This window comes from Nicotiana tabacum, chromosome 21, assembly GCF_000715075.1.
Source record: "Nicotiana tabacum cultivar K326 chromosome 21, ASM71507v2, whole genome shotgun sequence".
In the NCBI taxonomy this organism is placed as follows: Eukaryota; Viridiplantae; Streptophyta; class Magnoliopsida; order Solanales; family Solanaceae; genus Nicotiana; species Nicotiana tabacum.
The window spans coordinates 67,055,280-67,127,368 of record NC_134100.1 but is presented as its reverse complement, the minus strand read 5'-3'; the positions used below and the strand labels follow the sequence as shown (position 1 = coordinate 67,127,368).

Below are 72,089 nucleotides of genomic sequence, written 5' to 3'. Positions count from 1 at the left end.
TGACAGTCTCGCCAATATCCAGTACCACTTATCAGACAGATTTATTGGGAAAAGGACTTCATCAATAGTACACCAAGGAACATTATATCTTAAAAAATACTCAAGTATATACTCAACAATTGGATCTGTTTCAGTAATCAAATTCATGTCTCTCTTTTTCTCCAAAAACTTCTTGTATAAATTTGAAATCAAGCAGTTAAACCAATAGTCGGTAGTTGTGAATCTTACTGGAACATCAACACCGTACTTCTCTTTCTTTCTCAAATAGTAAAAAATAATATCAATATGCTGAAATATAAAGAATAAACACACATTGTCAGAAAATTACAGTATGAGAAAACTAAAATGTATATTTTATGTATAAACCGATTATATATTTTACAGAAGATACTGCAAATATACATAAAAAGATACTCTTCCAAGTTGATACTATGTCTTCTATTGCCATTATTGTTCTAGTCCTTTCTTTCACCTACTATCCATGGGTTACCGAGTCTCATTTCTCATTTTATTACAGATATAATCTATATGTAATTACAATATGGATAAAAGAAAAAGATTTGGAGTATTACAACCCTATTTTCCCATTTACTGCTCAAATTGGGCTTTACAGTTGTTGTGTGACTTGCCGGGGTAATTGGTTCGGGTCCGGTGAGGTTTTGGAATGAATTAGAATACTTAGTTTCAAGATTTAAAGCTTAAGTTAAAATAGTGACCGGATATCGATTTATGTGTAAACGGCCTCAGAATTTAATTCTGATGATTCCAATAGCTCCGTATGGTGATTTTGGACTTAGAAGCATGTCCGAAAAATTATTTGGAGGTCCGTAGTGGAATTAGGCTTGAAATGCCGAAAGTTAAATTTTTGGGAAGTTTGACGGGGGGTTGACTTTTTGATATCGAGGTCGAAATCCGATTCTGGAAATTGGAATAGCTTCGTTATATCATTTATGACTTGTGTGCAAAATTTGAAGTCATTCCGGATTGATTTGATGTACTTCGGTATAAGATATAGAATTTCAAAGTTCAAAGTTCATTAGGCTTGAATTGGGGCATGATTCGTGGTTTTAGCATTTTTTGATGTGATTCGAGGCTTCGAATAAGTTCGTATGATGTTTTAGGACTTGTTGGCATATTTGGTTGAGGTCCCGAGGGGCTCGGGTGAGTTTCGGGGTGGTTTCGGATTATTTCTAGGCCATTCTTAGTTGCTGATTTTTGGCCACAGAGGTATACATCGCGATCACGGACAAATGGTCGCGATCGCGAAGAGCAATTTTGCTGTTTAGGCACGGTGAATCGCGATCGCGGAAGCCTTTTCGCGATCGCATAGAGGAAAATCCTGTTGCACTGATCCGATTTTGAAAAATTATATCTCGTAATCTATAAGGAATTTGGAGATTATCCAAAAATAAAAGTTGTAGCCCTTTGTGTCTAATTTTCAGAAATATAAACTATGTATCATTTGGAATTTTGTACAAAAAGTTATGGTGAATACACTATAGTCTGTCCGGGAAGAGTTTGGAAATCTCTGTTGCAGAGGGCTAACTTTGGAAGCTTATATCTCGCAATATATGAAGAATTGGGAGATGTGCAACAAATGAAAGTTATAGCTCTTGATGTCTAGTTTTTAGAAGGTTAAACCATTTATAATTTAGAGTTTTGTACAAAACATTATGACCATTATACTAGAGGTTGTCTGGAAGTGCTGGGAATTTGTTCTTCGTGATCGCGAAAGGCAAATTTTGGGCTGAAAATTTTTGTGCTTCGCGATCGTGAAGCATTTTCCGCGATCGCGAAGAGTAAATGCCTTGACAGAAGATATATTTTGAGGTTTCGGCCATTTTAACACATTTGGAGCTATGGAGCTCGGATTGAAGCATTTCTTTAGGCGATTTTCACCATATGGATGGGGGTAAGTGATTCTAACTCGATTTTGGTTAAATTACACGAATCTATTATTGTTTTTATCAACAAATTAGTGTTTTGGGTTGAAAATAGTAGAAAAATTCATAGACTTTAATTGAGGATTTGAAGGCCAAGTTTGTGGTCGGATTTGAGTAATTCTGGTATGGTTGGACTCGTGATTGAATGGGGGTTCGGATTTTGTGAGTTTTATCGGATTCCAAGATGTGGGCCCCACAGGTGATTTTTGGGACGGAATTTCATATTTTTAGAAAATATTAGCATTTTAATATGGAATTAATTCCTATAATTTTTTTTAGCTGAATCAAATTAATTGTGACTAGATTCGAGCCGTTTGGAAGTTATACGCGCAGAATGGAATTTCTGGAGCATTGCTTAGCTTGCTCGACATTGGATTTGGCTTGTTCGTGGTAAGTAACTCTTCTAATTTTGGAGCTGAGGGTATGAACCCTGAATATATGTAATATGTGAATTGTTGGAAGGTGACGCACATGCTAGGTGACGGGCGTGTGGGCGTGCACTATAGAAATTGTGACATAATTGTTTCTGTAGAATTTTGTAGTTAAATAATCTTGGCATTTTTCATGTGGTTTTATGTGTTAAAGAAATTGAGCTGAAAAGCATATTAAAAATCATGTTGAGGCTATGTGCCAATATTATTGGGACCCACAAAGGTCATATTGCTGTGAATTATTTATTTTAAATTGAAAATTATACTCAGTCATATTCATGTCATTACATATCATATCTCAGTCTCTGTTATTATTTATTGATACATCATATCATCATTTTTGGGCTCTTTTCATGACATTGTGAGCCCATGAGAGAGAGACTGGAGAGATTGATGACTGAAAGAGGCCGAGGGCCAGATTGTGGGGATTATTATGTGGATCGGGGCTGCCCGCCCACAGCAGGCCATATTGGCTTTATATATATTATACTATTGCACGTGAGTTGGCCGTACAGCACATGAGTTGTCCGTGCGGATACATATATTATAGTATTGCACGTGAGTTGGCCGTGCAGCACGTGAGTTGGACGTGCGGATCCAGATATTATTATAGCACGTGAGTTGTCCGTGCAACACATGAGTTGTCCGTGCAGATCCAGATATGATATTATAGCACGTGAGTTGTCCGTGCAGCACTTGAGTTGTCCGTGCAACACGTGAGTTGTCTTTGCTTATGAGTCTGTACACACCCCCAGTGAGCACAGTCGACTATAAATAGGGATCGGGCTGCACGCCACAGCAGGTATTGTATAGCGCTGAGTGATTGAGTGTACTAAGCATAGTGAGAGAGAATGCGAGACAATGAGATTGAGTACTCTGAGAGTGTGAGTACATGAGTACAATCTCTGAGATACATTGCATTGACATGCACACATGACATATATGCATAGAGACGTGTTTTTCTCATATTGTACGGTATCACATTATTCATAATTTCTCACACATATTGACAGATGGGCATAGTGATGCATTTGTTTTACACGGGTTATTTGGAAAGAAAATGAAACATATCATTTATTATTAAAAGGATTTTGGAAAAATTATTGCTTTCAAACTTATTCATATTTTTGGAAATTTCGGTAAACGATTTGGGTTTTTCACTGATGTACTTGAAAGGAAGAACTATTATTTTTGAAATCATGATTTAGCTGAGTATTTTATCTCTGAGTTACGTCTAGTATTATTTGCTTTATGTTGTTATGGACTGTTGTGGACTAGTGGTTTTGGACCCAACCTTGGTAGAAGCTCGTCACTACTTTCAACCTAAGGCTAGGTTTGTTACTTACTCAATACATGGGGTCAGTTGTACTGATACTACACTTCTGCACATTGCGTGCAGATATTGGCTGTTGTTGTTGACATGCTCGATGGTTGCGGGATTTGAAGATGTACCAGCGTTCCTGTTGTAGCTGTCTCTTGTTCATGGTAGCCTTAGATTTATAAAAGCTCTGTTTATGTATTATTCAAACATACTATGTAATTATTTCATTTTCGCTTTGTATACTCTATTCTTAGAAGCTCATGATTTGTACTACCAGTTCTTGGAAAATGTATAAGGTTAAGATAATTATTTACTTAAATTGCTTTAATAATTATTATTGAAATTGGATAATTGAAAGTTGGCTTACCTAGCGGGTTGGATTAGGTGCCATCACGACTAATTGGATTTTGGGTCGTGACAAATTAAAACATGGATAAAAGAAAAAGAAATGGCATTTATGCTAACAAATTAACATCAATATGCTAAGAATATGAAGAACCATTATAATGTTGACTTACTGAATCACACAAGGGTAGGCCGGGATATGCAAATGTGAAGAACCATTTTTTTCTCCAATATCATCAACTCCAAATTCAAAGATTTTATTTAGCTTATTTTCAATCTCTGTATAAACATTGTCCCTGATGAATCAGGATAAAAAGATATGGTTCATAACACGAAACACGAAAAATAAACAAGAAAAAAAAAGATATGGTTCATAACACGAAACACGAAAAATAAACAAGAAAAAAAAGAAAAAGAAAAAACTGAAACATAAAACTTACGGTGCATTAGTCCTTAAGCCTCTATTGATGAAAGTATTCCACTTACACAATATTCTGAAATCAACAGGATTGTCAACATTTCCTTGAAAATGATACTTTATAGTGAAGATGGACTTATTTGTCAAGATGGGCTTCTTTGACTTAGTTGGCTTATCTTGAGCAACTTGGATGGTGCCACCAGAGTCAAATTTGTTCATGAATGGTGACTTCATGACCCCTGCTGATTTCCTTTCTCTAGGGATCATTTCAGGTGCGTCATGATCAACAACAACTATACGATCTTCCTGCATAGTAGCAATATTTGTATCCACTCCTAAACAATCACCATGTACAATATTTTGATTGAAATACTTCTGCCACCGTCGCCGCCATAATAGCCACCGTGACTACCACCGTGATCAGAGCAGATATTTTGGAAGAAAACATCATTTTTTTTTTATGTTTTGTTTTGTTTTGTTTGGTTTCGTATTGTTCTACGTTGTGTTTCTATGTTGGAAGTGTTAATTGCTAAATTTATAGCGGTGGTTTGGTTGGGTTTTTATCTTTTTTTACCTTGTTTTTGGAAATTTGTGCTTTTAATCCATGGAAAATTGACAAATTTTGATTTTGGGTGATTGCAGTTATTTGAGTCTCGGCATCACTAGTCCAACCATTATCCTCACCAACTTCCTCACAACTATTTTTACCAACAACTTGTACAAAATCCTCCACCAACAACTTGTCACAAAACTTCTGGGTGATTGCAATGATTTTAGGCTCGGCATCCTCAATCAAGGTTTTGTCATCACCAACTCCTTCACTACTTTTACCAGCTTCTATAGAATCCTTCACCACACCTTCCATAACAACAACAGTTTGCTCTAGACTTACCTCAGTATCAACATTTTTCTTTACAACTTTCTCACTGCCAATATTTCTCTTCATAACTTCCTCACTACCAAAATTATTCTCTACAACTTTCTTATCGCCAAAATAATCCTTATGAATATCACCAGTATCATAATGGCCATGACTATCATGATGGTCGTCCTCTTTTCTATTACCCTATTCAGAAAAAAAAAAATATACAAAAAGTTGTAAAAATTATAGTAACAGGTAAAAATAACAAATAAGCATAGTCATGAGAATACCTTTGAAGCATCGCGTTCACCTAGAGCTTTAAAAACCTTTTCAAATGAGGTAATCATTAACTGCTCCAAAGATGAAACCTTGTCATTTACCTATAAAAGAAAAAGTGAAACCGAATATCAATTAAGTTGTCTGAACTGCTCAAAGTCAAAATAGAACTGTACCGTGTTGATTTCACTTCTCAGAAGTTTCAGCTCATTCTCGCTTGAACTCAAGTTACTGGTTTGTGGATCTGTATTCTCATTGTTAATAGGTTGTGATTCCAGCTTATTTTTGGGCTGCTTCTTAGCATTTATTTTTAGGTTGAGTGTTGAAATCACCAACATCATCTCTTGGATTAACTTCAGCATTTTGATCTTCATACACAGGAATAAAATCATACAATTCAAGCCTTGTTTGTTCAACATTTGTTGGGGCAATATTACCAAACACCAACTACAAATAAAAAAAAATTTAGCAATCATGAAATTTTTTAAAAATAAAAGACAACCAATATATTACTTGTAGAAACTACACATCATACAGTTAATTGATATTATGTATTAGAAATATATAATTTATGTATCAGAAATGCATAATTTATGTATCAAAAGTAGATTCATATGTATTTCTACAAAATGTTGTAAACTAAACAAAAATATTTTTTACCTGCTCTTGACTTAAAAGAAAAAATTCTTTTCTCAACCTCTTGAAGGTCACCTTCTTCTTTACAGTCCAGTTTAGTATGCGTGGCACAAGATATTCAATCTGGTAAGCAAGGTTTTTGTGAGTATAGGGGCAGCATTCATAAAACCAATACTTGAATGCCAAAGGCAAACCACCATATCGGTATATCTCTCTCCTGCTACGAACCTTATCCTTCATTAACTCCAACGTAGCATTAAAAACCACTTTTCCCCAAGGAAAAGTCTCAAAATCACCAAATTCAACCAACAGAAAATTATTTTTTATTATCAAATCATCATTTGTAATAGAAAATAGGAAACTGTGAATGAAATACAATATTATAATCTTTTATGCGTCCTCATCAGATTTTCACATCTTTTTTAAAAAACAGTCACTTAACAATTTCTTAGACACTTTCGACATGCTTAGAAAGTACAATTCCATCAACCGACTCAACTTGACAGATTCATAATCCTTATTGAGATCACCATTACACTTTAAACTTGTGATAATACAAAACTCTGCAAGTCTAAAGCGCAACTTGGTGCTATTCACTTTAATCCATAACTCATCATCTTTAGGTGACACCACTTCCCTAAGCAATAGTGAATGAATAAGTTAGTTCTGTATAAAAAATTCGGGCAAGTTCACAAATAACCAAAACACGTTCTTCTAAACATCTCAATCCGCTGATCATCCAAAGTATCTTTCAAATATTTTACTATACTGTAGTTTGTATGCACACTGATACGAGTACTATAATGATCACCCAAAGGAACATAGTAATCCCAAAGCTGCAGACAACACAAAAATATAAATATATATAAGCTTCATAACAATCACAAATACGCACTTTAAATATTACTTATACACTATGTGGATAGATGATACACTTTATATACAAATTGCACATTACTTATTGACTTGATACAAATTATATGCAATATGAAAAAGAATGATATATTTTATATTCAAATCTGGAACATAACTATTATATTGGATAAATTTTCTACATACTAAAATAAACTAAGTGCACACAAGTCAGAGTTATATCATTAAAAAATACCTTCAAATCAGATGAGCTAGAACATTTTTGATCAACATGAACTTTTCTCTTTTTTGATGGAACATCATGCCCATCCATTTTAGCCTTCCTTTTAGAACCTTTACCCTTATCCTTCACAACATCCTTTCCTACCATTTTGATCTTTCTTTTTGAACTTGTGCCTTTTTCAACAACTACTCGCTGATCAGTTTGTAACCTCGTTACTCTATCGCTGGGAATCTCGCTATGTGAACGAGTCTTTCTATCAATAGGGGTACTTTGCATTCCTTCAATAGGGGTATTTTGCATTCCTTCAACAGATTGAGGGGTTGCATGCCCCAAATCGCACCCAAATTCTAGTAAATCTTCAAAATCGTCATCATCATTCCTAATAAAACTAGGGTTATATTTCACTAATTTACCAGCTAATTTCATAGAATGTGGAGATGCCCTCAACTTCCTATTTTTCTTCAAAAACTTCTTTTCCTCCATTATAGAGTCGACTATGAACAAAAATCGAAAAACCTACTAAAATTTTGACTTACATTGAGAGCAAGAATAAACATGGAGAAGCTGTGTTTGAGAAGAAATGGTGTTTCGAGAGGCGGGTCAGTGCATTGAGAGCCGAGTGAAATAGAAAAATGAGTTAAGAGGCGGATCAGTGTATTATGGATTATAAGCCATTAGATGTAATATGTTTGAGCCGGAGAGACATTTCAGGTCCAAGAGAAAAATATGGGCTATTAAAATTTTTAGGGGCTATACAGGGTAGTTTTCTCTTATACTTTTCCATAGCTTTTTGGCCTTTCTGTTTCTTTATTTTCACGTGTTCCAAACCAAGGAAAGCCACCTAAACACTATCATACCCCACTTTAACATTCTATCTTTGTAATTCTTCAAAAGAATCATGCCGTGATTTTTCATTTTTTTTTTTTTTTTTTTTTTGGTTTAAGAATGGAACTATTGAGGTGAATATTTTAAAGGATCCTAATATACATAAATTATACAATTTATATAAATGTATAGTTATATACATAATGATTTTCGTTTTTGATTTTTCCTTCAAATATTATTCTACCCAAACTTGACGACCTTTTTATATGGAATGTTTCATATAATTTTTTAACCATTTTACTTGCCTCTTCGTTGTCGACGTGCATCGTCGCTACTAGGGGTGTCAATGAATATTCGAAAATAGATTAAACTGACCGAACCGTACTGTATCGAATTGATTTTTAGGTTTCTTTTTAAAAAACCGTAGGTTTTTATATAAATCTATAACCGCACTGATAATTACGGTAGGTTTTTTATTTTATAAAAATAAACCGAAAAAATATCGAACCGTACCGAATAAATTTTACATGTGAAAAATATATTTATCTAGTAAGTTTAAAAATAATAATACATTAAATTTTTCTTTGGGACTTGGAACTATGAAAACTATTACAAGCCAACAAGTAATTAAACTCAAAATACTAATTCCTAAAACTTATTATGCTACATCTACTTAAACTAAGTTATTTCAAGTATCTTTATTAGCAAGACACAAAGTATTCTAGCGATAATAAGTAGCAAAATACAATGTATTGAATATGTTTCCTTTCATATAATTTAGATTTATCTCTTTGAATATTTAATCTTCTATAGACTTTATTCTTGAGTCACAGCTTGGTTAATATCTTTCCACTCGTGTGATTTATATTTTTTTTGCCTTTGTTTGGTTTCTTTTAAGTTATTGTAGAATAGTTGATGGATCTATACTCAAGCCATCTTTTATTTTTTTTTAATTCATCACCTTTTAAATAGTAAAAATGTCTAGAGAGTTTTGCTAAGTCCTGTAAAAGAACGTATGCTAGCATTCTACTTCTATTAGTGAATTTTACATGATATTTTAAAAAATATTGAAAAATAACCGAACCGTACTGATACCGAAGAGAAACCGACATGATTGGGTTGGTTTCGAAAAGTCTAATTTTGGTTATACATAATAGAATAACCGAAAAATTGATATGGTACAAATTTTATAAAATAACCGGCCGAACCGAACCATTGATACCCCTAGCTGCTACTGCTTCTTCTTCTTCTTCTTTTTCTTATTATTTATTTTATATTAGTTTCCTTTCATAGTTTTGAAACTTTTTTAATTGAATTATTAATTTAATTTAGTTTATAGCTCTCTTATCTTAATTTTATTTACAGCTAGCGCAAGTTAAATTATGAGTTTAATATTTTAATATAGATCAAATTGATGTTTGTTCCTGTAAAATTTCTAAAATAACTTTTAATAAATTGTAAAATTTGTAAGATAAATAGATCTATTGTTAAAATCTGGATAAATGTTTAAACAAAATTAAAACAAGGCGACTTCAAAACAAAATAAAGAGTAGCGAGCAATGTTTTCTTTAACGTTTCGTTAAGAACCAAAATAAAAGGAGCGAGGTAAACCTTGTATGTTAACTTAGTATTGATTTTAATGTCAACTGATGCTGAGGACTTAGCATATATCTGAACTCGCCTGCATAAAGTTATAGGTCCGCTACTTGAAAAGTATTCTTCAGTCTAATACCTTTTTAGTTTCTTTCTCAAAACAAATCATTTCACATCCTTTTATAAAACCCCAATTCCTCTTCTCCTAACCATTATCCGAAATTTAGAAATCTTAAAATCCTTCTCCCTAGGGATGGCAAATGGGGCTGGGCAAAATTTTAATGGGGCAGGGCAGGGGAGCATCTAAATAGCGCAAGGCGGGGGCGGCAGCGCAAAACTTCATTTTTGGAAAATTCAAATGGGGCAGGGCAGGTAGCCGGTCAAAATATATATATATATAAAGTTGGGAATGAGAAAGGTGATGTGGCACTTCCTATGACCAGCATTGGTATTTATCTATTTTCTCCCTTTTCTATAATTTCTTATTCATTCTACTACATAACAAACAAACCAATTCGGGAAAAGACTATAGTTTTGCTTCTGAAGGGTCGCATTAGTAACGTAAAACACTAACCGTTTGCTTCTGAAAAGTCGCATTGTAATCAATTCCATTTACGCTTCCGTTCTCGGTCGTTCACTGTCTTTTGTCCTCCTCTAATATCTACCCATGCAAAGTGCAATAATTATATTCTAAACAGACCGCCCTACGGGTATGCCTCCAGCTTATTCTGTGTTGCAATATCCTTCTTCTTCAATTCCTAGAATTATTAACAATGATATGATTGCTTAAATTTAAGTATTAATATTATTCTTTGTTGCGCAGTTTTACTTTTGAAGAAATGAAGAGTTTTGACCATTACCAGACATAAATTTTGCGGCACATGCCCCCTCAGGTTCCAGATGCTCATGACTGTTTTGACGTCAATAAATAGACAACGATCATGTATGCATACTCTCCCACTTGAGAATTCATGTTGCCTTAAAAATATTATAAATTGAAGTGTTATTTGGAGAAAATTCTATTTTAAAAGGCTAGATAAGTTATCCAGAATGATAATTGTCCGCCTCATTCTGTTGGAAAATTTGATAAAAAGGAAGTATTAGAAGTTGAAGTAAAAAGAAGTTAATGCTATATATGCAGATATGAAATTCACTTGGCAATAGGATTCAAAAGAAGATCTCTCTCTCTCTTATTTTTCTCTCTCTCTCTCTCTCTCTCTCTCTCTCTCTCTCTTATTTTGCTGTTTCTTGGGTAAGGGTTATAGCAAACTGAGTTTGCTCTTTTGTCATTGGTGCATTCACACAGTGACTGGCAGAGTGGCAGTTGGAGAGCTCGGAATATGAGATATGTTGGTGAAATTCTTTTTGCTTCATTAAAATTTTCTTCTTCTTTTTCTCAATTTGAATTGAATAATTGTTAACCTTCTTCATCTTTCTACTCTTTATTTAACCGTTTAATGTTGTATACTTTCAAGCAGAGGCGGAGCTAGGATTTAAAGTGTATGGGTTCTAAATTATAAGAAAAGACGATGATCTAAAACTAATATACAATAACAAGCTGACTAAAGAATGAGTATCGATATCTAATATATATTAAAGGTAACGAACCAGACAAACACAATATATGAATATAAACATTATCATTTCAATTGAACTCGACGACTTGTCATGTTTTGAAAATGATCAATGATCGCATCATTAGGTACACTTTCAAATACTCCATCCTCTATATAACAAACTAAACAATCATTCAAAAAGTCATCACCAATTCTGCTTCGCAAGTCATTTTTAATAAAATTCATTGAGGAAAAATCCCTTTCGACCGTTGCAGTAGCCACGGGTAATATCAAACTTAGCTTCATAAGTAAATAAACAAGTCCCCATGTCTTGTGAATATTTGTTTTAACCAATGTCTTCGAGAGATCGCCAAGCCCTTTCAAGTTAGAGAATGCATTGTCCATTTCTCGAACATAGTCAATATAGTTGTCAAGCTCAAAACTAAGATCTTCAAGATTAGAAGCAGTGAACTCATTTTGATAATATGTAGCAAGTTTCATAATCTTATTTTTATCATAATTTGCAAAAGAATCATCGGGACTCAAACTAGCCATACCAAAAAGCAGATCAATATTCACTTCACTAAAATGATTGTTAAGCTTCGAAAGTTGCAAATTAATAGCGGCACAAAAAATTTCTACATGCAAATGATGAGAATATGTAACAGTTGAGCTTTTACGCTTAGACTTTCGAAGACCATACTTCTCATCCATTTTTGGGATCACAATACCATTCTTATCACAAAACGAAGAGACATCTTCTAACAAAGAATTCCATTTAGATTCCCTCATTGTTTGTAATTGCCTCTTTGTGAAATGAACAAGTTTCATAGCATTAACAATATCTTGATCTTTTCTTTGCAGAGCCATATTCAAATCATATGTAATTGCCATTATTTTTAACATCAAATGTAATATATACACAAACTCATAAGATCTTATATCTTCTACTAGACTTTTTGCCAGTGCTTTCTCCGATAATTTGAACCCTCATTTGCAAGAACTCCAAGTACATGAACAATTGATGAGAATAAAGATATAAAGTTGCGCAATGTCTTAAAGTGAGATCCCCAACGGGTATCACCTGGTCTTTGAAGCCCAAGTGCTTGATTTAATCCACTTCCTGTATGAACTTCACCAAGCACTAATAACTCATCTAATTTTTCAGCTTGATCATCTCTAAGCATCTCCCTACGCTTATAAAAACCTCCAACAACATTCAGAACATTAGCAAGAATGTCAAAAAAATTATTTATATCATGGTGTTTCTTTGCAACAGCTACAAGAGTCAATTGCAATTGATGAGCAAAGCAATGTACGCAATATGCCGAAGGATTATCTTTCAGAATCAAAGCTTTAAGACCATTAATTTCTCCTTGCATGTTACTAGCTCTATCATACCCTTGTCCCCGTATTAAAGATGAACTCAATGAATGTTGTAAAAGCAAAGAATTTATTGTTTTTTGTAATGCATGTGCAGTTGTATCTTTAACATGAACAAGACCAAGGAATTGCTCAATAAGTTCACCCTCTTTATTGACATTAGCGCAGAACAAGAGCCATGTGTTCCTTATGAGAGACATTTTTAGACTCATCAACTAATATCCCAAAAAAATTCCCATTCAAGTCTTCAATAATTGCTTTCACCGTTTCTTCTGCACAAGAATTCACAATATCTTTTTAAATATCAGGAGAAGTCATGGTGTTATTTTTGGAGCTTTTTCTAATACCACATTTTTCACATCTTCCTTCCTATCTGCATACCATTTTAAAAGATCTAAAAAAATGGCCTCTTCTTGTAGAAGTTACACTCTCATCATGGCCCCAAAAAGGCATTCTTTCTTTCAAAAGATACCTTATCACATCAATTGAAGCATTCAAACGAACTCGATGTTCACTTTTAATTTTCTCAGATTGTTTGTCCAAAGATGTTAGAATAGATTGTGCTTGATTCATTAAATCTAGCATCATCTTGAAATATCGATTATGAACACTATTCACATTACCCACATGTGATTTAAGCCTTTCTAAACCTTTATTCCAACCTCTAAAACCATTTGTTGTGAAAGCATCACCTACTTTTTTCTCATATCCTCCAATCTCATTTTTAAACAAGTAACAACATAAATAAAATGTTGCATCTTGTTTAATGCTATATTCTAACCATTGAGAACATGAAGTTTTAAACCATTCAGGATTAAACTGACGCATTATTACTCCAAAATCTCTTTTTGGAAAGACAAAACCACGAGGTTGACAAGGTCCATTTTGTATATAATTTCTCCTTACTCTGTCACGTAAATTAGGTGGATATGCTGAAATTGGTTTTCTTTCAGCAGGATCGGACTCATAATCCAACACTTTATCCGATGCTTGGGAAAGATTAATATTGTTACTAATAACTGGACATAGAGAACTTGACAAAGGAGAGCTAGAAGAAGATGCAAAAGCTTGAGTTTTGTAAAAACTCGTGATCATATCGACTTTTGCTAGAAGACCCTAAAAATTACAAAATAAAATTACACTTCAAGACCCTAAAAAATACAAAACAAAATTACACCCAAAAGTTGGTCTCACTAAGAAACTAAAAACAAGAAAGTAGGACCACATACCTTGTGTGTCGATTTGTCGGAGAATCCAAGTTTGAACTTTTGAAAAGTATAAAAGCACAAATTGACAAAGAGAATGAAGTTCAAAATGTGGGACAACCCTAGAATCAAAGATTAAAAATCAGATTTTGTATAAATTGTCAAATATAAAATATAAGAGGAAAACATGAAGAGAAAAAATCAGGAAAGAGGAATTGAAGAAGAAAGAAGGGTCTAACTTCTAAGAGAGTAAGAGCATACACAACGATAGTTTGAGGGTATCCGACTCCGGCAGAGGGTTGTAGCAGCGATCAAATCATCAAAAGACTGACAGAGGCAAAGAAATCTAGCTTTTTTGATTTGGGAATTAGAAAGACAAAAGGTGTGTTGGCTGTTTTTGTTTAAAATGAATTGTTTATTAGAAAGAAAAAATGCTTTATGTTTTATGTATTAAAAAGAATAAATTTTAGTCTAAAGTAAGTCAAAAAGTGTCCTTTGGAGTTGTTTGAGAATTATAGTTTGTGCTTTCTGAAATTCTTTTTGTAGTTGTTCGAGAATTACATTGTCCTTAGTTTGTATTTTCTGATATTTTTTTTGTAAAAAAACAATTGTGCTTTATGATATTTGTTTTTGTAAAAAACAACAAAATAAGCACACTGCTTCGAGCGGGATTCGAACCCACGTGTTCTCTGCGCGAACCAAGAACTCTTACCATTGAACCCAAACCTCTTTTGTTACTGAGTTCGGCATGATATATTTATATAGAAACAGTAAAATTTTCAATACAAATATAGGGTTTCAGAAAAAGTCACTGGGTGCGCCCGAACCTGCACCCTCTACTGTAGCTCCGCCCCTGCTTTCAAGTACAAAATAATACTTAGGTAATGTATTAGTTATGGTGAGCCAAACATCCAAAGGATTTTGCTGTTCTCCTGCGAGATTGAACACATCTATTGGGATTTAGGAACGACAGTAGCTTAACTTTTGGCCTACTTTGCGAGAATTATATTTGATCTAAAATTTTTTCGTATGGAATGAATTAATCATACAACTTTTGGCCTACTTCGCGAGACTTTTGGACTCATGTGTAGTGTGACAAAAGTCTTGAGTTGATCAGAATTAGGAGTTAAGGTATGTTTTACGTTATAAGAATTCCATTTCTTTTTCGTTCATGATTAGATAATCGAACGAAGAGAGATACTACATGTTCGCCAAGTGTATTCATCTTCAACAGTTATCTTTATGAAATTGTCTTGTATTCACTATAACTGGGAAGCAAGCCATCAAAGCCTTATTCTTCTGGCACATTAATTTCTCATGCCTGTGTTGATCCTCCAATTTATGGTAATTGCTGGAATACATATATAGTTGGGTGCTGAGAGAAAAGGTGGTTAAGTTTTTGCATCTGAACATTTCTTCAGCTCATGATATATAATGCAATCCTACATACATGACAAGACGATTCATTCAAAATTTTTTGCATTGAAAAATGAATAAATTAAATTATATCGCCAATCAATTCCCTGTATCCGCTCATTAGTGCTTTTAGTCTCTTTACTTGCATACTATTTTTGTGCTTTTAAGTCTCTTTAGTTACTTTCATTACTGGGAAGTTACAGAGGAAGAAAGAAAAGGAAGATTTGGAAAAAGTAAAATAATCTCAAGTGATTAAAATTAGAGAAACAAGTTATAAAAAGAATTAAAACTTGAAATATATTCCATATTTGGACTTAAGGACTAAATTTTTTTAAATACTCAAATATTATAGAAAAAAATTAGCTCTTTTTATGACCGCGCGAAGCGCAGACAAATTTACTAGTTTTATTCAAAAATAAGGTTTTCTCTAAGAGAAAAAAAAGGATTTATAGCTTGTTTCCATGAGCTCCCAAATGGTTCTTTCATCAGAAGCTCCCAAACGGATCTTGTGTCAGAATATTTTAAATTGGATATTTCTTCAAAGCAATTTAAATGTTTGAATCAAATAAAGTTGTTCAATTTTACCATTGTTGCAAATCTATTATTGTATTGTACAACGTAGAATTACTCAAGAGTCTTAAGTGAGTTCACGTACTATTTAGAAGGTTCTAAAACAATTCTTGCATATAATAAACTTTGATTCTACTAAAGTCCATAAAAATGAATTGATATGGAAAAGAACAGAGAGTATACAAGTTGTCATATAGCCAATATTTTTTCCCAAAATATTGATCTACTTGGATATTTGAAGATGAGATTAATCCATTTTGCTTATCGTACTTTGATTATGAGCTAAATATTAAAATAAAACTGAGTATTTAATCCATGTTCAACTAGCGCTTTTACGTCATCAAATTCTTGCAAAGAAATCTAATTAAAATAACAATCAATAACAACACAAATTGGAAAATTACAAAAGTAAAAAAAGAAGCTGGATATAATATTAAGTGGATAAAAATAAAAGAAATACTTAGTTTAGGGCTAAACGCGGCATGATCTGAATGGGGCAAAATTTTAGTAGGGCTAAAAATTGCCATCCCTACAGTGTTTGGTTCTCCCCTGTAAAGCTCTAAGAAAATTTTTGAACCAAGATTTGTTGCAAAACAAATGTTGGCTATGCAGATGAAAAGTGAAAAACTGCAATACAGTATGTTGGGCTTTATATATCTGCAAATCTCCCTTAATTTTATTTTAAAAGATTCCAAAAATTGATGTCTATATGGAGGCAGAAAATTAAATGGTTTAACTTTTTACTTTAAAACCTGTTGTTCTTTTGGGACGTGTGAGTACTTGAAGTTATCGGATAATAAAATAATGCTATAAGATTAAAATAGTGATACACATTCAAATTATATGAGTTGTATGTATATGTAGACATATAAATTTTATTAAAATTAAGTTCATAAAATAATTTGGACTCTATTTGAAATTCAAGATATATTAGTTCAAATAAATTTATTGGGCTAATATAAGTGGATTAATTGTATATGTCCCATTTTTATGGATTAAATAAATAAGTCTTAATCCATTAGGCTAGCCCATTTAATTGGGCTAAAGTGATGAGCCCAAGATGTCATCTTCCTAGAGGCCCAGTTTGGTGCCACATGTCAAATGACGTGGCACGCCAAGTCAAATGAAAGAGCCAATATGATCATGTCACGTATCAAAATGACAAGGCATGCCAAGTCACATTAAAAGGCCAATGAAATCGCGCCACATATGCAAGTGACATGTTCTGGCCAATCAAATGCGGCCTTGTCACTCCTCAATCTGATTGGTCGGAAAGAGTTTGTTCTTATCACAACTTCTCCCTTCCACAACTATAAATAAGGATCTTCATAACCCAGAAAGGGGACCAGAAGTTATAACAAGAAGCAAGAGGGAGCTCGTGGATCAAACGCTGCAGATTTCTCTAAAAGCTACAAGCATTCATGTGTTCTACGGATTAAAAGATCAAGACGAAGATTCAAGAACAAGCTGCAAGTCCTTGGATTAAAAATACGTCAAGATCAAGATTAGGCCTCAAGCACTTGGATTAAAATAAATTAAAATTCAAGATTAAGCTCAAAGGCTCTTTTATTTACTGTTGAAAAGAAGAATCAGAGGATTCATAGAGATTGTAATACTCAAATATTTGAAATAAAATACTACGATTGTTGCAATATTTTTCGGCCTAATTTTATTTTCCTGAAGCAAATTTATTGTCTACAAATTCTGGTACGCCCAGTGGGACAATCTCTACCTCTCATCTCAACTTTTCAATCACCAAAGTTCAAGAACATTGAAATGGCTTCAAAGAAAATCAACTTCAGTTCAACTTCCACCAAGGCTGCTAATTCCAGGTTCTATGCTGATGTGGAAAGCATCCTCGATGTTACTTTTGGAAGCTTTGGACCAGTTACGAGGAGCAAAGCAAACTCGTTAGGACAACAAGCACCCCAAGTGCCATCCGCATCAACCCCTGTTTTTGGATCTTCATCCTCAAAAGGAGCAAGATCTTTCACAAACGCACCCGAAGGAGGAAGTGATGTTGCTGAAAAGATCAAGAAAACTCTTGCTCTGTTTGACCTCTCCGGATCCAAGCACTCTGTTGTGAAGGAAGATGGTGATGCTTCAAGTGATGGATCCTCCCCACTTATACCACATAGAGTGAGACAATCAAGGATCAATCTGTGTGAAAATCCATGCTACTCTCCATCGTCCACGACAATCATGCAAGCCATGGTGACAAACACTTCATCTGTGGAGGAGCAGTTGGCAAACTTAACGGAAGCAATCGCTGGCTTGACCAAGTGCATGCAAAATCAAGATGCTAGAATCGACAAGCTAACAGATTGGGTGGGAATCTTGATGGAAGAAGAATCCACACATGCACCTGGCAAACTCCCAGAAGTTCAAGAGATTGATCCTCCCCTACGACAAGTTGCATCCACTAAGGAAATTCCAGTCTCTTCGGAAGGGATGATTCCAATCAATCAACTAAAGGAGTTCATTGAAGGGACTATAAAAAACAAATATGAAGTCGCTTCCAGGTCCTCCTTTACCTACGCAAAGCCGTACACTTCAAGGATCGATATGTTGAAGATGCCTGCTGGCTATCAACCTCCAAAATTTCAACAATTTGATAGCAAAGGAAATCCAAAGCAACATGTGGCACACTTCGTTGAGACATGCAACAATGTTGGGACTTATGGAGATTACCTCATCAAGAAATTTGTCTGCTCATTAAAAGGAAATGTTTTTGATTAGTATACAGACCTCGAGGCTGGATCTGTTGATAGCTGGGATCAACTAGAGTAAGAATTCCTCAATCGCTTTTACAGCACGAGACGTACTGTGAGTATGATAGAACTTACAAATACTCGTTAACAAAAGGGTGAACCAGTTATCGACTTTATCAATCGTTGGAGGAATACAAGCCTCAACTGCAAAGACAGGCTTAGTGAATCTTCAGGCATAGAGATGTCCATCCAAGGCATGCATTGGGGATTGCGCTACATCTTGCAAGGTATCAAGCCTAGCACATTTGAAGAACTTGCAACTCGTGCCCATAACATGGAATTGAGCATGGCCTCTGCTGGAAATGAAAGGCTGCCCATCTATGAACCTCGCAAGGGGAACGACAAGCAAGAAGTCATGAAGTGGGGCAAGTTCGTACCCAAGCCTGAAAGCAAAGAAGCTATGAATGTCAACACGTCACCAGTAAAGTTCAGGACGAAGGTGAGCAAGAACCAGAGTATGAAATCCACTTCTTTTCAAGATAAGCCAAGTAGAAAGTTGACTCTAAAATAAATGCAAGAGAAAGAGTACCCATTTCTGGATACTGATGTGAGCCAGCTATTTTTGAAGAACTCCTCGAGTTAAATCTCATTGAGATTCCGGAGATGAAGCGACCAAATGAAGCTGAGAAAATAAATGATCCAAATTAATGCAAATACCATCGACTTGTGAGCCACCCTCTTGAGACGTTCTTTGTCTTCAAGGATAAAGTTATGGACTTGGCTCGTGAAAAGAAGATCATGCTTGAAGATGAGAAAGCAAGCGCAAACCAAGTCTCTATCACCTTTGGCTCATTCAGTCCGGATGAATTATGTGGTTTTAAAGAAAGTAAAGATGAAGAATTACTGGAGAACAACAAAGCTGAAGTCAATCAACCTGATGATGATGAAGGTTGGACGTTGGTGACTCATCGTAGGCACCACAGAAGAAGCCCACGAAAAGAATCAGTAGAACAACCAACAAGGAAAATAATGGTAAAAAGACCAAGGAGATGGAATCCGGTTAAGCACTTAAAGAAAGCAAAAGTGGAGGTGCACCACTCTCAAAAGCCACGAAATCCAATGACCTTAGAGGAGTTTTTACCAAGTTGGTTTCGCATGAAGATTTCCCATGGGGGTATCGATGCCTCTTGTTGCCATGCTAACGAAGGGAAAGAAAAGAGTGATGACCTACCGTTGGCACCATCTTCGGAAAAGCTCATCGAGTCCACTCCTCAAGAAGTTAATGCTTGTGAGGAAAAAGTTACGTTCACAAATGACGATCTTCTGCTAGGTGACACTCTTCATAACCGCCCATTGTACTCGGTTGGCTATATGCGTGATGAAAGGGTAAATCGAATTTTGGTTGATGGAGGATCCTCAGTGAACATTTTGCCAATTCGCACTGTGAAAGAACTTGGTATTCCCATGAATGAACTCTTAGAAAGTCGTGTGATGATTCAAAGATTCAACCAAGGGAGGCAAAGAGCCATAGGTGCGATCAGGTTGGGAATCACCATTGAAGGTATAAAATCAAGTGTATGGCTGCATGTGATCGATGCAAAGACTTCATATAACGTCTTGCTTGGAAGGCCTTGGATACATGAGAATAAAGTGGTTCCATCTACCTACCATTAATGTTTGAAATACTACAAAGGTGAAGTCGAGATGAAAATAATTGCTTATGACGAGCCATTCACCAAGGCTGAGTCACACTTCACTGATGCAAAGTTTTATTTGAAGAATCACATTGTGAAGGAGCTAAAAGCTGATCATGGCATGAAAAGCAAGAATGGCGAGGCCACAACTAAAAGAGCTGAAGTGATTGCTGGTAGAGCCAAAGCTGTTACTGAGGAGGTACAGCTCAACGCAAATAAATCTCATAGAGGGGATATTGCGTCTTATGGCAAGAAAGTAAATCCTGCACTCCAATATGTCCCTAAAAGAAAGAAAGATGAAGGCGAATCATCTAATCTACAAACTAACATGCTAAAGGAGTTAACTCTTCCGATAAAACGAATTGAGGCAGTAAAATTGTCCTCAAAGCCACTTGCAGGGTTTGTAGCCCAAAATCGTTTGCAGAATGTGGCACTCCCTACAAAGCGAACAGATGAAGGTTTTGATCCTAATGCTTACAGGCTATTTTCAAAAGCTGGGTACAATCCCAATGAGCCGTCAAAGTTAGGGAAGCTCCCATCAGAAGATGCGACGAGGCAACCACGTGAAGGTTTGGGATATAAGCAACTATCACGAGTACGCATCTCCATAAGAAGGGCGAGCAGCAATTATATCATTGTAGAAGACGAATCTGCCGCATCTAACAAGCCTTCTATCTTTGATCGACTTGGAAAATCAACTGTGAGGACTTCCGTATTTGAGAGATTGGATCTATTAAAGAAGGGGAACAAGTTCCATCGAAATTTTCAAAGCATAAGAACACCCGTTTTGCCCAAAATCCAGAAGTTCTCTAAGGATTTCTAAAGTTTGGTTCCTTCTAGAATGAGGCGACAAACAAAACTTATGGTTTCATGCAAATAATTACTGAAGGTAAAGCCATATACTGTAGTCTACACTAAGGAACGTGGCGAAGATGAAAAAAGTGTGAGTTCTTCGTATCATGTTACTGTACAAGGCGAGAATGGTGTTCCATCTTCAATGAATAATGCAGAATTGGAGGATGTTTCACCGTGTTATCATATATCCTTCAGCGATGGGGACTCTCAAGAAGATGAAGATGCGGAAGATGCTCCACCTGAACTTGAAGGAGTGAAAACTACAGTTGATGCCTTAAAAGAAGTTAACCTTGGTATCGATGAAGAACCAAGACCCACCTACCTAAGTGCTTTACTAGAAGTTGATGAAGAAAGCACTTATATTGAGTTACTCAAGGAGTTCAGGGATGTCTTTGCTTGGAGCTACAAAGAGATGCCTGGCTTGGACCCGAAAGTAACAGTTCATCACCTTGCAGTCAAGAATGGCGCTCGTCCTGTTAAGCAAGCTCAAAGGCACTTTAGGCCAGACTTGGTTCCCCTGATCGGAACCGAAGTTAACAAACTCATCGAAGCTAGCTTTATTCGTGAAGTTAAATACCCAACATGGGTTTTAAGTATTGTCCCTGTAAGGAAGAAAAATGGCCAGATTCGAGTATGCGTTGACTTCAGGGATCTCAACAATGTGTGTCCCAAAGATGAATTCCCGATACCTATTCCAGAGCTGATGATCGATGCTACTACTGGTTACGAGGCAATGTCTTTCATGGACGGTTCGTCGGGCTATAACCAAATTCGCATAGCACCAAAAGATGAAGAGCTTACTGCATTCCGCACCCCCAAAAGTATTTATTGCTATAGGGTAATGCCTTTTGGCTTGAAGAATGCTGGTGCTACTTATCAAAGGGCTATGCAGAGTATTTTTGACGACCTTCTCCACAAAAATGTCGAATGTTATGTGGACGACTTGGTGGTAAAATCAAGAAAGAGGGGCGACCACTTGAAAGGCTGGAGAATGGTGTTTGAGTTGCCCCGGAGATACCAACTTAGGATGAATCCATTGAAATGCGCCTTTGGAGTTACTTCCGGAAAGTTCCTTGGTTTCATTGTCCGACATCGAGGGATAGAAATTGATCAAGCAAAAGTAGATGCAATCTTTAAAATGCCTGAACCTCGGGATATTCACGAAGTGAAAAGTCTGCAAGGAAAGTTAGCGCACCTTAGGAGATTCATCTCAAACCTAGCTGGGAGGTGACAACCATTCAGTCGCCTTATGAAGAAAGGTGTCCCTTTCAAATGGGACCAAGCGTGTAGCAATGCCTTTGAGAGCATTAAATCCTACTTAATAAAGCCTCCGGTTTTAGCAGCCCCTATACTTGGAAAGCCGTTGATACTATATATTTCAGCACAAGAAAGGTCTGTTGGAGTGTTGTTGGCCCAAAAAAATAGTGAGGGGAAAGAAAACTCTCTTTACTACTTGAGCAGGATGATGACACCAAACGAGCTGAATTATTCGCCAATTGAAAAGTTGCGTTTGGCGCTAGTCTTCTCAATTCAAAAGTTGAAGCACTACTTTCAAGCTCATGTTCTTCATCTTGTTTCTAAAGCAAATCCCATCAAGTTCGTGATGTCAAAACCTGTTCTTAGTGATCGACTAGCTAGATGGTATCTCCAATTTCAACAATTCGAGATTTTATACATCCCTCAAAAGGCTATAAAAGGACAAGCGTTGGCATACTTCTTGGCAGATCACCCTATACCTGATGATTGGGAGCTAACTGATGAACTGCCTAATGAGGACGCAATGATCATTGAAGTTCAACCTCCATGGAAGATGTACTTTGATGGTGCTACACATCGTAGAGGAGCTGGTGCTGATGTAGTATTTATCACTTGTCAAGGTGAAGTTCTGCCCTACTCTTTTACGTTGAAGCAACTCTGCTCTAACAACGTTGCTGAGTATCAAGAACTAATACTTGGGCTTGAAATGGCTGTCGAAATGAAGCGGTTGCAATTGCAATCTTTGGTGACTCTCAGTTAGTTGTCAATCAGCTTCTAGGTAGTTACGAGGTCAAGAAACCTGAACTACGCCCATATCATGATTATGCTAAAAATTTAATGGGATGGCTCGGTGATGTGACTATTCAGCATGTGCCAAGGAAAGAAAATAAGAAGGCCGATACTTTAGATGCCCTAGCTTCATCGTTAACCCTGCCTGATCAAGCGCAAGTTACTGTCTGCCAAAAATGGGTAGTACCGCCGCCAAATGAGGCTGAAGGTGAAGAAAATGAACTCAAGCATATTGTCGTTGTTTCTGAAGTTGAGAAAGAAGAATAGCGACAACCTATTATCGACTACTTATGCTATGGGATACTTCCAGAAAATCTGAGGAGAAGGATCGAAATCCGTCATCGTGCACCTCGCTTCTTTTACTACAAAGATACTCTATATAGAAGGTCATTCGAGGGAGTACTCTTGCGATGCTTAGGGTAAAAATAAGCACTCCAAGCTTTGCAAATGGCACATTTTGGGGTATGTGGGTCACACCAGTCTGGACCAAAGCTTCACTTCCATATAAAAAGTATGGGATATTATTGGACAACGATGGTAAAAGATTGCTTGGACTACGCTCGAAGATGCAAGGCTTGTCAATTTCATGCGAATTTTATTCATCAACCTCCTGAAGTGTTGCACCCGACTGTTGCATCCTGGTCGTTTGACGCTTGGGGATTGGATGTTGTTGGACCACTGCCAAAGTCCTCTGGTGGGCACCTATACATCTTGGCTGCAACTGAGTACTTCTCAAAATGGGCTGAAGTTGTTGCTCTTAAGGAAGTAAAGAAGGAAAATGTTGCAAGTTTCATCCGAGTAAACATTATCTATCGCTTTGGCATTCCTCGTTACATAATAACGGATAATGGCAAGTCGTTCGATAATAGGTTGATGAACAAGATTTGTGAACTCTTTGGCTTCAAGCAACGTAACTCTTCTATGTACAATGCTGACGCCAATGGTCTAGCCGAGGCATTCAACAAAACTCTATGCAACTTGTTAAAGAAAGTCGTCTCCAAATCCAAACAGGATTGGCATGACCGTATGGAGGAATATCTGTGGGCATATAGGACAACTCACCGCACGCCAACACAAGCGACCCCTTATACACTCGTTTATGGAGTTGAAGCCGTCTTGCCACTCGAGCATCAAATACCTTCATTACGATTAGCTATTCAAGAAGGCATCACTGATGAAGAAAATGCTCTACTTCGATTAGCAGAGTTGGAGGCTCTTGATGAGAAAAGGTTGGAAGCTCAACAGAGTCTTGAATGTTATCAAGCTCGATTGTCTCGCGCCTTCAATAAAAGAGTTCGCCCAAGATCCTTTCAAGTAGGAGATCAAGTCCTTGCAATAAGAAGACCCATAATTACTTCCCATAAACTTGTAGAGAAGTTCACTTCAAAATGGGATGGGCCATATGTCGTACAAGAAGCTTACTCAAATGGGGCTTACAAGCTAGTTGATGTAGATGGCATGAGAATCGGCCTTATTAATGGCAAGTTTTTGAAGAAGTATTATCCTTGAAGTTGCAAAGCTCCTTGACACATGAGCCCAAACTGCATGTTCGAACGCTCCATGATGCATGAGCCTAAACTGCACGTTCCTACACTCTTGGCCCGCATGAGTCTAAACTGTGTACGGCCGACCAAAAAAAAAGAGTCCGCTAGATTAAAAACCTCAAAAGAGGCGGCCTAGGCAAAAGTTAGGACATAAAAAAATAAAAAAAATAAAAAATAAAAAATCACCCATTCTAAACTGCGGTATGACTTGATCCTCTTCACTGAGGTACATAGGCAGCTTAGAGTTTCATTCTGAGTTCAGTCGCATGAGTTCAAAACATACATAGTGCCCCAATCGTTGTTCGAATGAAGTACGATGGAATGTAATCCATTCAATCAGTACTTGAAAATCGAGCTGAGATACCATTCTTCTGTTAAACTTTGGATCACATTTGATTCAAAGGGGGGAAGTTGCTATGGTAAATTGGTGTCTTCAATAAAATGATGACAGTCTTTTATGAGGCTACAACGTATTTTCATTGAATTCTAGGGATTCGCTATGTCTTCATGTTCGCATAACCTTCAAGTTTGTTGGTCTTTATATCCGCTCACTTCCCTAAAAAAAGGGAAGAAAAGAGAGGCGTCTAAAGGGAACACAAATATAAGAAGAAAGATTCCTGGGCACAATGTTTCAAATTCAGTGAGACTTGAACTGAAGATATTTGTGAGAATGGAGCTTTTGAATTTCGATTGATAGCAATAAAAACGTCTTGTGATCCCGAGGCTTCCATACCAAAACATAAAAGTTTTGGCGAAGTCACGCTAATTCGAAATTGTTGGTATATTAAAATCTGATGTTGATTTCAAAATACTATCTGAAACTATCCTTAAGGTATTAAATCCTACATTTTGGAAATGTTTTAGATTTTGAAGTCTTATTTTCATAAAATCAAACGGTTTGTGATTTCGACATTCTTACATCAAGATATAAAAATTTTGGTAAAATCGCGCAAGTTTGAAATTGTCACCGTGTCGAAATTTTAAGTTGACTTCAAAATATTATCTGAAACTATCCTTAAGGTATTAAATCGCACGTTTTGGACATGTTTTAGATTTTGAAGTCTAGTTTCCAAGAAATCAAATGGTTTGTAATTTCGATATTTCTACACCAAGATACGAATATTTTGATGAGACTGCGCAAATCTGAAATTGGCAGCGTGGTGCAATATAAAGTTGGTTTTAAAATGTAGTCAGGGACAATTATGAAGGTGCTTTTTTTAAGTTTTTCGTTGCGGACTTTTAAAGTTGTTCGTCTCGAACTTAAAGGCATTTGAAGTTTTAAAGGTTTTCGTTGCGAACTTTTAAAGGTGTTCGTCTCGAATTTTTTAAAGGCATTCGAAATTTTAAAGATTTTCGTTGCGAACTTTTAAAGGTGTTCGTCTCGAACTTTTAATGGCATTCGGGTTTTTAAGGTTTTCGTTCTGAACTTTTAAAAGGCGTATGTTTCGAACTTTTAAAGGTGCTTGTCTTGAACTTTTGAAGGTGCTTGTGGCGAACTTTAAAGAGTCCCCACTGCCGACTTTTAAAGATTTCTACCACGAACTTTTATGGATCTTCGCCACGAATTTTAAAGGTTTTCAATGTGCACTTTTAAATATCTTGACCACTAACTTATAAGGATCTTTGCGCGAGCTTTTAAGGGTCTTCATCGCATGCTTTTAAAGGTCGTCACCGTGAACTTTTAAAGGTCTTCACTGTGCACTTTTAGAGATCTTGACCACGAGCTTTTAAGGATCTTTATGCGAACTTTTAAGGATCTTCGCCACAAATTTTAAAGGTTTTCATCGCGAACTTTTATGGTTTTCCACCGCAAATTTTAAAGGTCTTCATCGCGAACTTTTATGGTTTTCCGCTGCAAATTTTAAAGGTCTTCACCGCAAATTTTTAAGGTCTTCATCGCGAACTTTTAAAGGTCTTCGCCACAAATTTTTAAAGGTCTTCATCGCGTACTTTTAAAGGTCTCCACCGCAAATTTTTAAAAGTCATCACCACGAACTTTTAAAAATCTTGGCCATGAACTTTTAAGGATTTTCGCCACAAATTTTAAAGGTCTTCATCACGAACTTTTATGGTTTGCCGCCGCAAATTTTAAAGATCTTCATCACGGACTTTTAAAGGCCTTCATCTTGAACTTATAAAGGGCTTCGTAGTTTGACGAAGTTACTTTTAAAAAAGAGACAACGGAGTGAAAAAAAAAGGCACAAAAAAAGAAGAAGATATTACCTCAGCGTTAATGCTTCCGAATTCACAAAGGTAGACTCAAGTGGCTTGCAAATACTGCGAATGGATGTTGAACAAATACGAGCACGCGGGTTTATATAGATCTTTGAAAGAAGATGTTACAATGATGCTGCCGATGTGGGAATAAGTTGCAAAGCGGCGAGACTAACTTTTTATCCAACAAGGATTCGGCTACTAGTAGTGGCGGTGTTCTAATTGGTGCCAAGAGTGTGGAAGTCTATATTAGCAGTATGTAGTTTCCTTGTTAAGCCACGTGAAGTTGGAGATGTTATCTATAATTCTTGCAAAAGTTTCTTATGGAAGATGCTGCATCATGGCTAGGAAAGCTCAAGTCAATATAAATCCCATCTTAATTCCGTGCACTTTATCATCTCAAAATTTCTTGGCACTTTGTTTGAAATTACAAAAAAGAAGAAAGCAATTAACCATCCAAAGATTCCTTAATCAAATCTGTACTGGGCAAATCTTTGGATTTGGAGAATTAAAACTTTGAAAGCTCGTCCTAATGCCCAGAAACGTTAAAGGAAATAAGACATGAAATTTCCTTCATATTGGAGTTATGGGGTATTAATGACCGTTGCATGCATTCATGGTATTTCAAGCCTAGTCTTCTATGTTCTGACAAGTCTTGAAGTAGGGAGCATTTGTAGACATATAAATTTTATTAAAATTAAATTCATAAAATAATTTGTACTATATTTGAAATTCAAGTTATATTAGTTCAAATAAATTTATTGGACTAATATAAGTGGATTAATTGTATATGTCCCATTTTTATGGATTAAATAAATAAGTCTTAATCCATTGGGCTAACCCATTTAATTGGGCTAAAGTGATGAGCCCAAGATGTCATCTTCCTAGAGGCCCAGTTTGGTGCCACATGTCAAATGACGTGGCACGCCAAGTCAAACGAAAGAGCCAATATGATCATGCCACGTGTCAAAATGACAAGTCATGCCAAGTCACATTAAAAGGCCAATGAAATCGCGCCACATATGCAAGTGACATGTTCTGGCCAATCAAATGCGGCATTGTCACTCCTCAATCTGATTGGTCGGAAAGAGCTTGTTCTTATCACAACTTCTCCCTTCCACAACTATAAATGAGGGTTTTCACAACCCAGAAAGGGGACCAGAAGTTATAACAAAAAGCAAGAGGGAGCTCGTGGATCAAACGCTGCAGATTTCTCTAAAAGCTACAAGCATTCAAGTGTTCTACGGATTAAAAGATCAAGACGAAGATTCAAGAACAAGCTGCAAGCCCTTGGATTAAAAATACGTCAAGATCAAGATTAGGCCCCAAACACATGGATTAAAATAAATTAAAATTCAAGATTAAGCTCAAAGGCTCTTTTATTTACCGTTGAAAAGAAGAATCAGAGGATTCATACAGATTGTAACACTCAAATATTTGAAATAAAATACTACGATTGTTGCAATATTTTTCAGCTTGATTTTATTTTCTCGACGTAATTTATTGTCTACAAATTTTGGCATGCCCACTGGGACAATCTATGCCTCTTATCTAGACTTTTCATTGCCCCAAATGTAATGGCGGGAAGAATGACAATAACCCATGAGCATCTTCTTTACCTAAAAACTAATCATGCACTGCGCTTGACAAGTTTTAGCAGGAAGGATTGGCAAATAGGTAAGAGCATCTAACATATCTGCTGCCTGTGTAATTGCCGCGAGCTCCATGAGCTATTTCGCTGTGACGGAAAAATGATCGTTGGCAACCTTTTGCTTTCCTCAACATGAGGAAAATCAATGGTGTAATGAAGACCGCGACTCTCGTGTCGAGAAAGAGCACTGTTAACTACCAGGTTGGCACAACAGAAGAGATTCCTCATCTCACAAGCCTCTACTCCAACCATTGTTGGTTCCCAGCCATGCTGAAATAGGTATGTTTCCCATTCCAACTCCAACTCTCTGATTCTCTTCTCAGCTGCGGTTAGTCTTGAGGTAGACCTAACAATTCCAACATATTCCCACATGATTGACTGCAGTTCTTTCCTTACTTCCCTTGTCCGGTGAATGACTTTGCCATGTACTGTATCTCCTAGTAACATGGGAGCTACAGGCCGCGACCACCAACTTGAAGCACCGTGATCAATTCTAGACACATTCATGTGATCAATTGAAGGCTGTACAGCTCTTCGTGCAAACACTAGTGCTTCAAGCAACGAGTTGCTAGCAAGTCGGTTCGCACCATGTAAACCAGTACATGCAACTTCACCTGCCACATAAAGACCATGCACGTTAGTCTCACCCTCGAGTCCAGCACGGACTCCACCACACATGTAGTGAGCAGCAGGAACCACTGGAATCGGCTGCTGTGTTATGTCTAACCCATGGCGGAGACACTCAGCAGCTATATTAGGAAAATGAGAAAGAACCTTCTCTCGGGGCTTGTAACTGATATCAAGAAGAACATACTTTTCACCACGCTTTTTGAGCTGGTCATCTATACTTCTTGCTACCACATCTCTCGGGGCAAGCTCTGCTCTTTCATCATACATTGGCATAAATCTCTCCATATCTAAGTTGTAAAGGATGCCTCCATCACCTCTGACAGCTTCAGTTATCAAAAAAGCGTTCTCTCTGGTTCTTGTTGGTCTGATGGGAAGGCCTTCATCAGCCAAAGCGGTTGGGTGGAATTGCACAAACCTGGCAACACGAGGAAGAGAATTGTAATTACTAATGCAACCTTCATCAACCTCGCAAATAAAGACTTGTCTACCATCCAAAAGATGATCAAAGGAGGACCATCAATTAGAGAGCAGACTGCTAGTCTAGAAATCTTTTCTACATCAACTAAATCCCTCAATGAAGAAAATTTGATGCCCTTAATCCTGAAAAATTCAAGTTGCATATCCAATATCATCCCGCACAACATTTTGAACACACCCTTGTATTTTTAGTCAAAAGTGCAAATTCTGAATGAATAGCAGAACAAGATGCAGAAATCAAGAAGGCAAAAAAAGGATGAAATCAAGATTAGCAGATTTTACAGCACAACTCACTAAAGCAGGGGCAGAGATATTGTACAATGAGAATGCAATGCAACTGAGGATCACTTACTCCATGTTAGAAATTACAGCTTGAGCTCGATGAGCCATAGCCATTCCATCTCCAGTTGCAACCTACAACCATCATGCCCACATTAAAAAAACTTTTTTTTTCATTAATAAAGGCACAAGTTGTCAAATATAAAAACAGAATTGGCCCCACCGCCAATTAGTTGCTCCAAAAACTTACAGAAATGATTTCAAAAGAAAGGCAAATTTGATAACGAGCATAACAACGCCACAGCAGATGCCTAACCCAGGTTATTACAACGTTGAACAATGTGTCTTGACAAGAATCCACTCATCCAAGGAAAGGATCATCTATTATACCCAGAACTTTAAGTTTTTTTTTTTTTTTTTTTGGGGGTGGGGGGGTGGGGGTGTTCCATATTTCCCCTTGTACTTTGCAAAAAGGTCTAGATTTACCCTCGGTTTGAAGTTTGGCTCACTGATGCCCTCACCGTTAAACTTTTGGACTATATCTACCCTTATTTGCTAACAGTTGATTAATCTCTTTTTTTAATTAATATCTAATTACTCTGTTTAGCACCAAAATGTGTCACATGTCCCACAAGTGGCTAATTAATAAACCTCCCTGCCCCTTTAACCCTCTCCCTTTAACCCCTGCACCCCGGCACTGCTCTTAGACCATTTTGCCCAACTTCCAGCGAAGAGCTCCATCTATTCCCCTTCTCCATTGCAACACAGTAATGCTTCTATTGCCCAACATGTTGCTGCCCCAAACCCACTTCATCTAGTTAACTTTCACCATCCAATACTCAAGCAATAGCTTCCCAAAATCCCACCCCAAACCATTCTCCACCGTCACCCAAAGTACTCCCTCTATACCTAAACAATCACTTCCACCGTTATCTCTAGGTAGCAACCACCCCAACCATAATTAACCATCCCTGAAATTTTCATAAAAGTTTGAGACCACAGAACCTTCAAAAATTTAAAAAATAAAAAAAAATGTCGCCGGAAAAATTTCCCTATGCGACACCATCAACCATTAAAAATGAAAGACGATGGGTTTTGCTATGGTAGAGGGGCGGCTCGTTGATGGGGTTGTAAAGCTGTTGTATACGGTCGAAATGGATTCCGGCTTTCGCACGTGTGATCGAGTTCGAATGATAATCGATCAAAGTGAGACTTCGAGATGGTTTCCGAAGATGGAACAAACAAGCTTCGAACCCGAGGGGCCGATCAATGTCGAGTTCGATATTGTTATTGAGTTCGAATCCAAATCGAACTATGATGCAGAGTAAAGCTATCAAGCTTATGAGCCAGAGACCAACCAACATTGACCCCGAATCAATTCAAGGGTCCGAGTCAGAATCGAGCTTAAGCCAAAGATCGAGAGCTCGAGTTAGAATCGGGCTCAAGCCAAGATCAAAAGCCCGAGTCAGATCGGACTCACAGACATAAGCCGTTGCAATCTCACTAGATGAGAGAATCTTGGCAGAAATTGTGGAAAAGCTGATTTATCATGGATCTCCCACTGAGTATTTTTTAATTATATTTAAAGTAAGGTCCCTCTACTATAAAGAGGGGTTTATCATTTCTGGAAGGGCAGTTTTTTTGGAGTTTAGATTGTAATTCAAGCACCATATTTTCTGATATTCGAGAGTTATTCTTTTAAGCCTCATAAACTGATTCATCTTGCTTGGTCCCAAAAATCGCTTTTGTTACAACTTTGTTTATTTAGTCTTCTCTGCGGTCCATATTTGATATTTTCCTTTTATCCTTACAATTTGTATTGAGTTATATCACATATCCTTAGAACTACGAATAAATTCAACTCTATCCGTTTTTCGAGTAAACAGTTTGGCGCCCACTGTGGGGCTAAGGATAACAGTGGTTATTTGATACGAATCTGAAAAAACACGCCATTGTGTTTTACGCTTGTTTCCGAAAATATCTTGAATTTCGGATTAGCTACGACTAACCATCAATCAAATGGCTTCACCGATCGATAACGGGGCCGGTCTTCAAGACGAAAACAACTTGACACCCAGTACTGAAAGACCACTTGTGAACACCGTTGGAGCTCGAATCGGAGCGCCAATTGATATCAATTCGCATGTAGCCATTGAGGCGAACCTACATGCTGAACCCGAGAATAGCATCCATGGTGGCACTCGGTCTGCGGCTCGAGATACCCAAAACATCGAGGAAAACGGCGTTAACTTGCGTATGATTTTCGAAATGTTGCAAGCCCAACAGGCAGCAATAGCTCAGTTGCAGAGCCAAACCCAGCTACAAAGCAGGCCGGAGCCCAATCCACCCCGAGAAATCACTCACAGAACGGAACCAGCCATAGTAAAGTCAAATGAGCAAGAATCGGGGACTACTCCCGAAATTGCTAAATTGCTCGAGGAACTCACAAAGCGAGTCGAAACCAACGATAAAAAAGTAGAAACTTATAACTCTAGGGTCGATCAGATCCCGGGAGCTCCACCAATGATAAAAGGGTTGTATTCGAAAAAATTCGTGCAAAAACCTTTTTCCTCGAGCGCAGCCCTGAAAGCAATCCCCAAAAAATTCTGTATGCCCGAAATTCCCAAATATAACAGGACGACCGATCCCAACGAGCACATCACTTCTTACACATATGCCATCAAGGGCAATGATTTAGAAGACGATGAAATCGAATCTGTGTTGCTAAAAACATTCGGAGAAACCCTCTCGAAGGGGGCAATGATTTGGTATTACAACCTACCGCCAAATTTCATCGACTCGTTCGCCATGTTAGCAGATTCTTTTGTGAAAACACATGTCGGCGCCATAAAAGTCGCAACAAGGAAATCGGACCTCTTCAAGATTAAGACAAAAGGATAACGAGATGCTGAGAGAGTTCGTATCTCGTTTTCAAATGGAACGAATGAACTTGCCACCAGTCACAGACGATTGGACTGTTCAGGCTTTCACTCAAGGTTTGAACGAGCGAAGTTCGACGGCTTCACGGCAATTAAAGCATAACCTGATCGAATACCCAGCCATCACATGTGCCGACGTGCACAATCGGTACCAATCGAAAATTAGGGTCGAAGATGATCAATTGGGGTCTGAACCCGCTAATTGAAGGGATACTAATCGAGAACGAGGTCTGATTGGGGATCGATACCAACCGTACAACGGAAGCCACAGAGTCGGTGAATCGAGACATAACCTCAAGCAAAATAAAAAAAAAGTGATCGAGGTCAAGGGTCCCGGGGGCTGATAAACAGAAGTAGTTTCGATAGGCCTGTCGGATCTAAGGAAGCACCTCGGTTATCGGAATATAACTTCAACGTTGATGCATACGCCATCGTATCAGCTATCGGACGCATCAAAGACACTAAATGGCCTCGACCCATGCAAACCGATCCTGCCCGGAGGAATCCCAATCAAATATGCGAATACCATGGCACCCATGGCCACAGAACAGAAGATTCCAGGCAACTAAGAGAGGAAGTAGTTCGGTTATTCAACAAAGGGCACCTTCGGGAATTTTTGAGCGATAGGGCGAAGAACCATTTTAAAAACAGGGATTTCGGCAAGCAAAACGAACAGGAAGAACCACAGCACGTCATTCACATGATCATTGGCGGCGCCGATACCCCTCAGGGACTAGTGCTTAAACGCACTAAAACATCGATTGTGAGAGAAAATCGATCTCGAACTCAAGATTACACACCCATAGGAACTTTGTCCTTCAATGACGAAGATGCAGAAGGAGTCATACAACCTCATAACGATGCACCGGTAATATCCGTACTCATGAATAAAACTAAAGTTAAGCGTGTGTTGATTGATCCAGGTAGCTCGGCCAACATCATCAGATTGAAGGTCGTAGAAGAGCTCGGCCTGCAGGACCAGATCGTACCCGCAACTCTGGTTCTAAACGGATTCAATATGGCATGTGAAACCACCAAAGGCGAGATAATTCTACCAATAAACGTGGCCGGAACCATCCAGGAAACGAAGTTTCACGTGATCGAAGGCGACATGAGATACAACGCCCTTTTCGGAAGGCCATGGATCCACAACATGAGAGTTGTACCTTCGACCCTACACCAGGTCCTCAAATTCCCAACATCGAGAGGAGTCAAAACAGTGTACGGAGAACAACCAGCCGCAAAAGAAATGTTCGCTGTCGAGGAAGCGAAACCAATATCCTCGCCTTCACCAATAAAGGGATCGGGCTCAGAAGGAGAACGAGATACCAAATAGCAATCACAGACATCGGCTTCGACCCAGCCAGATAACCGGAAGATCGAAGAAGATGATGATCAGAGGATCCCTCGATCCGACGCCACCAAATCAACAATTGAGGAGCCGGAGCAAGTCACACTAATCTAGCACTGGCCCGAACGAAAGGTATACCTGGGAACGGGGTTGAGCCCCGAACTCAGGAAGAAACTTATTCAATTTCTTATCGATAACATTGATTGCTTTGCCTGGTCCCATTTAGATATAACAGGGATCCCACCGGACATAACGACGCATCGGCTAAGCTTGGACCCTAAGTTCAGACCGGTGAAGCAAAAGAGAAGACCTCAGTCCGAGGTAAAACACGCATTCATAAAAGACGAGGTAACCAAACTTCTCAAGATAGGGTCCATTCGGGAGGTGAAATATCCCAAATGGTTAGCCAATATAGTTGTAGTGCCTAAAAAGGGAATAAACTTAGAATGTGTGTGGACTATAAGGATTTGAACAAAGCATGCCCCAAAGATTCTTTTCCGCTACTCAACATCGATCGCATGATCGATGCCACGGCCGGTCACGAGATCCTCACTTTTCTCGATACCTACTCCGGGTATAATCAAATCCAGATGAACTCGGAGGACCAGGAAAAGACTTCGTTTGTCACCAAATATGGAACATATTGTTATAATGTGATGCTCTTCGGGCTAAAAAATGCAGGGGCTACTTACCAATGCTTAGTAAATAAAATGTTCGAATAACAAATAGGTAAATCAATGGAAGTTTATATTGATGACATGCTAGTTAAATCCCTGCGCGCAGAGGACCCATTTGCAGGAAACGTTCGAGATTTTGAGGAAATACAACATGAAGCTCAACCCCGAAAAATGTGCTTCCGGGGTCGGTTCGGGCAAGTTCCTCGGCTTCATGGTGTCAAATCGGGGAATCGAGATTAACCCTGATAAAATCAAAGCCATCGAAGACATCACCATCGTGGACAGCGTGAAAGTTGTACAAAGGCTAACGGGACGGATTGCGGCCTTAGGCCGATTCATTTCGAGATCATCAGATCGAAGTCACAAATTTTTCTCCCTACTCAAAAAGAAGAACGATTTCGCTTGGACCCCGGAATGCCTACAGGCATTAAAAGAACTAAAACAATATCTGTCGAGCCCACCACTACTTCACACACCAAAAACAGACGAAAAACTTTGCTTATACTTGGCAGTATCGGAAATCGCAGTAAGCGGTGTCCTAGTTCGGGAAGAGCAAGGTACGCAATTTCCCATTTATTATATAAGTCGAACCTTAGGAGAAGCAGAAACTAGATATCCGCACCTAGAAAAATTGGCACTTGCACTGATAAGCGCCTCTAGAAAGTTACGACCGTACTTTCAATGTTACCCCATATGCGTATTAATGACTTACCCACTTCGTAATATTTTGCACAAGCCCGAACTATCAGGCCGATTGGCCAAATGGATCGTCGAACTCAGTGGGTACGATATCGAATATCAACCCCATACGGCCATCAAGTCTCAAATTTTAGCAGACTTCGTGGCCGATTTCACGCCAACCCTCGTACCCGAAGTCGAAAAAGAACTCCTGTTGAAATCGGGTACGTCATCGAGGGTATGGACCCTTTTTACGGATAGGGCTTCGAACGTGAAGGGGTCCGGGCTAGGCATAGTTTTAAAGCCACCCACGGGTAACACTATTAGGCAATCTATTAAAACTACCAGGTTGACTAACAACGAGGCCGAGTATGAGGCCATGATTGCAGGTCTCGAGCTAGCTAAAAACTTGGAAGCAGAAGTCATAGAAGCCAAATGTGACTCTTTGCTGGTGGTTAGTCAAGTAAACAAAACCTTCGAAGTTCGAGAAGATAGAATGCAAAGGTATTTGGACAAACTACATGTCACTTTGCACCATTTCAAACAATGGACTTTACAACATGTTCCACGAGAGCAAAACAGTGAGGATGATGCACTTGCGAATTTGGGATCATCGGTCGAGGAAGGTGATTTGAGCTCGGGGACTGTCGTTCAACTCTCGAGATCCGTGATCGAAAAAGGACACGCCCAGATAAATTCTACGAGCTTAACCTGGGATTGGAGAAATAAGTATATTGAATACTTAAAGAACGGAAAGCTCCCATCGGATCCTAAAGATTCAAGGGCCCTACGGACTAAAGCTGCTCGATTCACGTTGGCTTCAGATGGAACGCTATACCGAAGGACATTCGATGGACCATTGGCAGTATGCTTGGGTCCAGGAGATACCGATTACATCTTACGTGAGGTGCACGAGGGCACTTGTGGGAATCACTCCGGTGTCGATCCATTAGTCCGAAAAAATAATCAGGGCAGGGTATTATTGGATCGATATGGGCAAAGATGCGAAGGCATTTGTTCGAAAATGTGACAAATGTCAAAGGTTTGCGCCAATGATACATCAACCCGGAGAACAACTTCACTCGGTCCTATCCCCATGGCCATTCATGAAATGGGGAATGGATATCGTCGGCCCTCTGCCATCGACCCCAGGTAAAGCTAAATTCATTTTATTTATGACTGACTATTTCTCTAAATGGGTTGAAGCACAGGCGTTCGAGAAAGTAAGAGAGAGAGAAGTTATAGACTTAATCTGGGATCATATCGTATGCCGATTCGGGATACCCGCCGAAATAGTATGTGACAATGGGAAACAATTTGTGGGCAGCAAAGTGACGAAATTCTTCGAAGATCACAAAATAAGAAGGATATTATCAACACCGTATCACCCCAGTGGGAACGGACAGGTCGAATCAACGAACAAAACTATCATTCAAAACCTAAAGAAGAGGCTGAACGACGCTAAAAGAAAGTGGAGAGAAATCCTACCCAAAGTCCTTAGGGCATATCGAACGACGTCAAAATCCAGTACGGGGGCAACCCCGTTCTCCTTAGTATATGGGTCCGAAGCATTGATACCAGTCGAAGTCGGCGAACCCAGTACCAGATTTCGATACACGACAGAAGAATCAAATAACGAGGCTATGAACACTAGCCTCGAATTATTGGACAAAAAACGAGAAGCTGCTCTCGTCCAATTGGCCGCCCAAAAGCAACGAATCGAAAGATATTATAATCGAAGAACCAAGCTCCGCCATTTCAAGCCCGAGGACTTAGTGCTAAGGAAAGTCACCCTCAATACCCGAAATCCGAACAAGGAAAACTAGGACCGAACTGGGAAGGACCATATCAGGTTCTCGAGAACGTCGGAAAGGGATCATACAAGCTCGGCATTATAAACAGCAAACAATTATCAAGCAATTGGAATGTGTCACATCTAAAACGATACTACTGCTAAGGTACGACCCTCCCATATTCATTTACATTCTAAAACTGACCCCTGCAGAAGTTCGATCAGGAGCTAAGATGGATCCTTCAATACGAAGCCTTAAGATCTGAAAGCACGTGTTGCACTCTTTTTCCCTTAGACCGGTTTTATCCCAAATGGGTTTTTCGGCAAGGTTTTTAATGAGGCAACCAATGATCGTGCTGCGCTTACAACAGTATCCGAGGCCTCTTTACAATCGACCTCGAATACTGGGGGGCATTAGCCCTCGAATATATCAAATTCTGATGCAAGAAAGTTATTTCGCAACAACGGGTTTCCAATAGGAAAAGTTGTAAAAGCCAAATGGTCAAAACGATCCATGCTCATGTAGTTGGCCCGAACCCAGACACGAAACATAAACACATGTATAGTGACTTGCAAAGAAAGTTCTCCTCTTTGCCAACATCTTATATCCAAGAAAAATTCCTCTATTTGGAGATTTATTATGCAAACAGAATTAAGATAAACTCGACCACTAAGCCTACGGGCTACTTTTATTTCGAGTTCGAGCAAGCACTCACTCGACCATTACGCATACGGGCTACAATACTTCGACTTCGAATCATTCACTCGACTACTAAGCCTACGGGCTACTTTTATTTCGAGTTCGAGAAGCACTCACTCGACCATTACGCCTACGGGCTACATTACTTCGAGTTCGAATCATTCACTCGACTACTAAGCCTACGGGCTACTTTTATTTCGAGTTCAAGACTAAGCCTACGGGCTACTTTTATTTCGAGTTCGAGCAAGCACTCACTCGACTACTAAGCCTACGGGCTACTTTTATTTCGAGTTCGAGAAGCACTCACTCGACCATTACGCCTACGGGCTACATTACTTCGAGTTCGAATCATTCACTCGACTACTAAGCCTACGGGCTACTTTTATTTCGAGTTCAAGACTAAGCCTACGGGCTACACTACTTGACCATTACGCCTACGGGCTACATTACTTCGAGTTCGAGTCATTCACTCGACTACTAAGCCTACGGGCTACTTTTATTTCGAGTTCGAGCAAGCACTCACTCGACCATTACGCCTACGGGCTACATTATTTCGAGTTCGAATCATTCACTCGACTACTAAGCCTACGGGCTACTTTTATTTTCAAGTTCAAGCAAGCACTCACTCGACCATTACGCCTACAGGCTACATTACTTCGAGTTCGAATCATTCACTCGACTACTAAGCCTACGGGCTACTTTTATTTCGAGTTCGAGCAAGCACTCACTCGACCATTATGCCTACGGGCTACATTGCTTCGAGATTACTTCGAGTTCGAATCATTCACTCGACTACTAAGCCTACAGGCTACTTTTATTTCGAGTTCGAGCAAGCACCCACTCGACCATTACGCCTACGGGCTATATTTCTTCGAGCTCGAATCATTGACTCAACTAATAAGCCTAAGGGCTACATCACTTCAAGTTTGAATAAGCACTCGCTCGATTATAGAGGCTACGAAGTCCAAATTTGATTAAGTTGTTGAAATCCTTGTGAAAACATTCATAAGGCATGAATAAAGTCTTCACAAAACAGAAGCAAGTCGGCAATATTGTCTATATACAAAATTGTCTACATGATTGATTACAACGTAAAAATTAAGGACTAAGCTTCCTGGTCATCCTCAGGAGCGGTCTCTTCTCTATCGGGCTCCCCCCCGTTCTCGGATCCGCTCTTACTCCCATCATCATCATCATTGTCATCATCATCATCGTCATCGGAAACCAGGGCTTCAGCATCGGCTTCGAGTTCTTTGGCCCTTTTTATCTCTTCAGCGAGATCGAAACCACGAGCATGGATCTCCTCGAGGGTTTCCCTCCGAGATCGGCACTTAGCAAGTTCGGCGACCCAATGTGCTCGAGTATCGGCAGTCTCGGCTGCCTCTCTTGCTTAGACCTGGGCAGCTTCAGCATCGGCCCGATAGACGGCCACGAGTGCATCCGCATCGGCTTTTGCCTTTTCGGCATCAGATTCGGCCTTGGCAAGTACAGAGGCCAACCGAGCCTCGAGCTCCTCTATTCTTCTTGCTTGAACCAGGCCTTTTTCTTTCATTCTCTGAAGTTGGGTTTCGGCAGATGATAACTAGGCTCGAGCAGTTTCTTTCTCTGCATCAAAGCGGTTCATACCTTCTTTCCACTGCAAAGACTCTGTTTTTATCACGTCGACCTCCTCACGAAGCTTCCCGATCATCTCAATTTTTTGCTGCAACTGTGAGACCGAAAAATTAGCCATCGTTCCGGTATCAAGCCCATAGGCTTTTAAAAGTATCATTACCTGCTCAGACAAATCGGCCTGATCTCGATAAGCCTTGGCCAACTCAGCTCGGAGGTCTTTTATTTCCTCTTCTCTCTGCCCTAAAAGAAGTGTTAGGGAGTTTCTCTCATCAGTAACCCGTTGAAGGTCGGCCTCGTATCGACGCAGCGCTTTTTGGGACCGAGAACATGCTTCTCGATAAACTGTCGTTGCCTACAAAGAAACAAGAAACGAAGTTAATGAAAAGTAAACATAAAGATAGTACCGACAAAATAATTTTAAGGCTTACCTGATTCAAAGCCTGCCGTACCCCGTGAAAAAGATCTGATTCATCACCAGTGCCGGCAACGTCCTCGATACCGGTAAACAGGTCACGAAAGGGATCCTCTTCATCGTGAGGCCTATCTAGATCGAGGGCCCCCAGAGCTTGGGCTTCCCGAATCACCCCTGCGAAAAAAGCGGGAAAGGTGGGCGAATCTTCGATTGCTGCTGCCCCAAAATGAATTACTTGGAGCATTCTCTTCGGTTCGAAGGGATTCGAGGGCCCTTTCAGACATATCACCCACCCGTTGGCTCCGATGAGATGCGTCTTCGATCTCCGATAATTCAGGGATTCCACCCGAATCTTTCTCCGGTATATCCTCAGTTCGAGGCGGAGCCTCATAAAGCATCATCGATCCAGCTGCCGATGGGGCATCGGTGGTTCTCTTCGTTCGGGCCGCCAGCGCGGACCCATCATTTTCTTCTTCTTCTTCTTCTTCATCTTCATCCCTTAGACGCAGAACTGATTCCACGGTCAAAGGAATGGCATTCTTGTTCGGCTTACGAGCCGTCCTCTTCTTCGGGTTTGGATCTTCGGGAACGGTGGCTCTTTTCTTTTTATTTCCCTTCACCGGCTTTGGAACAGAGGCCGAAGTTTCTTCCTCGTTGGACAAGGGCCTCAAAACTGCATCTTTGCCCAAACCTGGATATGAAAAAATTTATTAAAATATTTGGAAACCACCTCGTTCGAATTATCAAAGAGTACTAGAAAGGGGCTTACCATGATTCTTGGCCTCCCACCACCCTTTGACAAATCACGGCATGAGCGCTCGGCGTATGTAAAGGTCGAAACAAGAGCTCGTACCCAGTTCTTGAGATCGAGAACTGCTCCGGGCATCCAGGGAACCGCTACATCACAAAAAGAAGAGTGTCGTTGAGAAAAGAAATGAAAGAACAAAATAGAAGTAACAGCAGGATCACACTTACGTTTCATATTCCACTCCTCGGGAAAGGGCATCTTTTCGGTCGGAATCAGGTCCGAAGTCCTCACTCGAACGAACCTGCCCATCCAGCCCCGATCCCTGTCCTCGTCAATGCTCGAGAACAGAGCCTTGGTAGCCCGACGCTGAAGTTTTATTAACCCTCCTTGAAAAAGTCGAGGACGGTACAATCGGATAAGATGGTCGAGGGTGAACGGCATCCCCTCGATTTTGCTCACAAAGTATCGGATCAGGATAACGATCCGCCAGAAAGAAGGATGGACCTAGCCTATGGTTATTTGGTATTGACGACAGAAGTCAATAATAACGGAATCGAGGGGACCTAACGTGAAAGGGTAAGTATACACATTCAAAAACCCTTTCACGTAAGAAGTGATATCTTCGTCAGAAGAAGGAATCATTATTTCTTTTTTATCCCAATTGCAATCTTTCTTTAGCTGTTTGAGGTGCTTCTCGGTTATCGAACATATGTACCTCGATACTGGCTCACATCGGCCAGGGACCGATGAGCCTTTATCGACCTTAAAATCAGAAGTAAGAACACACGCCCCGAGAACGCACTCCTCAGATCGTGGTTTTGCTGGTGTCTTATCGGCAGCACATTGTGAAGATGAAGCCTTCTCTTTCTGAGGAATGGTTTGTGATGTTTTCGCCATTTTCGAATTCAAAAGTGAGGAATAGAAGAAAGTGACAAAGATTTGGTAGAATTGAAGAGGGGCTTTTGTAAAAAGAAATCACAGATTTACGGGTAATGCGAAAAGGGACTTGGGAAATTTGGAAGATTGAAGATGTAAAAGTGGTAAATGATAAAAGGAAGGGTTATTTATAGGTTTAAGCGATGGCGGTTCAGTATCAGCAGTGGCCGACCACCATCTGACATGCATTAAATGCCTTGAAAGACTAAACCGACGGAACAGCTATCATATGCGTCATGATCGAGCCCGATGGAAACGTCAGGTTATAATCCGATCGAGCCGTTAAAAGATCATATCGTTTCTCACCACATTCTTTCTAAGAAGCGAGGGGACTATCTGTATACGGTCGAAATAGATTTCGGCCTTCGCACGTCTGATCGAGTTCGAATGATGATCGATCGAAGTGAGACTTCGAGATAGTTTCCGAAGATGGAACAAACAAGCCTCGAACCCGAGGGGCCGATCAATGTCGAGTTCGATATTGTTATTGAGCTCAAATCCAAATCTAACTATGATGCAGAGTAAAGCTATCAAGCTTATGAGCTAGAGACCAACCAACATTGACCCCGAATCAATTCAAGGGTCCGAGTTAGAATCGAGCTTAAGCCAAAGATCGAGAGCTCGAGTTAGAATCAAGCTCAAGCCGAGATCAAAAGCCCGAGTCAGATCGGACTCACAGACATAAGCCGTTGCAATCCCACTAGATGAGAGAATCTTGGCAGGAATTGTGGAAAAGTTGATTTATCATGGATCTCCCACTGAGTATTTTTTAATTATATTTAAAGTAAGGTCCCTCTACTATAAAGAGGGGTTTTATCATTTCTGGAAGGGCAGTTTTTTTGGAGTTTAGATTGTAATTCAAGCAACATATTCTCTGATATTCGAGAGTTATTCTTTTAAGCCTCATAAACTGATTCATCTTGCTTGGTCCCAAAAATCGCTTTTGTTACAACTTTGTTTATTTAGTCTTCTTTGCGGTCCATATTTGATATTTTCCTTTTATCCTTACAATTTGTATTGAGCTATATCACATATCCTTAGAACTACGAATAAATTCAACTCTATCCGTTTTTCGGGTAAACAGTTGTAATGGTGGTGACTGATGAAGGTTCTATTTTGGTGAGATCCGTGGAACTGAGGGGAAGGTGTTCGCCGAGAAAGGGTTGAAGTGGAGGAGCAGTGAGTCTCTGGGGTGCTATTGGTGGGTTGGTGAGGTTGTTTGGTGGTTGCAGAAGTGTAATGAAGACGGACAGTGTAGGAGTTGTTTTTCCGTTGGCCACCTTGTTTGTGGTAAAAGGGTGGGGGTAAGAGGGGTGGTTAATTTTAGTGAGAGGGGGGTTACTTTTCAGGGTCAAACGGGGTCAGGTTAAAGGGGAGGGATTAATTTCAGGCCACGTGTGGGACACGTGGCAGTCTCTGGTGTTATTCAGTATACTTAGAGACAATTAAACCTCAAACAAAGGTCCTTTAGCAAATAAGGGTAAATATCGTCCAAAAGTTTAACAGCGAGGCACTAGTGAGCCAAACTAACTTCAACCGGATGATAAATCTAAACCTTTTCGCAAAGTACAAGGGTAAATTTGGACTTGTCCCTTTTTTGTGACTTAGGGCAGTCAGCTGTTATTTCTAATTAGCACGTTAGCTTAACATGAAAGGGTTTTAAATCAGGCCATGTTTCATACTCTATGGAATGTTGTTTGCACCAATGTCAATTGTTAAGGTCCTTATGAATTACGAATGATACTTTGTGACGAAGCTTATCGCCAACAACTAAATGCATATGTATGCTAGTCATAAAAGTAACTATTAGCCACCCAGCACCAGGGATTCCCTTCCCCACCTTCTCCCCCCATATCACTGTTTAGGACTGAATAATCTTACTGATTACAAGGAGTGCCCTCATAACTAACAACATTATGAAGGAAAAGATATTGAAACCCATACCGGCGGATTAGTAGTACTAGGATAGGTATGCCCAGCTCCACCTGATGCCAGCAAAGTCACTTTTGAAATGAATCTTATAACCTGCAAACTCAAAATAAGAGCGCAGAAGCCAAAGAAATCAATTTATGTCATTTTGAGGAAATGTTCAAAACATGGAGGTTAACATGAGTGAAAGCAACTGTACTTACCTCCTGTGTTTCCGTGTTTATAGTATCAACGCCATGACATACTATGTCAGAACCATCCTGCATTTGGCATACAAATTAACATTAAATCCTTACTGAACAGTTCAATTGCCACCTTTACACAACTATAGCAAAATTTTCACACTAATAAACTTACCTGAGTGGTCAACAAATCTATAGCAAAATGGTGTTGAAACACATGTATATTAGGATGCTTAAAAACTGCCTCTAATAGGGCCCTTTCTATCTCTCTGCCAGTCATATCAGCAGCATGGACAATTCGACGATGGGAGTGGCCCCCTTCCCTGGCTAGATGCAGATTTCCATCCTCCCCATGATCGAATGAAGCACCCATAGCAATCAGTTCTTTAATTCTCTCAGGTCCTTCGGTACACACAACCTGGAGAAAGGAGATACACTTATAAAAATGAAGACTTCAAAAGAGTATACTAAACACAATGTTGGAGTAATAAATCAGTCATCTTGTAAATTCATTTAGCACAGAGACTGCATAAAAAGTACAATTGCATGGACGACGATTATCTCAACTGATAAGAAGATACCAGTTGTGATGTCCCGTCACCCAAGAACGCAAAACTTCCTTGAAGCCAGTATATATTTACAGAGACAAATGAAAATAATATACAGCACTCCCAGGCTATCCAGGATTCCTAGCTTAAGTTGTATCATATAATAAGATTCTCTCCTATCCCCACAAGAGTCCTATGTACAGAGAACTCTATCCCCTCTCCCTCTTGTATGTTGTTAATGGGCCTAGTAGATGCGAAATCCGCTGGGCCTTACTACTCTCAGCAGAATTGGGCATGTCACAACTCTGCATGAGTTGTTAGCATTAAGAAAATTTGTTAGAATGTGAATATATATAATCAGTCCTAGTCCCGTATGTAATATGAGTAGGTTATGTATTATGTATACTTATAAGTAGTTAATAAATCAATAATATATTTTTCTCCCGTGCTTTCTCACATGCTATTAGAGAAATCGTGAGAGATTTATCGTTGTGCATAAATTCCAGCGGCCGGGAAGAGAAATCAGTCAACCGGAAGTCTTTCCAGCAAACACAGGTCTACCGCAAGAACTAACCACTTTTCATCAGTGTTGTGCAAAAACCAACACCACCACGAAGTAGATCAGCCTTTGACGACCAACCCGTAAAAATATCTCCGACAGACCACCCTCCACGCGCCCTCACACGCCGACAGAAAAAAAAATTACCGGCTAAGTTCAGATGTCACGCGACGCGCGTGGGGCTATTTTCGGCCCTTTTTTGGCGACGACTCTTCAGGACAACTTGTTTACCTTGCAATTCCGAGCCTACCCATCCAATTTAAACCAAATTCCTACCACTTTCATATTTTTCTGGCGTGAACAGTAGTTTCCAGAATATTTTCTGATTTTTCCAGCGTGAACATTATAATGTCATTTGTATCCGTCGGATCCAATGCATTGAATCCAATCCAGATGGTTTCTTTATCGGAATATATAGAGTTCCTTCTGTACAAAGCATGTAAAAGACATCTTATGAGATTGCTAATGTTGTTCAAACAGGTACTAGCGTTACTTGTGTCTCACAATCTTCTTCTCCCAGTAATTGGGTTATTGATTTAGGAGCGTCTCATCATATGGTAATAAATCTGCTTTCACTACTATTTCTTATCATCAATCTCTTCCAATGGTCACAATGGCCAATGGGTCTCAAACTGCGGCAACTGGAATAGGTCAAGCAAGTCCACTTCCTTCTTTACCTTTGAATTCAGTTCTTTATGTTCCTGGTAGTCCTTTTAATCTCATAGTTGTTAGTCGCTTAGCCAAATCACTTAAATGTTCTGTTTTATTTCTTGATGACCTTGTTTTTATGCAGGAATGCAGTACGGGGCGGATTATTGGTACCGGACATGAATCACATGGACTTTATTACCTTATCCTTGCTAAATCACATGAACCCATATCAACAACTTGTTTTATTACTGATTCACCAGATTTATTACATAAACAGTTGGGACATCACAGTTTATCAAAACTTCAGAAAATGGTACCTGATTTGTCTCACTTGTACACTCTAGTGTGTGAGCCATGTCAGCTCGGTAAGCATACTCACTCTCGTTTCCCTTGACGCTCTGATAATCGAGCAGAGTCACCTTTCACTTTAGTCCATTCAGATGTTAGGGATCCTAGTCAGGTCAGTTCTACCTTGGGATTCCGCTACTTTGATAGTTTCATTGATGATTATTCCAGGTGCACTTGGATATTCTTGATGAAAAATCGATCTGAGTTGTTTTCCGTGCTGAAATTCAAAATCAATTCGGGATTTCTATCCGCACATTTCATAGTGAAAATGCCCCAGATTATTTGTCTCCTATATTTCAGCAGTTTATGAAATCTCATAAGATCATTCATCAAACATCTTGTCCATATACATCTCAACAAAATGGGGTAGCGGAAAAGAAAAATAGCCATCTCATTGAGACTGCCCGTACCCTACTCATACAATATCATGTTCCGTTGCGATTTTTGGGGGATGCAGTTCTCACATCTTGTTATCTTATTAATTGTATGACATACTCAGCTATCCAGAATCAAGTTCCATTCTCTTTGTTGTTTCCTCACTCACCCTTCTTCTCTCTTCCACCTCGTGTCTTTGGGAGCACATGTTTTGTTCATAACCTTACTCCAAGAAAAGATAAGTTAGCTCCCCGTGCTCTTAAGTGTGTATTTTTAGGTAAGGGGTATCGATGCTACTCGCCTGACCTCCAGCAGTGCCTTATGTCTGCTGATGTTACCTTCTTTGAAACTCAGTCATACTTCACATGCCTAGGTGGTCACTTAGACATTTTTGAGGTATTACCAGTTCCATCTTTTTGGAGATTCATTCACTATTTCCCCTTCACCTTCCTCCACGTCTCCATCACCTACAGCCCCATTCTAGCTCTAGCCCCACCAACTATAGCTCCTCCTACATTCTCAATCACAAAAGTCTTACCCACACAAACCGTTAAGGAATCTAGTGTTGCTCCTCCTAGAACCCCAGCCACAGGAACACCACTCTTGACTTATCGTCGTCGTCCGCGCCCAGCATCAAGCCCAGCTGATTCACGTCCTGCACCTTACCCTGCTCCTACTGCGGACTTGCTCCTCCTAGTCAGCCGATTGCACTTCGGAAAGGTATATGAACCACACTTAATCCTAATCCCCATTATGTCGGTTTAAGTTATCATCGCCCGTCATCACCCTCATTATGCTTTTGTATCTTTTTTGTCCTTTGTTTTCATCCCTAAGTCTACAAGTGAAGCACTATCTCATCTAGGATGGCGACGGGCTATGGTTGACGAGATGTTTGCTTTACATACGAGTAGTACTTGGGAGCTTGTTCCTCTTCATTCAGGAAAATCTACTGTTGGTTGTCGTTGGGTGTATGCAGTCAAAGTTGGTCCGGATAGCCAGGCTGAAAAACTTAAGGCCCGTCTAGTTGCCAAAGGATATACTCAATTATTCAGGCTTGATTACAGTGATACTTTCTCTCCCGTGGCTAAAATAGCATTAGTCCGCCTTTTCTTATCCATGGATGTTGTTCGTCATTGGCCTCTCTATCAATTGGACATTAAGAATGTTTTTCTTCATGGTGACCTTGAGGATGAAGTTTATATGGAGCAACCATCTAGTTTGTTACTCAGGGGGAGTCTAGTGGCTTTGTATGTCGCTTGCGCCGGTCAGTTTATGGTCTAAAGCAATCTCATCGAGCCTAGTTTGGTAAGTTCAGCGCAGTTATCCAGGAGTTTGGCATGGCTCGTAGTGAAGCTGATCACTCCGTGTTTTATCAGCATTCTGCTTCAAATCTCTGTATTTATCTGGTCCATTATGTTGACGATCTTGTTATTACCGGCAATGATCAGGATGGTATTACTAAGTTGAAGCAACATCTCTTTGAGCACTTTCAGGGTAAGGATCTGGGCAGATTAAAGTATTTTTTGGGTATTGAGGTCGCTCAGTCTAGCTCAGATATTGTGATCTCACAACGGAAGTATGCCTTAGACATTCTTGAGAAGACAGGAATGACAGGTTGTAGACCTATTGACACACCGATGGATCCGAATTCTAAACTTCTGCGAGGACGAGGGAGCCGTTCAGCGATCCCGCAAGATATAGACGGTTGGTCGGTAATTTAAATTACCTCACAGTGATTAGACCTCATATTTCCTTTCCTATGAGTGTTGTGAGTCAGTTTATGGATTCTCCGTGTGATAGTCATTGGGATGCAGTTGTCCGCATTTTTCGGTATATAAAATCAGCCCGAGACAAAGGATTATTGTTTGAGGATCGAGGCCATGAGCAGATCGTTAGATACTCAGATGTTGATTGGGCAAAATCACCTTCTGATAGACGTTCTATATCTGGATATTGTGTCTTAGTAGGAGGTAATTTGGTGTCTTGGAAGAGCAAGAAACAGAATGTGGTTGCTCGGTCTAGTGCAGAAGCAGAATATCGAGCAATGGCTATGGCAATATGTGAGCTAATTTGGATCAAACAGTTGCTCAAGGAGTTAAAATTTGGTGAGATAAGCCAGATGAAACTTGTGTGTGATAATCAAGCTGCTATTCATCTTGCATCAAATCCAGTGTTCCATGAGAGAACTAAACACATTGAGATTGACTGTCACTTTGTCAGAAAAAAAATACTCGCATGAGATATTGCTATAAAGTTTTTGAAGTCGAATGATCAACTTGCTGACATTTTCACCAAGTTTCTCACTGGTCCTCGTATTAGTTACATATGTAACAAGTTCGGTACATATAATTTATATGCACCAGCTTGAGGAGGAGTGTTAGATAGTTATGTGTGTATATATATATAATTAGTCCTAGTCCCGTATGTAATAGGAGTAGGTTATGTATTATGACAAGAGTGGGTTGCTCTAGTGGTGGGCACCCTTCACTTTCAACCAAGAGGTTGTGAGTTCGAGTCACCCCAAGAGCAAGGTGGAGAGTTCTTGGAAGGAGGGAGCCGAGGGTCTATCGGAAACAGCCTCTCTACCCCAGGGTAGGTGTAAGGTCTACGTACACACTACCCTCCCCAGACTCCATTAGTGGGACTATACTGGGTGGTTGTTGTTGTTGTATGTATTATGTATACTTATAAATAGGGCTCATTGTAACATAGTTAATAAATCAATAATATATTTTTCTCTTGTGCTTTTTCACATAATCAAATGGATTCCTAGGTTAAAGCTCGAGGGAGAAGGGATAGAGTTTTCTGCACATAGGACCCTTGTGGGGATAGGAGAGAATCTTATATGACTAGGAATCCTGGATCGCCTTGGAGTGTCTATCCTTATCAGCAGTTACCCTCAAAAAATTGGTGCTGATTTAGGGAAGTCAGAAGTGTTAAAGGTACTTTTGTGTGTTCTCCTTAAAAGAAGAAAACATGGTACTGTCTAAATGAAATCCCAAAATCAAACCAAGATACAACACATGTGAATTTCCTGTCTTATTCTTATCTCTTCTTTCCTGCATGTCACCTTCACTCTCTTTCCCTAATGTTCAAAGACAAAAGTCAACAATCTGAACCATAAAGAATAGGAGTACTACATAAACCAGTGGAAATCGTCCATATTACCAACCATTGGTTTCCCAACTCTCCAACTCTTTCTTCAGTTCCAACTTTTAAGCACTTATATCAGAAGCAAGGAATAGACATAGAGCCTTTCTTGTAGTATTGTTGCTTGGCACTTCAGCTTCAAATTGAAAACAAGCCTAACTGCCCCATTGCTCTTACTCTTTTCCAATTTTTGGCAGCTCTAGATCCTGTGGCAAAAGCCGTCTAAACAGAAAGGTCCTTTGGTTTCAAACTGAAAGATGGAGAACTTTCCTATTCATCCAACCAAGTATTCCGGGAAAAATTTGGAAAAGTAAAAGGAAACACTCTCCAATGAGAAAAAACTGAAAAAGGGCAAACTGCTTCATGGAACTGAAGAGACAATAACATTCTGTGAACTTACTCTAACAGTCTCCTCATCACAGAGGTAAGCACCTGCAACAATTGTATCTTGCATGTGGCTCTCCACTGAATCCATAGGGCAGAGCACAGCACTTACACCACCTTGAGCATAGTTAGTGTTACTCTCATGTGGCTCAGCTTTGGTTATCACAGCTACAGTTCCATGTTTGGCAACTTCAAGAGCATATCGAAGGCCAGCAATTCCACTACCAATCACCGCGAAATCGAAATACCTAGTTGAGCCATCTCTCTGGCAAGAATTGATTGTTCCGCTGTGAGACTTCCAGTTTGTTTTCACTTGACATTGTGAATAGTTACTTCTATGAACTCGCAAGAATTTGGAAACCCAATAAGACCTGGAAAATTTAAGTAGCATATCACCACCAGAAAATGAAAATGATAACCTTTCTTTTTTTTCTAAAGAATCAGGAAATGACTAAAAAAGAAAAACTTTTAGGATTCTGGTATCTCATGAAAAAAAGATATTACTGGTTTATGCCTAAACACGTATACAAAGATTCTTTCCAGTACGTTCTCATTGGAGGAATAAACAGTCCAACAGCCAACGCGTGAATGCCTATCTCCGTACAATTTGAAATGTAATAACATCTTAAAAGCTCCAGAATAAAATATTTTGGCAATCATTCCCCCAGAAGAGAGGAGATGGGGCAATAGAAAGAAGATAATACAGCAGGGAAAGATAGAGAGAGAAGGAGAGATAGGTGAAGAAACATCATCCTAATACGTACCAAGGGATCTGGTTTTGCATGCCATTCAGGATCACATTGGAATGACACTGAGCTTTTCCATAGCTACTCCTCCAGTAGACAGGCTTCCTCAAATGTAACTGTCCGCTTACTGAAGCGATACCAGTTGCCATATGATCTTCCTGACTGACAATCCAGGTCAAAGGAATTCATATCAGATTAGCACTCCCAATTCCGAGGTTAGAATGTTTGTGAAACTAAACATTTAAAGATCATCTTGATTACTTCTAAAAACACCCAAACAAGGCAAAGAATTGAGCTTAATAACAAAATATCGGCTCTTGACATTTAGATAACTTGAACCAAACACTTTAGAAGGGAAAGACCCTTCTAACAAAATCTTGTAACATCTCCCAGAAAACTATTCTTCAGTAATACGTTTTGCACAGCTGGGACTCGAAAGCAAAATTAAAGACTCTGGATATTTAAGGGAAACCTTGTTATGAATTGCATTAAAGCATGAACGAATATAGTAGAAGCTACAAAAAGAAAAGATTTGGTTTCAGGACAATCTTAGGAACAACTTCCTAAAAGCTAAAATTGAAAGCCCAACCAAAACTGTGCTTGGTCTTGAAGTCAGAACTCTTCACAACTCTTCTTTCATTCATTTGGAGCAGTAGATTTATTAAAGAAAAAGGAACTTTTAGAAAATATCAGAAATTGAAGGGGTAGAAAAGCATGTGGAGACATTTAAACAAAAGGAGAAATGCTTGAAAGGACAATGAGAAAACATATCATCTAACATATGGTCAATTCAATGAAAATATTTAGAGATTCAACAATTGATGGGCTTAAACTGGAATTCCACAAATTGGACTCACACGACAAGATGGCTAGTCCATGTTAATGCTGCAGCAGAACATGCGTGTAAAAAACTGTTCATTACACAACTTCCATACCAGATACTGAAAAACCAAAAGGAAATGAAACATAAAAAGAAGAAACGTATACTTTTTTTTCATTCAAGTGAACCACAAATGTATGTGCATCATGTCTCTAATCCTGTGATATCTCATATTGCAAGAGAAAAAGTAGAGAAAAGAAAGGTATGAACTTATCAACTAATTGCTATAATCCACTTGTACAGAATGAATTTACAAATGGAAGTTGCCACAAGACTTCATCACTTATTGCTGAAACAAAAAGAGAAATCATTGCTTTCCCTTCCTGATGTTACATGACGTAAGTATTGAGTCAAGGCCATTTTAAATGAATGCCAATGTATCTACAAAATGCATTTCCTTTAAAATCATGAGACTGAAACACGTTAAGAAGAAGTCCTTTTCAGTTTTTCTAACTATGTCCTTACTGTTGCTTCAATGAAGACCCTCAATAGACACCTGAACATAGATACATTGGCATTCATTTAAAATGGCCTTGACTCAATACTTATGTCATGTAACATCAGGAAGCGAAAGCAATGATTTCTCTTTTTGTTTCAGCAACAGTTTTTCTAACTATGTCCTTACTGTTGCTTCAATGAAGACCTTCAATAGACACCTGAACAGCTAGTACTATCATTCTGAAGGCTCCAAAAAACAGAAACACATACAGGGCCAAAAGTCAGCTTTCCGGACACGTTTCTATTAGGAGAAAGGAAATTGTAAGTGACAAGTGACGACTAAAAAGAGTTGTTTTAGCAAAAAGCAGAACCTACAAGGCTGAACAAGTATTGCAAGGAAACAATAAGACCCAATGAAGATCATTTACTCTAAGACTAAGGACTTGCCAACCTATCTAAATTTTCATTTTCCCTTATTAAATCTTTCTTTGTCAATGGTGTTCAATGGAGGTCGAGTATTAGGGTTGTAGGTTAGGAGGTAGTTGAGTCTTGCCTTACTTTGTACCATTGTGGGACTAGCCAGGTAGGATTTTTGTCTAAGATAGCTAGTGGCAATGTTGTGTCTTACTATTTCGCTTTTCAGTGCAGGACCTATTTACTAGGTATCGCTTTTGCTTTGCATCTTTCTTCTGGATTTCATGGTGTTCTTATTTTTCCTATGATTGCTGTGGTGATACTAATATTGTCTCCTTTTGTCCTTTTGTCTTTTTGTTTTCTTGAGCCGAGGGTCTTTCGGAAACAGCCTCTCTACTCCTTCGGGATAGGAATAAGGTCTGCGTACACACCACCCTCCCCAGACCCCATTAGTAGGATTTTACTGGGTTGTTGTTGGTGGTAGTGGTGTTCAAGGAAATGAACAGCTCTTACGCGCTAAAGCTGTTTGAATAGAAATGAAATAAGTTGTAAAGGAGAAGTGCAATGATATATACATGGACTCTTGTTTTGTATAACATGTATCACAGGTAAATAGATCTCTGAAAATACATAAACAACTTGCAAAATTGATCACAATCCCTCCTACTTATGGGTGTATTTGGTATGAAAAAACATTTTTTTGATAATCTTTTCCAATTTTCCCATGTTTGGTTGCCCTAAATTGTGGGGGAAACATTTTCCTAAAGAAAACATTTTCCTTTAATTTTGTTGAAACTAACTTACCTAAGAACCCAAGGTTAGTCAATTTCCAATATCCAGAACATATCAAACGTTTTGGCACTAGACAATCAGTTCTTGCCCCCTCCCACTTCCCTCTGCCATTTTCTCTTTTTCTCTATACTCTCTCCAAAGTGACCTAAACGCTATGCATGTTGACACAACAGTACCTATATGTTCTTACCTGTTAGGCATATCTTTTAATAGAGTATGGAATTTGAATCTAGCCAAAGCATTTGAAATTTCATGTACCATTCTCTCTTTTCCTTTTCCTTTCTTTATGTAAATCTGTGATACTTTTAAATTACTGTCATTATTCATTTTCTTGAATTATTTAAAAAAGATTGACATTTTCATATATTTAGAAACTTTCTAATTTTAATATATTATTTTGCTTTTTCTTAGTGACTTGTTCTTACACGAATGACATGTCATGTTGAATACTTTATTCTGCAGTTAATCTTTCAAGAACTTTAAGGGGCTTAAATGAAATTAAAAAGAAAATTATTTTGTAACAACATTAGGAAACAATTTGCCTCTCTGCCTTTATAGGTAGGGGTAACGCTACGTACACACTACCCTCCCCAGACCCCACGTATGGGATTAAACTGGGTTTGTTGTTGTTGTTATTAGGAAACAATTTCTTTTCTCCTTACAACCAAAAAGTGGAAAGTATATTCCAGAAAATAATTTTCACTCACCCAACCAAACATTGATAAATATTCTCCTGAAAATATTTTTCCCTCACCAGCCAAATACTGGAAAATAAGTGAAAACATTTTCCTTTATACCGAACACACTCTATATCTCTTCTCTCCATTCCTGCAGTGAGACTGGAAACTTTGTTACTCTCATTTGGGCTAGGATTGTGTCAGCTTGTGTTGCTTTACCAGGGAAAGAAAACAGCAGAAAAAGGGAACAGAGAGCAGAATTGAGCTAGCATAGCATGTTCGCTACAACAGGATCCACCGGCTATCAGTTTATCATACAATTGCATGTTCGTATATTTATAAAGCTTCGCAAGATTCTAGCAACCCCAACCTAACAGAACCCTAGACTAAATTACAACCCCATCCCCCACCCAAACAATACAACTATAGTTATTATTCCAAAACAAAACAAAAAAATAGATCAACAAAACAAAGTTTTTATCAATACAGTTACCTTAACGGGGCAAAAATGGCGCTCCGGAGTAGAATTGAACTCGAATTCGAAGTTATAAATTAACTGATTGTTGGCCAAGGAAGCAGAATTCGAGCTAATTAGAGAACTGAAGAGAGAGAGGGGGCCGGAATATATAACGAAAAGCTGCAGTCGTCACCTAGAAATCCACCGTGTATCTTTTGCCACCTTTTAAAATTATGGACATTTTTTTTGCTAATCAATGGGCTAACTTAATCGCATGCAGTTTGCACTTTCCGTGGTGTAAGATTTGTGGCGTTAAAGAAAAAGGAAGTTAGGATCCCAATCGCTTTTCCTCCACAAGGCAAAGAATTTGAGCCTTAGCTTTTAGGAAATGGAATCCAATGCGTTCTTTCACAAATATGAAAAACAAAAATAATAATAAACGAATTCATTTATTTTTTTAATTTTCTTGGTCGAAATAAACAAGTCTTTCTTTTTGACTTTCCTCTCAGCCGCGGGAAACCCCTTTTTTTTTTTTTTTTTTTTTTTAGGTAGTTTTTAATAATAGATCCGCATTGACCCACCGAATTATGTAGTTGAGCGCGAACAAGGAAGAAAATTATTTACCACCACCGATCCAATATGATACCACTTTTTTGGGTCTAGAAATAGTTTATTTGGTGAACCTTCTTACATTTCATAAGTTGTGTATTTCATAAGTTGAAGCGGAGGGTCTCATCCCCTTGTCCTAATTTATGTGATAATGTTTGATTAGATATAAAGTTTTAGAAAGAAAAAAAAGATTTTTAAAACTTGTGACGTAGATATTTATATGGTTGTATGGGTGTAAATTATCTCATTAATCTCATTAAGGTTAAAAGGAGAATTTTAAAGTTAAATCATATATTCTTTTGGAACATACGAAAAAGAAAAAAATTATAACATAAATTGGAAGGGGGGAGTAATTAAAAAAAAAGAGATAGATCCTACCTAAAATTGATAATGGGTCCTAACCCACCAATTTGAGCACGTCGCAGACAAAACAGATCCCCCCAACTAGTTAACCGAAGACCTCCAACAAAAACTAATCTAAACATATGTCATTCCCTCCAATTATTTCATACAGCAAATTAGATATGTCAAGCTTACAACCTTAGCCACTGCTACATGGACTAAAATCTCGTTAAAGTTCAATCAACGCGACAAGCTCAAATACCATATCCTCCCCCCTCCCCCCCACCCCACTTCACAATGCAAATGAACAGGAGTTGGCTTGACTGCCCTTTATCTCTTCAATTTAGATTCTTTAGTCTGATTCAAATGTTAAGACAATTAAAAAGACGTGAATTACAAATGGAATAGCATATCCAGCTTACTCTATCAATAGCCCAGCAAGATAAAGGCCACAACCCTTCCAATTCGTAATTCATGGTGGCACAATTCCAGTCAATTGATCGATCAAGAATTTAAACAACTGATTTGGTGTGGTGGCATTATTTCCTATTTTTCTTTCCAATTATGTCCTAACTCATTACTCCATAATTCTATTTTACCCTTTATCTTTTCTTTATTTTAACTCCTAATCTTTCACTTATAACCTATTTTGTCTTCGTCCCTTTTTTTTCAGAACTTCTGCCACGTAAAATTGCTACTTTTGTTAGAATTTGCATGAATTTAATTGCTTAATGTATTTATAAGACATATTTGGTGATAAATTAGTAGAAAGGGATTTTCTTAAATTATTTTTATGCGTAATTCTTGATAAATTTAATATAAACAATTGAGGGTATTTTCGTAAACTTATTAGTTACAGTATAGTACGATACGGTCAAACCAAACAGCAAAATATTATTTAACAATAATAAACAATACAATCTATCCAAACGTTATATTTATAAAATGATACGACACAATACAATACATTATAAAACGATGGGTAACAACCATCCAAACAAGCTGTTAGTCGTATGCAGTTTCCGTGGTGTAAGATCTGTGACGTTAAAAAAAAAGAAAGTTGGACCCCAGTCGTTTTTCCTCCACAACCGCAAAGAATTTGAGTCTTATCTTTTAGGAAATGGAATCCAATTTGTTCTTTCACAAATATGAAAAACAAAATACACAAATCCAATTTTTTTTTATATTTTCTTGGTCGAAATAAACAAGTCTTTCTTTTTGACTTTTCTCTCGGTTGCGGGAAACCCGCATTTTTAGGTAGTTTCCTCCTTTATTGTTATCTTACTTATATTCCTACAATTTAATAACAGATCAGCATTAACACATTGAATTCTGTAGTTGAGCGCGAACAAGGAAGAAAATTGTTTACCTCCTCCGATCCAATATGATACCACTTTTTTGGGTCTAGGAATAGTTTATTTGGTGAATCTTCTTACATTTCACAAGTTGTGTATTTAATAAGTTGAGGCGGAGGGCCACGTCCCCTTGTCATAATTTATGTGACAATGTTTGATTAGATATAAAGTTTTAGAAAAAAATAAAGATTTTTAAAACTTGTGACGTAGATATTTGTATGGGTATAAATTATCTCATTAATCTCATTAAGGTTAAAAGGAGATCTTTAAAGTTAAATCATATATTATTTTGGAACATACCAAAATGGAAAGATTGTAACATAAATTAGAAGGGAGGGAGTAATTAAAAAAAAAAGAGATAAATCCTACCTAAAATTGATAATGGATCCTAACCCACCAATTTAAGCACGTCGATTGTCAATGTTTTCCACAATGTAAAAACAAACAAAACAGATCTCCCCCCTCCTTTTCCACAATGTAAAAACAAACAAAACAGATCTCCCCCCCCCCCCAAACTAGTTAACCAAGACCTCCAACAAAAACTAATCTAAACATATGCCATTCCCTCCAATTACCAGAAACAACAACAAACGTTAAACCTAAAATTTCATACAGCAAATTAGATCTGTCAAGCTTACAACCTTTGCTACTACCATATGGACTAAAATCTCGCTAAAGTTTAATCAATGTGACAAGCTCAGATACCATATTCCTCCCACTTCCCAATGCAAATGACATAGGAGTTGGCTTGACTGCCCTTTATCTCTTCAATTTGGATTCTTTAGTCTGATTCAAATGTTAAGACAATTAAAAAGACATGAATTACAAATGGAATAGCATATCCAGCTTACTCTATTGATAGCCCAGCAAGATAAAGGCCACAACCCTTCCAATTCTTAATTCATGGTGGCATAATTCCAGTCAATTAATCGATCAAGAATTTAAACAACCGATTTAGTGTGGTGGCATTGTTTCCTATTTTTCTTACCAATTATGCCCTAACTTATTACTCCATAATTCTCTTTTACCCTTTATCTTTTCTTTATTTTAACTCCTAATCTCTTACCTATAACCTACTTTGTCTTCTTCCCTTTTTTTCAGAACTTCTGTCACGTAAAATTGCTACTTTTGTTAGAATTTGCATGAATTTAATTGCTTAATGTATTTATAAGACATATTTGGTGATAAATTAGTAGAAATAGGTTTTCTTAAATTATCTTTATGCGTAATTCTTGATAAATTTAATATAAATAATTGAGAGTATTTTCGTAAACTTATCAGTTACAGTACAGTACGATACGGTCAAATAAAACAGCAAAATATTATTTAACAATAATAAACAATATAATCTATCCAAACGTTGTATTTATAAAATGATAGGACACAATACAATACAACACAATACAGTACATTATAAAACAGTGGGTAACAACCATCCAAACAAGTTTTTAGTTGTATGCAGTTTTCGTGGTGTATGATCTGTGACATTAAAGAAAAAGGAAGTTGAACCCTAGTCGCTTTTCCTCAACAACCGCAAAGAATTTGAGCCTTATACAATATATTATAAAACGATGGGTAAGAACCAGCCAAACAAGTTGTTAGTCGCATGCAGTTTTCGTGGTGTATGATCTCTAACGTTAAAGAAAAAGGAAGTTGGACCCAGTCGCGTTTCCTCCACAATCGCAAAGAATTTGAGCCTTAGATTTTAGGAAATGGAATCCAATTTTTTCTTTCACAAATATGAAAAACAAAATACACGAATCCAGGATTGTTTTATATTTTCTTGGTCGAAATAAACAAGTCTTTCTTTTTGACTTTCCTCTCGATTGCGGGAAACTCGCATTTTTAGGTAGTTTCCTCCTTTATTGTTATCTTACTTATATTCCTACAATTTAATAATAGATCAGCATTAATGCACTGAATTCTGTAGTTGAGCGCGAACAAGGAATAAAATTATTTACCTCCTCCGATCCAATATGATACCACTTTTTTGGGTCTAGGAATAGTTTATTTGGTGAACCTTCTTACATTTCACATGTTGTGTATTTCATAAGTTGAGGCGGAGGGTCTCGTCCCCTTGTCCTAATTTATGTGACAATGTTTGATTAGATATAAAGTTTTAGAAAAAAACAAAGATTTTTAAAACTTGTGACGTAGATATTTGTATGGGTGTAAATTATCTCATTAATCTCATTAAGGTGAAAAGGAGATCTTTAAAATTAATTCATATATTCCTTTGGAACATACCAAAATGGAAAGATTGTAACATAAATTGGAAGGTGTAATGACCCAACCGGTCATTTTAACTTTTAGAAACTCGTTTTCTAAATTAATACTTCCCGAATATGCTTTTAATGATTATTGACTTGCGGGGATGGTTGGTTCGTGATTTGGAAGCGTTTGGGTTGAAATCGGAACACTTGGTTCCTTAAGTTAGCTTTAAATGGACAAGTTTGACTTCGGTCAACATTTTGAGAAAATGATCCAGGAATCGGGATTTGACGGTTCCAATAGGTTCATATGATGATTTTGGACTTGGGTGTATGTCCGAATCGGGTTTTGGATAACTTGAAAGTATTTTGACGCTTAATAGTAAAAATTAACTATTTGAAGGTTTAAAATTCTTTAAATTTTGTTTGGGGTAGGTCTATGAGTAATTGAAGTTTGTTTCGAATTCCGAGTTTGGAAATAGTTCCGTATAGTGATTTAAAACTTGCACACAAAATTTCATGTCATTCTGAGTAGTTTAAGTATATTTCGGCGCATTGGAAGTAAATTGAAGAACTTGAAATTCTTGAGTTTGAATCAATTTGGGTTGCGGTGTGATTCCTAGATTTTATGTTGTTTTACTCATTTCGTGTGTTCGAGCAAGTCCATTTTATGAGTTCAAACCTGTTGGCATGTTCGGACGGCCCCCCGGGGGTCCCGAGTGTTAACCGGACGAGGCTCGGACCAATTTTGAGAAATTGATCAAGGACTGAAGCTCCCAGCTACTATCATAATCGCACCTGCGCTTGGACAGTCGCAGGTGCGAGCCACCAGTGGCAGGTGCGAACGAGAGAAGCATGCCCAGCCATCGCAGATGCGAAGCATTTGGTGCACCTGCGTACTCGCAGGTGAGATGGCCTTGTGCGCAGAAGCGGAAAAATGCGCGGGTGCGAAGGAATGGGCGCACCTGCGCTTGCGCAGAAGCGAGCACTTCTTCCGCAGGTGTGAAACCAGGAAAAGAAGGAAAATGCACACCTACGAGGAATTTCCGCAGGTGCGAAAGCCGCATGTGTGGTACTCCTTCCGCAGGTGCGAAAAACCTGTCTGGGCAGAACCTTAAAACGGATGAAAACACAGTCTATTTCTTTCTATTTTCATCCATTGTTGGACGATTTCAGAGCTCTTTGTGAGGAGTTTTCAACTATAAACTTAGAGGTAAGTTAATTCTACACTCTTTTAGTTAAATACATAGATTATGGGTAGATTATAACTAGTAAATCTTAGAAATCAAGGGTTTAGGTGAAAAACCTAAATTTTTATAAAAATGAGATTTTAACCACGAAAATAGTTATGGAATTGGGTAGAAATTATATAATTAAGTTCTTGAGATTATGGGTAACGTAATCATCCAAAAGTTTTCAGAATCCGAGCACGTGGGCCTGGGTGAATTTTAGGAATTTTACCATTTTGGATAAGGTGATTTATTTAATAGATAAATTTCGAATCATTTAGCATATATTAATTATTATGTATAATATTTGGACAGTTTCGGATCTTTCGGCATCGAATCAAGAATTCAACGCGACGTGATAATCGAAAAGTGGACTTTGAGACGAGGTAAGTCGCTTGTCTAATCTTGTGAGGGGGAAATTACCTCATAGGGATTAAATTGAATAATTATTGCTAATTGCGGGAGCTACGTACGCACGAGGTGACGAGAGTCCGTGCGTAGCTACTATTAATGCTAAAGTCCAGGTAGTTTAGGACTCAAAGCATGAATTACTTGTGTACGTTGTATTCTTTGTTTAATTAATATTTATGGATATATATATATATGAATATATTGTGAATTGTTAGATAAAGATATTAAAGAATGGAAATCTCATATGCTTGATTTTCTGTTTAAATTAATTAATTGTTAAAAGAAATTGTTCTTCCTCCTGAATTTATCTTATAATAAATATACTCTCCTTCCGGAGGTACATAAAAAAATATCCTCCTTTCTTGTGGAGCGAGCCGAATGCCTCGGCAGGATAGATGCATCTATGGATCACGGCGCACGTCCCTCGACAGTGTACACGACACTTTAGATCGGGTCATACGACCTTGACAGAAATCGTGCTTAATAATAATAATTACACGATACTTTAATAGTTATTTCAAGCTTGCGTAGCTAATTGATAAATTTGAGAATCCTTGGAATTTAATGAATTATTATGCGTGCTTGTTGAGGAATTAATTGTTATTACTGTAAGTGAGATTTAATTGATAAATTGAAAAATTATTTGAATTGAAGGAATTTAATTAATATATTGAGAATTGTTACATTTAAAAGAATTTGATTATTCCCGCTAGTTAAATAAATTATTGTAAATTCTGTGAATCATGCTGATTTAAATATTCTAGTTGTATTTCAATTATTAATATTAACCCATAGTGAGTATCAAAGTCGGCCATCTCGTCTCTACCATTTCAAGATTAGGTTTGATACTTACTGGGTACATGTTGTTTACGTACTCATACTACACTTGCTGCACTTTTTGTGCAGGACCTGAGACAAGTACTAGTAGAGGACCTATCGTCTTACACCCACGTTATCCAGGGGCATAGTGGAGAGCTGCCTTTCTGAGCCGTTCTGCAGCTACTAGTGTCTCTCCTTGTATTTTTCATTCTGTCTATTTTTATTTCAGACAGTATTTGAGGCTTTGTATAATCTACTAGATGCTCATACACTTGTGACACCAGGTCTTGGCACACGCATTGGTAGAATTTGGGTTTCATTATTTTTTTTTTTGGTTTTAAATTTTATCAATATATGCTTAAATTATTAAGTTGGCTTGTCTAGCTGTAGTGTTGGGCGCCATCACGACCTAGAGGTGAAACTGGGTCGTGACAACATGGTATCAGAGCACTAGGTTCACGTAAGTCTCACAAGTTATGAGCAGGCCTAATAGAGTCTTGCGGATCGGTACAGAGACGTCTGTACTTATCTTTGAGGAGCTATAGGGTGTTAGGAAATTACCTTTCTTCATATTCCATCGTGCAATTGATGTAGCTCTAAATGTCCTTCTCTTATTCTGTCTCAGATGCTGAGAACGCGCTCGAATGAGGTTCCAGATCAGGGAAGAGCTACTCCCCCAGTTGCTAGAGGCTGAGGCTGAGGCCGAGGGAGGGCTCCAGCCCGTGGTAGAGGGCGAGGACATCCCAGGACTGTTCCAGTTATATCGCCAGTGGGTCCAGCAGAGAACCCCATTGTTGAGGAATGGGATGATGTACCTGTGGCAGAGCCAGCTCCGGTGGATTTCATATCTGCACCGAGATTTCAGGATGTCATGGGTCGTATGCTGCGGTTCATGGACAATATGACTCAGGCCGATTTATTTCCGGCAGACCCAGCCACATCTCAGGCGGGCGGGGAAGCACAGACCCCTACCGCGCAGGCTCATGGACAGGCAGCTGCTGTATATCAGACCCAGGGTGCACTACCCGTGGGTGGAGCCCTGCCAGTGGCAGTAGGTACACCTGAGCCCAGACCAGCTGTAGCCTCCGATCCTTAGGAATTATTGGACAAATGGACTAGACTACATCCTCCTGTCTTTGGGGGTGAGCGATATGAGGATCCACAGGACTTCATTGATCGTTGCAGGGATAGACTGCACAACATGAGGATATTAGAGTCTCATGGGGTAGACTTTGCTACTTTTCAGCTAGAGGGCAGAGCCCGTAGATGGTGGAAGTCCTATGTTCTTGGCAGACCAGTAGATTCTCCTCCCATGACTTGGGACAGGTTCGACCGTATCTTCCTGTACAAGTATATTCCACCCTTCCAGAGGGAAGATTTGCAATTTCAGTTTGAGCAGCTCCAGCAGGGTCAGATTTCAGTGACTGATTATGAGGCGAGGTTCTCTGAATTATCTCGCCATGCACTTATGATACTCCCTACTGAGGAGGAGAGAGTGCGGAGGTTTGTAGCCGGTTTACATACTGGCGTTCAGGCCACTATGGCTCGAGAGGTTGAGATGGGTACTTCTTACGAGCTAGTTGTGGAGATAGCCCGGAGGATTGAGGGTGTGCGTCAGCGGAGCCGAGAGTAGATTATGAGAGATAAGTGGTTCAGGTACTCTGGAGAGTTCAGAGGTGCTCCGTCTGGAGGCAGAGGTCAATTCGTGAGGGGGCAGTCCAGCAGACCCCCATTTCCAGTACTACCACTTCCTTGGGGTACTCCAGTGCGACCTTATCTCAGTGCTATACTAGAGAATTCTTACCACCCACCAGCTATTCAGGGTCCTCCCAGTGGGTATTCAGGTCCCCAGGGCCAGACTCTTAGTCAGTAGCCCATCGCACCGAAGAGTTCTTATGAGTGCGGGGATCCTAATCATATGCGGAGGTTTTGCCCCAGGCTTCGGGGTAGACCAGTACAGCAGGGTCAGCTGCATTTACTTACCGGACCAATTGCTCCACCAGTAGTCCGACCACCAAGAGGTGGAGGACAGGTGGGTAGGGGCCATCCTAGAGGTAGAGGTCAGCCAGGTGGAGGCCAGCTAGTTGGCGCTCCAGCTCGGTTCTATGCTTTTTCGGCTAGACCAGATGCAGAGGCCTCAGATGCTGTGATTACAAGTATTATTTCTGTTTGTGGCAAAGATGCCTCAGTATTATTTGATCCAGGATCCACGTATTCATATGTGTCATCTCTATTTGCTCCATTCCTGGGTATTTCTCGTGAGTCCTTGAGTACTCCTATTTATGTGTCCACTTCTGTAGGCGATTATGTTATTGTGAACCAGATCTACCAGTCTTGTATTATTACATTTAGTGGTTATGAAACTAGAGCATATCTCTTATTGCTCGAGATGACCGATTTTGAAATTATTCTGGGTATGGACTGGTTATCTCTATATCATGTTATTTTAGATTGTCATGCCAAAACTGGTACCTTGGCTATTCCTTCTTTGCATTGGATGGAGTGGAAGGGTTTGTTGGTTAGTTCATTTAATCGGGTTATTTCTTTTATAAAGGCTCAACACATGGTTGAGAAGGGTTGTTTGGCTTATCTAGCATGTGTTCGGGATACTACTGCAGAGACTCCGGCTATTGATTCAGTGCCTATTGTTCGGGAGTTCTCCGATGTGTTTCCTTCAGATCTTCCAGGTATGCCACCTGATCGTGATATTGATTTTTGTATTGACTTGGCTCCAGATACCCAACCTATATCTATCCTACTGTATCGCATGGCTCCGAAAGAATTGAAAGAACAACTTAAAGAGTTACTAGCCAAAGGGTCCGTCAGACCGATTGTATCGCCTTGGGGTGCACCAGTATTATTTGTGAAGAAGAAAGATGGCACAATGCGAATGTGTATTGACTATCGCCAATTGAACAAAGTTACTATTAAGAACAAGTACCCGTTGCCGCGTATTGATGACCTATTTGACCAGTTACAGGGTGCTAGGGTGTTCTCTAAGATCGACTTGAGGTCGGGGTATCATCAGTTGAAGATTCAAGATTCGTATGTTTCGAAAACTGCTTTCCGTACTAGATATGGTCATTATGATCTTCTGGTAATGTCTTTCAGTTTAACTAATGCCCCGACAATGTTTATGGATCTGATGAATAGGGTATTCAGACCATATATTGATTCGTTTGTCATTGTCTTCATTGATGACATTTTGATCTACTCGCGCAGTAAGGAAGAACATGAGCAGTATATGAGAGTAGTGCTTCAGACATTGCGGGAACAAAAGCTATATGCTAAGTTCTCTAAATGTGAGTTTTGGCTAGAGTCTGTAGCATTTTTTGGACATATTGTATCGGGCGAAGGTATTAAAGTTGATCCCAAAAATATTGAGGCAGTTCAGAATTGGCATCAACCCACTTCGGTGACTGAGATCAGGAGTTTTCTGGGTTTAACAGTTTATTATCGTCGGTTCGTGGAAGGTTTTTCATCTATTGCAACACCTTTGACTAAATTAACCCAGAAGGGTGTTCAGTTCTGATGGTCCGATGATTGTGAGGCAAGCTTTTAGAAGCTCAAGACAGCATTGACTACAACACCAGTGTTAGTGTTACCTTCCGGTTCGGGAATGTATACAGTGTATTGCGACGCTTCACGCGTTGGTTTGGGTTGTGTATTAATGCAGGAAGGGCGAGTTATTGCATATGCTTCACGTCAGTTGAAGCCCCACGAGCAGAATTATCCGGTACATGATTTGGAGTTAGCTGCAATTGTTCACGCCCTTAAGATTTGGAGGCATTATCTTTATGGGGTGTCTTGTGAAGTTTATACTGATCATCGCAGTTTGCAGCATTTGTTCAAGCAGAGAGACCTAAATTTTAGGCAGCGCAGATGGCTGGAATTACTAAAATATTATGATATTACTATCCTATATCATCCAGGTAAAGCAAATGTAGTTGCAAATACCTTGAGTAGAAAGGCAGAGAGTATGGGTAGTTTGGCTTTCATTTCAGCAGAAGAGAGGCCATTAGCTTTGGATATCCAGTCCTTGGCCAACAGACTTGTACGGCTAGATATTTTAGAGCCCACCCATGTTCTTGAATGTGTCGTAGCTCAATCTTCACTATTTGAGCAGATCAAGGCTCGCCAGAATGATGATCCATACTTAATGGTTTTTCGAGAAACGGTACTACGAGGTGGTGCCAAGGAAGTTACTATTGGTGCGGATGGTGTTCTGCGACTCCAGGATCGTCTGTGTGTTCCTAATGTGGATGAACTGAGGAAAAAGATCCTGGAGGAGGCACACAGTTCTCGGTATTCTATTCATCTAGGTGCTACGAAGATGTATCGTGACTTGAGGCAGCATTATTGGTGGCGACAAATGAAAAAGGACATAGTTGAGTATGTAGCTAGGTGTCTAAATTGCCAGCAAGTTAAATATGAGCACCAGAGGCCAGGTGGCCTACTTCAGCAGATGACTATACCAGAGTGGAAATGGGAACGAATTACTATGGACTTTGTAGTTGGGTTGCCGCGGACCTTGAGAAAGTTTGATGTAGTTTGGGTGATTGTTGACAGGTTGACCAAGTTGGCACATTTTATTCCTGTTGTGACTACGTATACTTCAGAGAGGTTGGCCCAGATTTATATTCAGGAGATAGTTCGATTGCACGGTGTGCCAATTTCCATCATATCAAATAGAGGCCCTCAGTTTACTTCACATTTCTGGAGAGCAGTACAGAGTGAATTAGGGACCCGTGTAGAGCTCAGCACAGCCTTTCATCCACAGACCGACGGGCAGTCAGAGGACAATTCAGATTTTGGAGGATATGCTCAGGGCATGTGTGATTGACTTTGGAGGTCAGTGGGATCGTTTCCTGCCTTTAGCCGAGTTTGCTTATAATAACAGTTACCAATCCAGCATCGAGATGGCTCCATTTGAGGCTTTATATGGCCGTCAATGTCATTCACCTATCGGATGGTTTGAGCCCGGTGAGGCTAAGTTATATGGTACTGATTTGGTAAAGGATGCCTTGAAAAAGGTAAAGTTGATTCAGGAGCGACTTCGTACAGCACAGTCCAGACAGAAGAGTTACGCAGATCAGAAAGCGCGTGATTTATCCTTTATGGTAGGTGAAAAAGATCTCTTGAAGGTTTAGCCGATGAATGGGATTATGAGATTCAGGAAGAAGGACAAGTTGAGCCTAAGGTTTGTAGGCCCATTTAAGATGTTGAGACGAGTTGGGGAGGTTGCTTATGAGCGTGCATTGCCTCCCAATCTATCGGGAGTTCATCCGATTTTCCATGTATCTATGCTCCGGAAGTATCATGCTGACCTATCACATGTGTTGGACTTCACCACAATTTAGCTAGATAAGAGTTTGGGTTATGAAGAAGAGCCATTTGCCATTGTTGATAAACAAGTTCGCCAGTTGACGTCCAAGAGAATTTCTGCAGTATAGGTCCAGTGGAGGGGCCAACCAGTCGAGGAAGCGACTTGGGAGGCCGAGGAGGACATGCGGAGCAAATATCCACACTTATTTAGCACTCCAGGTATTTTTCTAAACTCATTCGAGGACGAATGTTTGTATAAGAGGTGGAGAATGTAATGACCCAACCGATCATTTTAACTTTTAGAAACCCATTCCCTAAAATAATACTCTCTGAATATGCTTTTAATGATTTTAGACTTGCGGATCGGTACGGAGACATCTGTACTTATCTTCGAGAGGCTATAGGGTGTTAGAAAATTACCTTTCTTCATATTCCATCGTGCAATTGATGTAGCTCTAAATGTCCTACTCTTATTCTCTCTCAGATGGTGAGAACGCGCTCAAATGAGGTTCCAGACCAGGGAAGAGCTACACCCCAGTTGCTAGAGGTCGAGGGAGGGCTCTAACCCGTGGTAGAGGGCGATGACGTCCCAGGACTGTTCCAATTATGCCGCCAGTGGGTACAACAGAGAACCCCATCGTTGAGGAATAGGATGAGGTGCATGTGGCAAATCCAGCTCCGGTGGATTTCACATCTGCACCGAGATTTCAGGATGTCATGGGTCATATGCTGTGGTTCATGGACAATATAACTCAGGCCGGTTTATTTCCGGCAGACCCAGCCACATCTCAGGCGGGAGGGGGAGCACAGACCCCTACCGCACAGGCTCATGGACAGGCAGCTGCTGTATATCAGACCCAGGGTGCACTACCCGTGGGTGGAGCCCTGCCAGTGGCAGTAGGTACACCTGAGCCCAGACCAGCTGTAGCCTCCGATCCTTAGGAACTATTGGACAAATGGACTAGACTACATCCTCCTGTCTTTGGAGGTGAGCGACATGAGGATCCACAGGACTTCATTGATCGTTGCAGGGACAGACTGCACAACATGAGGATATTAGAGTCTCATGGGGTAGACTTTGCTACTTTTCAGCTAGAGGGCAGAGCCCGTAGATGGTGGAAGTCTTACGTTCTTGGCAGACCAGCAGATTCTCCTCCCATGACTTGGGACAGGTTCACCCGTATCTTCCTGGACAAGTATATTCCACCCTCCCAGAGGGAAGATTTGTAATTTTAGTTTGAGCAGCTCCAGCAGGGTCAGATGTCAGTGACCGATTATGAGGCGAGGTTCTCTGAATTATCTCGCCATGCACTTATGATACTCCCTACTGAGGAGGAGAGAGTGCGGAGGTTTGTAGCCGGTTTACATACTGGCATTCAGGCCACTATGGCTCGAGAGGTTGAGATGGGTACTTCTTACGAGCTAGTTGTGGAGATAGCCCGGAGGATTGAGGGTGTGCGTCAGCGGAGCCGAGAGTAGATTATGAGAGATAAGTGGTTCAGGTACTCTGGAGAGTTCAGAGGTGCTCCGTCTGGAGGCAGAGGTCAATTCGTGAGGGGGCAGTCCAGCAGACCCCCATTTCCAGTACTACCACTTCCTTGGGGTACTCCAGTGCGACCTTATCTCAGTGCTATACCAGAGAGTTCTTACCACCCACCAGCTATTCAGGGTCATATATTGAGAATTGTTACATTTGAAGGAATTTGATTATTTATGCTGATTAAATAAATTATTGTGAATTCTGTAAATCATGCTGATTTAAATATCCTAGTTTTATTTCAGTTATTATTATTGACCCATAGTGAGTGTCAAAGTCGGCCATCTCGTCTCTACCACTTCGAGATTAGGCTTGATACTTACTGGGTACACGTTGTTTACGTACTCATACTACACTTGCTGCACTTTTTGTGTAGGACCTGAGGCAAGTGCTAGTGGGGGACCTATCGTCTTACACCCACGCTATCCAATGGCATAGTGGTGAGCTGCCTTTCTGAGCCGTTCTGCAGCTACTAGTGTCTCTCCTTGTATTTTCCATTCTGTCTATTTTTATTTCAGACAATATTTGAGGCTTTGTATAAACTACTAGATGCTCATACACTTGTGACACCAGGTCTTGGAACAAGCATTGGTAGAATTTGGATTTTATTATTTTTCTTGGTTTTAAATTATGTCAATATATGCTTAAGTTATTAAGTTGGCTTGTCTAGTTGTAGTGTTGGGTGCCATCACGACCTATAGGTGAAACTGGGTCATGACAACATGGTATCAGAGCACTAGGTTCACGTAGGTCTCACAAGTTACGAGGAGGCCTAATAGAGAGATAGATCCTACATAAAATTGATAATGGGTCCTAACCCACCAATTTGAGCACGTCGATTGTCAGTGTTTTCCATAATGCAAAAACAAACAAAACAGATCCCCCCACCCAACTAGTTAACCAAGAACTCCAACAAAAACTAATCTAAACATACGACATTCCCTCTAATTACCAGAAACAACAACAAAAGCTAAACCTAAAATTTTATACAGCAAATTAGATCTGTCAAGCTTACAACCTTAGCCACTACCACATGGACTAAAATCTCTCTAAAGTTTAATCAACGCGACAAGATCAGATACCATATTTCTCCCACTTCCCAATGCAAATGTACAGGAGTTGGCTTGACTGCCTTTTATCTCTTCAATTTGGATTCTTTAGTCTGATTCAAATGTTAAGACAATTAAAAAGACGTGCATTACAAATGGAATAGCATATCGAACTTACTCTATCAATAGCCCAGCAAGATAAAGGCCACACCCCTTCCAATTCTTAATTCATGGTGGCACAATTCTAGTCAATTGATCGATCAAGAATTTAAACAACTGATATAGTGTGATGGCATTGTTTCCTATTTTTCTTACCAATTATGCACTAACTTATTACTCCATAATTCTATTTTACCCTTTACCTTTTCTTTATTTTAACTCCTTATCTCTCACCTATAATCTACTTTATCTTCGTCCCTTTTTTTCAGAACTTCTGCCACGTAAAATTACTACTTTTGTTAGAATTTGCATGATTTTAATTGCTTAATGTATTTATAAGACATATTTGGTGATAAATTAGTAGAAAGGGGTTTTCTTAAATTATTGTTATGCATAATTCTTGATAAATTTTATATAAATAATTGAGGGTATTTTCGTAAACTTATCAGTTATAGTACAGTACGATACGGTCAAACCAAACAGCAAAATATTATTTAACAATAATAAACAATACAATCTATCCAAACGTTGTATTTATAAAACGATACGATACAATACAATACATTATAAAATGATGGGTAACAACCATCCAAACAAATTGTTAGTCGTATGCAGTTTCTGTGTTGTAAGATTTGTGACGTTAAAGAAAAAGGAAGTTGGACCCGAGTCGTTTTTCCTCCACAACCGCAAAGAATTTGAGCCTTAGCTTTTTAGGAAATGGAATCCAGTTTGTTCTTTCACAAATATGAAGGAAAAAAATACACTAATCTAGTTTTTTTAAAATATTTTCTTGGTCGAAATAAATAAGTCTTTCTTTTTGACTTTCCTCTCGACTGCGGGAAACCCGCATTTTTAGGTAGTTTCCTCGTTTATTGTTATCTTACTTATATTCCTACAATTTAATAATATATCTGCATTAAAGCACTGAATTCTGTAGTTGAGCGCGAACAAGGAAGAACATTGTTTACCTCCTCCGATCCAATATGATACCACTTTTTTGGGTCTAGGAATAGTTTATTTGGTGAACCTTCTTACATTTCACAAGTTGTGTATTTCATAAGTTGAGGTGGCGGATCTCGTCCCTATCACGACCCAAATTAACCCCTACGTAAGGTGTCGTGACGGCACCTAGTCTTTACGACTAGGTAAGCCTAATATTTCGAAAAATGTAAAGAAAACACAATATTTTAAAGTTAAACAACATATTGTGAATAACCAAAAGTAGTACCACTCAGCATATACAAAATAATTTTTCAAGACCCGGAATATCACTAAGTCACAAGCTGCTATAATCTATGTAGCTTTATACAAAAGTCTAAAGATAATAAGAAAAATCTCTAGGCGAAGGAGTAGAAGGGGACTCCGAGGATATGCGGACGCAAGCAGAAGTACCTTGAAGTCTCCTAGAATCAGCAGCACGCACTAACCCCAAAGCTGATAGCTCGCATTTGGATCTGCACACGAAAACATGTGTAGGAAAGGGCGTGAGAACAATGGTACCTAGTAAGTGCCAAGCCTAACCTCGATCGAGTAGTGACGAGGTCAGGTCAAGGCCCTACCGGTGTAAATATAATAAAGTAAACAGTAAAAGATATAAGTAAGTTTCACGGTAAACTGTTAAAGAAAATTCTCAAAAATTTAACAGTCAAGGGAATCCTCGGCTCAGAACAAGGTAAACACAATGTGGAATCTCCCGGGATACCGTCCCGTAGTTCCGAATGAATATGCAGTACAGGGGGATCTCTCGGAATACATCCGTAGTCCCAAAGTAAATATGCAGTGCTGGGGGATATCCCGAAATACGTCTGTAGTCCCAAAATAAATATGCAAGACAAAGGTATCTCCCGAAATATGTCTGTAGTCCCAATTTAAATATGCAAGACAGGGGGATCTCCCGGAATACGTCTGTAGTTCCAATTTAAATATGCAACGCAAGATAAAATGACAGGTATGGCATCGAGTTATACAGTTTTCACTGAACACAGATAAGGAAAGTAGGGACTTAACTAAGCATGACGCACAAAATATCATATAGGCAGTTAAAACACGTAAGCATGCTTCTCTAATCTAAGCTAAACAATTAAACGTATTAGTGCAATTTAATAGGGGAAAACAGTTTATGATTTAGAAAGGAAAAACGGGGTTTTTTTTGCAATAATAGCTCGTGTACGTACTCGTCACCTCACGTACACGGCGCCCACACATAAATTAATATCAAACATCCTAAGGGGAAAGTCCCCAACACAAGGTTAAGTAAGCCACTTATCTCGAACCACTCAATTCAACTCGATACCATGCTCTTGCCACGATTATCCAACTCCGAATGGCCCGAATCTATTCAAATTAATTGCATAATATAAATATAACTACAAGTAACTAATTTAACTAATTAATTCGAAGCTAAAATGTAAAATTAGGAAAAACGCCCAAAAAGTCTCCTTGGGCCCACGTCTCGGAATCGGGTAAAAATTATAAATTATAAACACCCATTCACTCACGAGTTCACTCGAACAAAAATCATCTAAATCCGACGTCAAATTCCCATTTAAATCTCAGATTTTCAATTGGGGAACCTTTTCCCCCCCATTTCCATACTTCTACCCTCAAATTCCTTAATAATACGAGGACAATAATAATAGATTAATGTATTATGATCAAAATAGAGTTAGAATTAATTACTCAATAGTTCT

At 39.0% G+C, this 72,089-nt stretch overlaps 3 protein-coding genes across 5 annotated transcripts; all 3 read right to left on the bottom strand.

Moving 5' to 3' along the window:
• Positions 1 to 11,386: 11,386 nt before the first annotated feature.
• LOC142175277 (uncharacterized) lies at positions 11,387 to 12,196 on the bottom strand. Its single transcript, XM_075241862.1, has one exon. The coding sequence runs from the start codon at positions 12,194 to 12,196 to the stop codon at positions 11,387 to 11,389; it is 810 nt and encodes a 269-aa protein (XP_075097963.1).
• Positions 12,197 to 12,252: 56 nt separating this feature from the next.
• Positions 12,253 to 12,885, bottom strand: LOC107786293 (uncharacterized). Its single transcript, XM_016607753.1, has one exon. The coding sequence runs from the start codon at positions 12,883 to 12,885 to the stop codon at positions 12,253 to 12,255; it is 633 nt and encodes a 210-aa protein (XP_016463239.1).
• A 15,403-nt stretch (positions 12,886 to 28,288) lies between these two features.
• LOC107793235 (L-aspartate oxidase 2-a, chloroplastic-like) lies at positions 28,289 to 54,767 on the bottom strand. Of its 3 annotated transcripts, XM_075242493.1 has the most exons (9): positions 54,391 to 54,767; positions 50,715 to 50,858; positions 49,967 to 50,321; positions 44,111 to 44,353; positions 43,957 to 44,013; positions 43,769 to 43,849; positions 39,889 to 40,080; positions 30,051 to 30,112; positions 28,289 to 29,636 (listed from the first exon to the last, which is right to left on the bottom strand). In XM_075242493.1, exons 2-9 carry the CDS (start codon positions 50,843 to 50,845, stop codon positions 28,628 to 28,630), a joined length of 2,130 nt encoding a protein of 709 aa, XP_075098594.1. In that variant the 5' UTR covers positions 50,846 to 50,858; positions 54,391 to 54,767; the 3' UTR covers positions 28,289 to 28,627. The 3 variants fall into 3 exon arrangements, with proteins under 3 accessions (XP_075098594.1, XP_075098595.1, XP_075098596.1); XM_075242494.1 differs by lacking the exon at positions 39,889 to 40,080; XM_075242495.1 differs by lacking the exons at positions 43,769 to 43,849; positions 43,957 to 44,013; positions 44,111 to 44,353; ... (1 more) ...; positions 50,715 to 50,858; positions 54,391 to 54,767 and adding an exon at positions 40,157 to 40,736.
• Positions 54,768 to 72,089: the final 17,322 nt, after the last annotated feature.

Bases quoted from the DNA above. Each gene is read 5' to 3' on its own strand.
- LOC107793235 (XM_075242493.1), bottom strand. From the start codon at position 50,845: ATGGCAACTGGTATCGCTTCAGTAAGCGGACAGTTACATTTGAGGAAG. The intron at 44,354-49,966 runs GTAAGTTCACAG...TCCTTTCTCCAG, and splicing joins GTGATGAGGAGACTGTTAGA to GTTGTGTGTACCGAAGGACC. The intron at 43,850-43,956 runs GTAAGTACAGTT...TTGAGTTTGCAG, and splicing joins TAAACACGGAAACACAGGAG to GTTATAAGATTCATTTCAAA.
- LOC142175277 (XM_075241862.1), bottom strand. From the start codon at position 12,196: ATGGCAATTACATATGATTTGAATATGGCTCTGCAAAGAAAAGATCAA.
- LOC107786293 (XM_016607753.1), bottom strand. From the start codon at position 12,885: ATGTCTCTCATAAGGAACACATGGCTCTTGTTCTGCGCTAATGTCAAT.